Source organism: Ahaetulla prasina, chromosome 10, assembly GCF_028640845.1.
Source record: "Ahaetulla prasina isolate Xishuangbanna chromosome 10, ASM2864084v1, whole genome shotgun sequence".
In the NCBI taxonomy this organism is placed as follows: Eukaryota; Metazoa; Chordata; class Lepidosauria; order Squamata; family Colubridae; genus Ahaetulla; species Ahaetulla prasina.
Window position 1 is genome coordinate 3,473,956 of NC_080548.1, and position 69,690 is coordinate 3,543,645.

Below are 69,690 nucleotides of genomic sequence, written 5' to 3' on the forward strand. Positions count from 1 at the left end.
CAGAAGCCACAAAAACAAAGACATACACGAAACAGAGAACGCAGCTACAACGTTGTTTTCCGGCAAGCTGAAACACCGGTGCTGGTCTGTTATTAAGCCTTATGGGAGGGGCCAGTCATCTCTTGGCCCTACTCCCAAGTTGTCCTCTCTGCTTGAGCTGCTTTTGCCTTTTGGCAGCTCTTCTCATGCATGCATTAGGAACAGGCTCCTCCTGTTCCTCTGCCTCACTACTATCAGTCTCTGGAGGCTCTGGAGTCCAGACCTCACTTCCCGATGGCCCTGGCCTCACCTGAGCCTCATCACTGTCCGACTCTTGCCAGCTCCGTAGGCCGTTGATGGACCACAACAAAGGGGGAGGGGGTTGTGGGCAGCAGGACTGATACCTAAAGACATGGCATACCAGGATTCTTGGACTGTTCTTGACAAGCAGAGTGTTGAGCGTTTCCTGCAGTTCTCAGGTTGAGACTCTGAGGGGGTCTCATCCCTGGTAGGTGTAATCCAGTGTGCAGACAATACAGAAGGGAGCCATGGCAGACTTCTGAAAAATGTGCATTAATGCTGAAAAAAACATCTGACCTGCAACACAAGGTGGGGTTTTGTTTTTTTTTGCCTGGATATTGGCCTAGGGTGGTGGAGGAGTACGAAGCAAGGCGGGGTGGGTGGGTGCAGAGCTTCCTCCCCTTGCCTCGACTTACCTGAGTGCCCCGCCAGCCAGGCACTGAAGCGTCGCAACTGCCGCCATGAGATAGAGACAGAGGGGGCTCTCCAAACTCTATGTGTGCATGAGACCAAGAGAGAACGCAATCCCTGCTTTAGTTGGGGCATTCAAGCTGCTGGCAGAGGTGGGGGGGGGGGAGCCAACTGAGCAGCCGATTTTCTCCTTGTCCTCCCCACTCAAGAGTGCAGGCTGTGTGGGACAGCAGGGCCTCTCATTTCTCCCCCGACAGGATGAACAGCAGCCTCACTCGGGGCATTTAAGCTGCTGGTGGCGGCAGCCACTTAATGATTGCCCCCTCCCCATCCAGCCATCCTGCACCGCTTGACCTGCTCCCTTCCTGGTCAGCCAGTGCAAAGCCTTGCCATTCTCCTCATCCTCCCCAACCAAGCGGCAGTAGGCTCTGCGGGACAGATTCCTGCCCCGACGCAGCAAACTGGCGGGCTGGATTCAGGCGCGAGGGGCCTGGCCCCACAGTGCTTCCTTGCTCACTTGAAGGCTGCGTTCAGCCTTCAAACAGTAAGGCCAGCCGTGGAATTGGAATCGGCTGGGTGCAGGAACCAACGGCATCCGTGGTGGCCCTGGTGCACTGCTCGCTTACATGAGCCAGACTTAACTGTTTGAAGGCTGAATGAAGGAGAAGAACGGCGAGGCTTTGTGCCAGCCAGCAGGGAGCAGGTCAGGCGGTGCAGGCTGGCTGGTCGGGAAGGGGGCAATCATTAGGTGGTTGCTGCCGCCAGCAGCTTAAATGCCCCGACTGAAGCTAGAGTTCACTGTGCCAGGGGAGAAATGAGAGTCCCACAAATGATTGCTCTGCCCCACCACCCCCGCCAGTAGCTTGAATGCCCCAACTAAAGCCGGGATCTCTCCCTCTCTCACTCACTCACACTCACTCACTCACACACACACAGAGTTTGGAGAGCCAGCCCCCCCCCCCCCCCCCGTCTATGTTCCCATGGCAGCAGTTGCGGCGCTTCAGTGCCTGGCTGGCAGGGCACTCAGGTAAGCAGGTGCAAGGCATGGGGGGGCACCTGCACACACACCCCGCCTTGCTTTGTACTCCACCACCCCCCACCTCGCTTTGTGGCCGTTGCACCAGTGCGTTGCTCAGCCTCCTTCCTCACCGCATTGAGCAAGAAGTGGCGAAGAACGAAGGAAGGAGGGAGGGTGGGGGACAAAGCAAGGCAGGGGGTGCAGTGCTGCCCCACCCACCCCACCCCGTCTTACCTGAGGCCCTTCAACCAGGCCAAACCTGCACCACCACCCCGCCACCCAGGGCAGCCACAACCCTTCACTAACCCCACCTTGATGGCGGGGGCCAGACTGAAGTGATGTGGGCCACACCCTTGCAGTTTCCAGGATGGCCATGGGGGCCAGATTTGTGCCGGATGTTGAGTTTGACACCCCTGACATAGATAAAGCCCAATCCAGGGGTGCACAGATGTGGACAGCAGTGGGGAGCAGTTCTTCTATGGCCTGTGCTTCTGGCTTCCAGCAGCAGGGGGCGCCCATGCAGTTCTTTTTCTCCTATCCCAATCTTCTAGGCTGGCCCTCCGTGGCCCTGTGGATGGCAAAGCTGCCCAACTTGCCTGCCTCTCCAGCTGGGGTTTGTCCTGCTTGGGCTGGGGGTGAGTCCATTCCGACTTCTCCTTTCCTGTTCTATGCCGCAGATGGCGGAGCTCTGGTCCAGCCTGAGCCCTACATTAGTCTGGCTTTTCTTGCTGTGAGGAGCTTGTCCTTTAGTAGCGTTCTGTACATGGGCAGAGGCTGAGTGGCAGGTGAGTCCAGACTCTGAGATCAGTCACATGGTCATGATCTTGCTCCTGGGTATGCACATGTCTTGAGTGACAGCCAAGAAATCAGTTGACCCCAAACACCACCATATATTTGTTAGGTTTCTAGCCATTCAGCTGCATGAGACTCCTGGTTTTCCCAGCTCCCATTTATCAATGTAGCAGTGCCCTTCTGTCATAAGCCATCATGGTTTGTTAAAATACTTGGCTACCTGTCCTCCATGCAACATGCAGATTGCCGCGCCATGCCCAGTACCAGAGATGCTTCTTTCTGCTCTGCTCATGAGCTGCAACTGGCTGGCTGCCCGCAGTTTTCTCTCCCTTGGGGTTCCAAAGAATGTGGGGGGACAACTTGCAAAACATGCAGAGTGAGTGGTTAGCATTGGTCAAAACTGGGAAGGGGTAGGCAAGAATTCCCTTGGCCAAAAAAGTTCCCTTTTAGTCCTTCACCTCTCAAATGAGACACCGAGATGTTGTCCATCTGGAGCATTGGCAGGAAGGCCTTGGGACCTTGCCAGTAGGCGGGGAGCCCTGCTAAGATGTAATGCGGTGCTATTTGGTTTGGGCACAGCATCATGGGTTCTTTGCAATCCAGAGTTTATAGTTCAGAAGGACTAGTTGCATGAATTAGGCTACTAATTAAACTAACCACTCATAGGCCTCTGGCTCCTGTGCGAAGGAACAACATTAAAGGAGGAACACACATTTTTGTTGGGGAGGGGGAATTAACTGCTTAAAATTGGACTGCAAGAGTTGAATACAGGTACTTCTCCACTTACCAGCAGTTCATTTAGTGACTGTTCGAAGTTACAACGGCAGTGGAAAAAGTGACCATTTTTCACACTTATGACCGTTGCAGCATCTCCATGGTCATATGATTTACATTCAGATGGTTGACAAGTGGTTCATCTTTTTATGACGGTTGCCTGTCCTGGGGTCATGTGATGATCCCCTTTTGTGACCTTTCGCAATCTTCTGACAAGCAAAATCAATGGGAAAGCCAGATTTACTTAACAACCGAGTTACTAACTTAACAACTGCAGTGAGTCCGTTAACAAATGTGGCAAGAAAAGTTGTAAAATGGGCCAAAAATCACTTAACAAATTTCTCACTTAGCAACATAAATTTTGGGCTCAATTGTGGTCGTTGGTTGAGGACTACCTGTATAAGAATCGATGTCAACTTTTTGCTGCGCCAGAAGAAGTTCATGTCCAACTTGTGGTGCAACAGGAGAGTTTTGATAAGCTAAAAGAGGAGCTAGGATTTTTTCCTTGGGGAAGGCATCCTCCAGAGCAGGGGTCTCCAACCTCGGTCCCTTTAAGACTGGTGGACTTCAACTCCCAGAGTTCCTCAGCCAGCTTTGCTTAAAGCTTTGCTGGCTGGGGAATTCTGGGAGTTGTAGTCCACCAGTCTTAAAGTGGCCACGGTTGGGAGACCCCCTGCTCCAGATGTTTTGGGGACTGCTCCGAGTGCTATGGCTCCTCTCTTTTGCCATTTCCTTCCTGCCACCTGCAGGTATTGATTGGTCCCGACCAGGGGTCTCCAACCTCGGTCCCTTTAAGACTTGTGGACTTCAACTCCCAGAGTCCCTCAGCCAGCAAAGCTGGCAGTTGAAGTCCACAAGTCTTAAAGGGACCGAGGTTGGAGACCCCTGGACTAGATGATCTCCAAATCCTCTTCCAAGCCTTGTATTTTCTGATTATGGGCCTTGTGGCCTCCTTTCAAATCCCAGCTCAACCAAAATAACCAATGCCTCAGAAGAGCCCCATTTAAGCCTTCATCTCTCACACACCATCGTTTTATCATTTTGTGGGAAGCGCCCAGTCACGTAAATCCAACCAACCGAAGGACTGCGGGGGGGGGGGGGGAGGTTCCAAGGGCTTCTTCACAGACGAAGACAAGCAGTTTGTTTCCTTGAAGTGGAACAAAATCAGAGTTGGCTGCACATTAAGTGTAGAACACAGATGGCAAAACTGAAGCTTTATAGGTGGCGAAGGAGTGGGCTGCCTTCCTGCCCCCCTCAAAGGAAAATCGACTTCCGTTTTTTCCCTGCTGCTTCTCCTTCCCCTTCTCTAGTACTCCAAACAGTCTCCTGAACTGTTTTTGCAGGAAACTGCTTTGCAGGAAAACATCTGGCAAACATCTGGTTCGAGTTACAACAGGACTGAGCGGAAAGGCTATTTTTACCACTCCTCTCCGCGGGAGAGGGAGGGGGGAGGCAGCCAGGAAGAAAGGGAGGAGTTCCTTTATCCCAGGAGCAAAGACACCCCCTCCCCCTCCCTCAGCAACCAGAGTCCAGGATCTGCTTTGTCTCAGATGACAAAATTAACTGATTTCCTGAATTCCAAAATTAGTTTTTTTTACAGCTACTTGTTTGCATGAACTGCGTCTATGTGTACACACCTTGTCTAATCACAGTCGTCTCTAGCTATAGGACAAAGCCCTGCTGGAAAAGCAGGGAAGGAGGGTCAACATCTGCTCCCCCTCCAAAGTGAAGACCAGGAAATCTCTGGAAGGTTATGGGGGGAAAACCAAGTGTGGGAACAGCTCGCTTCTCACAAACCAAGAAGGCTCTGTAAGGGGTGGTCCATGCATTTCCCCCCCACTCCCTGTGAGAGCCTGAAACGAGAAGAACCAAAACTTCTCAGGAAAATATCAGTGTCCTCCACGGAAGGGAGGGGAAGCGGCTGGCTGGCACGTGATTCAAATTCAAACTGTACTCAATAAGTAGACCTTAATGGGTCTAAGTCTACATGGAGAGAAGTAAGCAGTGGGGTGCCACAGGGTTCCGTCTTAGGCCCAGTACTTTCAATATCTTCATAAACGACTCAGATGAGGGAATAGAAGGGGAACTCGTCAAATTTGCAGATGAAACTAAGCTGGCAGGAATAGCTAACACCCTAGAAGATAGGCTCAAGATCCAGATGGATCTTGACAGACTTGAACACTGGGCCCTATCTAACAAAATGAAATTCAATGTAGAGAAAAGTAAAGTCTTACACTTAGGCAAGAAAAACCCAAAGTACACATATAAACTGGGAGAAACCAACCTTAATAGCAGTGACTGTGAGAGGGATCTTGGAGTCTTAGTGGACAACCAGCTAAATATGAGCCAGCAGTGTGCGGTGGCAGCCAAAAAAGCCAATGCAATCCTAAATTGCATTAACGGAGGGATACAATCAAGATTAAGTGAGGTACTAATACCACTTTATAAAGCCTTAGTAAGGCCACACCTACAGTATTGCATCCAGTTTTGGTTACCACACTATTAAAATTGATATTGAGACGCTAGAAAAAATGCAGAGGAGAGCAACCAGGATGATTAGGGGACTGAAGATTTACACATATGAAGAGCGGTTATGTAAACTGGGCCTGGCTAGTCTAGTGAAGAGAAGGATCAGGGGAGACATGATAGCAATCTTCCAATACTTGAGGGGCTGCCACAGAGAAGAGGATGCGGTCAAGCTGTTTTCCAAAGCACCTGAAGGTCAGACAAGGAATAATGGATGGAAACTGACCAAGGAGAGAGTGAGAGCAATCAACCAATGGAACAGAAGTTGCCTTCGGAAGTTGTGGGAGCTTCATCACTTGAGACTTTCAAGAAAAAATTGGACTGCCATTTGTCAGAAATGATATAGGATCTCCTGCTTGAGCGGGGTGGGGGGAGGTTGGACTAGATGACCTATAAGGTCCCTTCCAACTCTGTTAATCTGTAATCTGTAAATTGTACTATAAAAGTACCCTTTGAAGGAATCTATGCAATTCTTTCCAAGCGATACAAAACTGGTGGCTTTCTCCCCCCCACCCCACCTGCAGGCACTGGGGCATTTTTGAAGAATGACTCCCCACAAGCAGCCTAAGGGATTGAGCGCTGAGCACCACAAGAACTACTGCACTGGAAAAATTCTGTTTTATAAAAGATAAGGCAAAGTTTTACATACTAAATGGAGTATTTGCTACCGATTGGTTAACCCCTGTAGGCACTGAGGAACTAACAGAACAAAATGCAGAGAACCCCTGTAGCCCGTCTCTGCCAGCCCCATCTTCAGTCCGCGAAAGGCAGACTTCCCTCTGCCCGTCTGCTGAACCCCTTTTTAGAAAACAAGAAATTCCTCCGCAGAGGAAATTCCAGGAGTCGGCCATGTTGTAGGAGGGTAGCCTGGGATAAGATACAGTACTTCAGATAAGGAATTGTGTGTGTGGGGGGGGGGTTGATTTCCTATGGCTTGGCAAATTGAGAGAAGAGCCTGCCCACCAGCTGGGGGGAGAAAGGGGGTGCAGAGCACATCCCTGGGCACAGTGTCAGCCCTGGGCAAGCAGCTCAGCTAAGATTGGGCTGGGCTGCTCATACTGAACCCAGCTTCTTCAGCGGTTGGAGGCTTCAACCCCCCGAAGGTCTTGTATCCTTCCACCAAGCAGGCCTCAAGCCTCCTCCCTTCCAGAAGCATCAGGGGTTGCCGTAAGAACTTTCCAGAACCCATGATAGACTCCCTTCCTCCCCACCCCCACAGGGTCAGAGAAGCAGGTACCTGGGAGTGATCCTCTTAAGTGACATAGTCCTGCCCAACTGCTCCTGGAAGCTCCCAGTCAGAGTCACTCGCTCTGGGGAAGACCTCTCCTCTGCCACCCGCCATTATCCCCCTTAGTTCAAGGTCCGTGACTGTCGCCGTGCCTCAAGGAATGCAGGCCAGTTGCCTACTCAGCTTAGGCAGGAAAGAAGAGGTTGGTCAATAGTAATGGACTCTCCCGATGGTCCCAGTCCCAGTTCCCAGAATGTCCGGTTGCCCATTACGCCAAATTTCTCTGAGGATCCTCTCGCGCTCCTCCAGACGCTGGGCACGTTCCAGTTCCTCAGCCGAGGCAAAGACGTTGATTGTGAGGGTTCCATCGGGGGTGCTGGGGGATACCAGGGGCAGCTCTGTCATGGCTAAGGGCGGGAGAGAAAGGGTGTGGTTGGTTGTGTCTTCTTCCTCTTCCTCCTCCTCCTCCTCCTCTTCTTCTTCCTCCTCCTCCCCCTCACTCAAGTCCTGCAGGCTCTTTCGGCGCTTGGCGGGAATGGCTTGAGGGTGCCATGAGATGTGAATGACCAGCAGGCAGAGTGTCAGCACCAGACCAAAGCAGACACCCAGCACAAAGTAGAGGCCCACACTCTCCAGGTTCTCTAGGCAAGAAAAAAGAGGAGCAGGTCAGAAATGGTGGCCTGAGACAGGGGTGGGGGGGGAGGAGGGGAGGAGATGGAGAGGGGAGGGGAGGGGCTCCCTGGGCAAACCCTTCCCAGTTTGGCCTCTACAGGAATTGGCTGCTTGGATACCACGGGAGTTGTTCAGAATCCAACATTCTGGGGCACAGGAAGAGGAAGCTGCTCCTTGGGGGAATGTCTTCTATTCTTCCTCTGCTGCTCTTCAAGCAGGCTCCAAGGAGGGGATGGCAATCTCCCCAGAGAATGATACGGAAGGGCTAGACTAGACTAAAGGGATTGAACCTGGCTATCTCCACCATTTCTCCCTCCTGGAAGGACTTCAAAGAGAACAATAAGAAACAGCCTCAAAACCACCAATGCTTAAAACAACAAGAGGTAAGAAAACAAGAAGTAAAATCAGAAAAGCAAAGCAACAGGCACAATAATCTTTGCACTCGAAGCAGCTGTGGGCCCATAAACTGGTGAAAAAGCGAAATTTTCCAGAGTCTCTTGAAAAACAGTACAAACTGCAGTAATCCAAGCAGGGGGCAACCAAGGCTTTAGCAATGCTTCAATCTGTGCAACGCCCACCTAGGCAAGGCTGCCACCTACTTCTGGAGCAGGAACCTTGAGTCAGTCCAGGGGAATAGAACCCATTCAGAGTCAAAGATGACATATCACCCAGGCTGGGGGAGGGGGTGAAAGGCACTTCAACTGGTTGAGCAGAAACCAATTTCTTTCCATCTAGACCTTTATTGCCTCCAGGTATTCAGTTAGCACTGCACAGGATCACCTGCCTGGAGAGAGGTGGATGTATAACCCCATGCCATTGGATGACCGCCCCAGTGGTTTAGATTTAAAGAGGAGAGCTCAAAAAAAGACTCAAACCCCGAGGCATCCCCCATTGCAAGGGTCTGGGGCTAGACCTGGCTATGAAGGAAAAGAGGAGAATCACTGCAAAACTGTGCCTCCCACCCCAAACCCCCCAATGCCAGTCCAGAAAGATACCATAGTTGATGGTACCAAAAGCTGCTGAAAAGTCCAGGAGGGCCGGAATAGCTGCACCAGTCTCATCTTAGTCCCCTGAAAGTCATCTACAAGTCACAAGTTTGTTTTGTATCCTGGTCCGAATTCAGACTGAACATGGTCCAAATAATCAATTTCATCCAGGGCTTTGTAGTTGAGTGTTGAGTTCAATGATCTTCCCGATAAAGGGAAGTTTGGAGGCTGATGGAAATTGTCTCATACTGTTGGGGTAGAAAACACCCTCTTGAGAAGGGGTCCACCATCGCATCCTTCAAGACAGGTGGTACCAGTTCCTCTTGCAAAGAGGCATTTAACCACATACCACACCTGGGATCCCTCATCAGCCAGGAGGGGCATGAGCCCATGTAGCTGAGCTTATAGCCACAAGGACCCTGTCTAATTCTTTAGCATCAACTTGCTCCTGAAAACAGTTCCCAGATAATTGGGCTCAGTCACTTCCAAGAGATCCTGCCCAGCCAGACAAAGCATGTTGTGCACCCATCAAGCGCTCTCAAACATTATCTGATGTGGTGGCAGGCACACCTTTCAATCAAGCCCCATTTGCCCACCTACCTCGGATGTGTGCATAGGCTGCAATGCTGCTACTCAGGAGTTCCATTTCCCCTTCGCCGTCCGCTTCCATGGCAGATGCCTTTCGGGTACCTGGAGAGGGGAGGATGAAGTTTCGGCAGTGAGGAAGGTTTGCATCATGCTGGACCTTGCAAAGCCCTTCACCTGGCTAGCTGGTTTAACTTGACTATTTATTAATTAAAAATTAAAACAACCTGCTCCTTACATTTCCTTCGGTTGCTCAAGGGAGCTTAGAGGCCGATTGTCTTTCATTTGATCCCCAAATGCATGAGCTGTGAGGTAGGCTGGGGTGAGAAAGGGTGAATGACTCAAAGTCACCCAGGAGTCTCCATGGCTGAAAGTAGGTTGGAGAGGAGTGCAATGTTTTACAGGTACTTAAGATCTGGAGTTAATGTTTTACCTCCTGGTCATGGGATACATATCTGAATGCTGACATGCTTACAGGTGGGTTGGCTGGGCAGCCTAGGAGGGCCCCCAGGGATCCTCTGCCACATATTTACAAAGCAGTGTCAAATCAGGCATTCAGCAAAGGTGACATTTTTTTTGGTACAGTATTTGCTTTTGTGTCACAAAAGGGACGGAATAGGGATATTAGGCTTCTTGCAAGGCCGAAGGTGTCCTCTGGCGCAGGGTGGGCAACTATGGCCCCTCTACAACCAGGCTGGCTCAGGAATTCTGGGAGCTGAAATCCACCCCTGCTCTGGTGCCCCGAAGCGGAACAGAAGCTGAATGCTTTTTTCACTACACTCAAGTGATGTCACAGTGGTTCTTTCACATCTGCCCGTCTCAGAGGTGGAAATGTGGGGGCAGGCAGGATGGGCTGGATCCCAACTATAGTGCAGTCTCTGACTAGGAAAAGCCTGCCTGCCTGCTTTCAGGGAATCAGACCAATAAGAGACACACAACCACTTTTTCCATAGCACTCAGAATGAAGCAAGTTAAATAAAAGGAGCTTTGAAGCCAGGATGGCAGCAAAACAGGATCCTTTTAACCAGCAAGCACAGCCTGACTCCCCCCACCCCCCACCCGCCCTGCAGAGGCGTCATGGGAGTCCTGGCAGAGGCTGCCAAATCCTGTGACAGTCGCCCAGCCCAACTGCCCTCTTCAGGCAGGCCAAGAGTAAATCGAAGCCAGCAGCCAAATCGGACAGGAAGTGGATTTTTCCCTTGCCCTCTGCTTTAGCTCCCTTTGGCCCTTAAAATGTTTTCCGAAATGCAGGACGGAGCTGGCAAGGAAGGAAGGAAACCTCTTGGAGCTTCCTGGCTGAAGAGGGATCTGAAATGGTACCTCCCATCCCTCAAAGCTGGCCCAGTCGTTCTTTTGTGAGTTTGGCCCAGGGCTTGATGATGATGGCCAAAACTGGAGGCTTTCCCTTTTCTTCTACCGTATATCTTCCTGCTCCTTGGTGGGAACACATTTTGCTGCAATGACAACTGCATCATGGGCTTTGGGGCCTGGTTCAAAACATTTTCTCCATCCTTCCACTCCAGAGAAGAGGACAAGAAAGAGAAAACGCTACAAGTTCAGTTTGGGGAGGAGGGACTTGTAGAAGGTAGTATAGGTAGAAGTTGAAATGGTATAGATTCTCCTGTTTGGACTAGAAGACCTCCCTTCCAGCTTCTCTTCTTATCAAGACTGACTGTACCCCAGAAGATCTGTTGATCTATGTTACAAGTGATCAGGAGGGTTTCAAACTACATCTGTCAGGGCTGGAGATGTAAACGTAGAAGACCTTCCTATAAGGATGTGCGTGCACTGCAGGAGAAAGACAGTAACTGAACTCTTAGGACACTCAGCAGAAACCAATGATGGGGAATATGATTAAGGAACAAGGGTTATGACGGTAATCTCCACAGTAATGCTGAGAGGATAGGGAATTTTCATTCCAGGAAGAAAAAATATTTGATAGATTTGGCAGGATGATTCCAATGATTAGAATATAGCAAGTGAGCAGCATAACTTGGTCAAAAGGTAACAAAAGCAATAAAATTGGGAGTGGGGGGGGGAGAGACGGCACTTTATATTATAAATATTCTCATCTCCAGAAATCTAAGGAATGCCTCAAACACAGTGGTGAAATTAGTTAAAATTAAAGTATGGCCCAGATATATTACCTCACGTCAAAAAAAAAAAAAAAGATGTGAATGATACCGATTAAAAGTTAAGATCTGTCAAAGAAGCAGGAAGGAATAACAATGCAAGACAAACTCTGCAACTTAATCCTTCCAGAAAATTCCTGTCTTAACTCCCTGACAATTCCATCCCTCAAAGGGCGGGGGATCAGCTACCCTTCAACTGATATTAACCAATGGGGAAGAGTTAGGAGTGGTGGAAACAGCAGGAATACTCATTCTTAAAGAAAACTAGCCAAGTATAGTCAAACCACTTTGGACTTGCAGTTTTAATGAACTCAAAGCAATTATAAGCAGAAAGAAGAAGAAGAAGATGGGGAAATGAGTACAAAAGTTCCCAAAAATGCCATACAGTATTAAAAACACAATTGCAAACTATTCTAGCCAGGGGGGAAAAATAGAGCAAAGTGCTGGTGGCACAAGAAGCTTAATGAAGATGTGAGCCAAGAAGGAACATCTTCTACAGCAACTAGAAAGAGGGATGGATCACAAAAGACATCCCTAGAGAGCGATCCAATAGAAGGGAATTGTTGTAGCATCTGCTCATTGAAGATGGCCAAATGCTCTCTGCTAACACAGTAATGAGAGTCAGGTGGTACAGTGGTTAAGCACCAGGCTAGAAACCAGAGTTTAGCCATGGAGTCAGCTGGGTGACTCTGAGCCAGTCACTCTCTCTCAGTCCTGGGATGAAGAAGCAAAGGCAAACCACTCCTGAAAAACTTTTGTCAAGAGAACTGCAGAGATTACTCCAGGTAATCAACAGACTCAAAAGTAAACCCCCCCCACAATAAAAGCTTCCTTTGTCAAACTGAAAAATACAATATATTTAACAGAGACAGAGACATTATTAGGTAACAATTATCAAATGCAAAAGTGTTGAACAGAGATACTTGGCTTGGAAACAATACTTGAGAAAAATTGGAGAAATGGTTTATTACAAACTGAATAAGGCTGAATTATGTGATTTAGCTGCAAAAGGGCCTCTGGTGGCTCAGCAGACTAAGTCTGTCTGTTATTAACACAGCTGCTTGCAATTACTGCAAGTTCAAGTCCCACCAGGCCCAAGGTTGACTCAGCCTTCCATCCTTTATAAGGTAGGTAAAATGAGGACCCAGATTGTTGGGGGCAATAAAAGTTGACTTTGTATATAATATACAAATGGATGAAGACTATTGCTTAACACAATGTAAGCCGCCCTGAGTCTTGGGAGAAGGGCGGGATATAAATTCAAATTTAAAAAAAAAAAGGGGGGGGGAAATATGGCTATCAAATTCAAACACATTCCAAATTACACAATCTTGTATATTAGGTATTGTATATAATAGCTAATCTTGAATATCATAGCCAGTATAAGAGAGAAATCCAGCATTATGTCCAATTATAGACATTACACTTTAAAAAGGATTCAGACAAATTCAAAGAACAACTGAGATAAATCGGGAATCAGATTTTTAAGAAACTGGAAAGTAACATTTTCATTACGGGGCACTGTTCAGATGGCCAAGGTCAGAGGACTTCCCAGGCCTGGGACCAAAGAGAGGCACCTTCCCTTTGGGGAGAACGAACCCCTTTCACTCAGGGAAGCACCCAGTTCCCGCCTCTCCTTGCCAGAGGCTGCCGGCAGGAAAGTGGGCAGAGCAGATGCATTGGGGGGGCTTCCTCTCACCAACGCCCCAGGGCTGCGACCTGGGCACAGGGCTATGACCGACGATGCCTCGGCCCTTTCGATTCTTTGGCTTTGGCTGCCTTCCAGCTACCCAGGAATTTGCTTCTCCGCCATCTGGAGAGCTGCAATGGACACCGATGACAAAGTCCCTCCAGAAGAGGGACGGAACGATGTTAAGGAAGCAGCTTGAAAGGGGTCCCGGGCTGCTTCTTTCCAGGGCCCCGAGGAGCCGCAGCCTCCCGGCCAACAGCAGACGGCGGCGCTGCCGGGCCTGGGCCAGGACGGGCTGCTGGCCAGGAGGGGCAGGAAAAGCAGGAAGGCGGGCGGGCGAAACCGTCGGGAGCGAAGCCTCGGAGAGCCGCAGCCGGAGACGCTACAACTCTCGGAAGTGGTAAGGAGAACATGGCGACCCCCCCCCGCCACAAAACCCGCCTCGCCTCAACGCGGCGAAGGAGGGAGGGAGCGGCACGAAACGCCTCCCCCCCCCGCGGCTCCTTGGCGGGACAAGGGCGGCCGGGCAGCGCCCAGTCCAGGCGGGACGGCGGGGGCTCGGGGGCCGCCAGGTGACGCCCCGCTCCAGGCGCTCCTCGGGCAGTCTGCGGGAACGCGGCCCCGGAACCGCCCCTTTCCCTGGCTCCGGGAACAGCAAGTCCGGGCAAAGGGAGAAGAAGCGCCCCGCCGCCGCCCGGGACCCCTTCCTCCAGAGAGGCGCGGCTCCGGCTAAAGGGGCTCCGATTGAGCCAACGGGGAGGGCGGGCGAGGTTGAGTCGTGGCCGGCAACATGAAGGAGCGAGACAACCTCTGAAGTCGCGCCAAGTGCCGGCCAGGAGTGGGCAGCCTGCCTCCCCCGCCAGATTGTGGCCACCCACGAACCGCCGCGGCCTCGCGCAGGCTGCCGGGCTGATCCGGAAAGCAAGCTCGCCCGGCGATCGTCGACAGAGCCCTCCTCGCCACGTCCGCCTCCAGGGCAGGCGAGGCGGGGAAGCGGCGGCGGCGGCGGCGGCGGCTCCTCGAAGGCGCGTCCTGCTTCGTTGCCGCCGCCCAGGAGCGGCCGCTGCGGCTTACCTGTTGCCTTCAAGGCTGCGGCCGTCGGCTCCCCATCGCGGCAGGGGAGGCAGGGCCCGCGGGAGGATCCGGCCGAGGTCGAGGAGCCGAGCCGAGCTGGCCGACCGCCCGGCGGGAGTGGAAAGGGGCGCTCCTTTCGGCGGAGACGCGCGCGGGGCCAGCCGGGGGCGGGAAGCGAGCGGGACAGGCGGGGCGGCCGGGGGAAGGGACGCTCCCGGCGCCGCCCCAAAGCCCCTTTCAGCGGGATTAGCAGGACAAGAGCCCGTCCTTCCGCTGGGACAGCCTCCGCGGCGGTTGCCTGAGGGCCAGGGAAGCGGCGTCCTGCCCGCCGAGAGCCAGCCCAGCCCGCCCCGGCAGGCCGCCCCCCCCCCCTCACGCGCAAGCTAGGCAAGAGCCGGGGGCAACTCAGGAAAGGCGGCCTGAGACCCTGCCCCGTCTTCCGCCTGCGCCCCATCCTTTCGGGAAGGTTGCCGCCAAGGGCGCATCCCCGAGCAGCCCGGAGCCTTTCCCTCAGGCGTCCGTGACTCCAAGCAAGCGGGGAAGCCGTCTCCCTCCCCTCAGCCTCTCTGGGCCCCTGAGCGAGCCGCCCTCGGCTGGGCAGAGGCAGCCGGATCCGCGGGCTTTTCCCAGGGGTCTCCCGGCCGTGGTGGAAACGCCAGAAATGCGGGGCAGCGGCGGCGGAGGGCAGCGGCCGGTCCAGCAAGCGGCCTTTCCCGGCCTTGCAGTGGGAGGGCGCCTCACAACCCCGGCCTGGAGCGCTGCTTCCCTCCTGATGGGCAGCGGGGCCGGGAGGCTGAACTAGGCCAAAGGGCAGCTCTGGTTTCCCAGGACAACTGCCGCTTTCTCCATCCCGTTGCCCTGGTTAACGATTCCCTCCAAGGCAGGGGTCTCCAACCTTGGCAACTTTAAGCCTGGCGGACTTCAACTCCCAGAATCCCCCAGCCAGCAAAGCTGCCAAGGTTGGAGATTCCCGGTTATATATTTTGCTTTGCTGGCTGGGGGATTCTGGGAGTTGAAGTCCGCCAGGCTTAAAGTTGCCAAGGTTGGAGACCCTTGTCCCAAGGGATGGGAAATCAGGCAGGCAGGCAGACGCTGGTGGCCTCCGTGGCATCTTGGCCCTTCAGCTGGGGAAACAGTCATGAGGGCACAAGAGGGGATGCACCCCCACATGCCTCCTCCCCATGGCCAGGAAAGCAGCTTTTCCTGAGGTTTGGCCAGGCCCAGGCCTCACTCTCCTCACTGGAGGCCTTCAGACACAGGAATATGAAGTGTTTACTCTGGATTGGGGGAAGCTGTAGCTCAGCAATACTCTCTTCCCTGCTGAAATGCCACAGGTGCGCCAGGAAGTTACCCTCCCAGCTGGGACCCTGGGCAGAAGGGAAGCGGAGGCCCAGCTCTCTGCCAAGCAGCCACTGGAATGCGTTGGGCCAGCCTTTGGCTTGCCTGGACCACACTGAGTGAAGAGGAATTGTCTTGGGTTGCCTCTAAACCAGGGGTCCCCAACCCCCAGTTTGAGGACCAGCACTGGTATGCGCCATGCCAGTGGGCCATGCAAACATTATCAAAGGACCTGACCTGGGGCGTTCACATTGCAGCACTGGTCAAAAGGGCCCAGCAGAGGTTATACTACCTGAGACTTCTCAGGAAACAACAACTGAATGAAAAATTGCTGGTGACCTTCTACCGCTGCAATATAGAGAGTATTTTAACTTACTGTGTAAGTTTGCTAATTATGTATGGTTTGCTAATTGCACAAGGGCAGATAGGACAGCTCTCCAGAGGGTCAACGTCATAGCCCAGAGGATCATTGGTTGTCCTGTCCCCTCCTTGGAAGAGCTTTATAGCTCCCACTGCCTTAAGAAAGTTCAAAACATTCTTAAAGATCCATCTCACCTTTTTTTGGAACTATTACCATCTGGCAGAAGGTACAGGACAATAAAAACAAGGACAAATAGGCTGAAAAACAGCTTCTATCCCAGAGCAGTAACTATGTTGAATTCAACTGTATAAGGTAAAGGTAAAGGTTCCCCTCGCACATACATGCTAGTCATTGCTGACTCTAGGGGGTAGTGCTCATCTCTGTTTCAAAGCTGAAGAGCCAGCGCTGTCCGAAAACATCTCCATGGTCATGTGGCCGGCATGACTCAACGCCAAAGGCACACGGAACGCTGTTCCCTTCCCACCAAAGGTGGTCCCTATTTTTTTTACTTGCATTTTTACGTGCTTTCGAAACTGCTAGGTTGGCAAAAGCTGGGACACGTAACAGGAGCTCACCCCGTTAGCACTAGGGATTCGAACTGCTGAGCTGCCGACCTTTCAATCAACAAGCTCAGCGTCCTAGCCTCTGAGCCCTTCAACTGTATAGTGCAATATTAATGCAGTATCAGGCGTTTTCAATTCAATTGTGTAGAATGTGTGGGTTTTTTTTGTTTTTTTTTATAGTTTTCTTATTTATAAGGTACACTGAAGATGGCATTTAATTTCATTGCATGAGGTGCAATGACAATAAAGTAAACTTAAATTTAAGTGAAGCCCCATCTGTGGGATGCAGGGAGCATGCAAAACCACGGTCCCTCTGGTCCGTGGAAAAACCTCTCTCCACGGAAGTGGTCCCTGGTGCCCAGAAGGTTGAGGGACACTGCTCTAAAATACATAACGTAGTTAATGTATATAAACAACAAATTTCCTTTATTTTTTATTTTTATTTTTTTGTGGGACTGTGTTACCAGCTGAGCCGTGGTGGTGCAGTGGTTAGAATGCAGTACTGCAGGCTACTTCTGCTGCCTGCCGGCTGCCTACAATTTGGCAGTTTGAATCTCACCAGGCTCAAGGTTGACTCAGCCTTCCATCCTTCCGAAGTGAATAAAATGAGACCCAGATTGTTGAGGTCAATATGATGACTCTGTAAACCGCTTAGGGAGGGCTGTAAAGCAGTATATAAGCCTAAGTGCTACTGCTATTGTCCAGTACTGCATGTAGCCTGTGTGCTTGTGGGCTGCAGTTTGGACACGCCTGCATTAGAGATCCTGAAACTGGGAATTCCTATAAAGCTGGCCGAGGGGGACATCAGATCATTCCATGAGTGGCCAAACACAGAAAGACATTCCTACTTTTCTTTTAGTGAGGGGAGGGGGAGAAAAGAGAAGAATGGCAAAGGAAATATATAGAAAGGAAGGGAAGGGAAGAGAAAGGAAAGGAGCCCACTCCTGTCTGCTTACCTGGGTGTTAGGAGGAGAATGATCCAGGGCCTTTGGGAGAGCCAGGAAGCCCAGAAATTCTCAGCTTGTGTCCGCCTCCTGTGTCCACCTCCTCCTGACTGCAAAAGGAAATGCAGACGAGGCTCAGAGTTGGGGTCTGGTTTGCATTAAAGTTGCAGAGCAACAGGAAATGGTTGCTGGCTGGGGCCAGAGTTCCCCCTTCCTCTTAAATACAGGCTTGGGGAGGGGGTTGGTGGAGGAGGATTGGTTGGGAAGTTAGAACTTGTGCAGGACCCACAAACTCTTGGATGGACATAGCATCAGCCAAGTGAAGTCATTATAGCGAGCTAGAAAAGAACACACATCAAGTCTGCTCCTCAGCTGGAAGGGGCAATAGTAGCCTTTTTGTTAAAAAAATTAAAGGGCTAAGGTTCATTTATATTTAAGCGCATGCAGATTTCAGACGGCCCATGGGTGGGCAGAAAAAGATTGCAAAAAGCAGCTGCTATCCTACTTAGATAATCCTTCAGGGGTCCAAGAAGCAGCTCCCTGAAATCTAACTTTTGAAACTCACTGCTAACTCATATTTATCAGGGTCTAAGCCTTATGGCTTTCAGGTGCTCCCAGTCTCATGTTCTTGTTTTTGGGACAGTCCTGCAAACAGCTTCATGGGGAAAAGTACAGTCAGACCTCTTTCAGCACAAAACAGATCCTGTCTGGTCTAGTCAAGTGGTTAAAGTGCTGGCCTAGAAATCAAGAGGTGGTGAGTTCTAGTTTCACCTTAGCTGTGAAAGCCAACTGGGTGACTTTGGAGGGAGTTCCCTCCCTCTCAGCCCAACTCACAGGGTGGTGGTTGTGAGAAAAATAGGAGGAAGGAGTATATTTACAGTCTTACTTATAAAATAAGATAGGTAGGGTAAAAATTAAATAAATACACTTGCTAAAATTAGATTCTTCTGTCTTTCAGGCTGTCTAACCCTTCATGATTTTTTTTGCTTCTTGGCAACCAGTCAGCAAGATCAACTATGCTTCCTAAGTGCTTCTTTACTATGCAAAGACCTCCCAGCTCTCTGCAGAAGCCCAGGATACTGGGAAAGGTGGAAGGAAGGAGATGGCCGGCAACGAGGCTCCATGGAACTGGCAATGGGGTAACACATGGAGGATCAGGTTGAGGAGGAAATCAATGTGGTCACTATATGGTACATCATCTCTATGCAGTTAGCTTGTTTTTTTTCTCTTGGATAGGTCGTCCTCAACTTACAACTGTTGTGTCTGCGCCCCCCCGAGCCGGGCTTCCTGCCAGAAAGTGACTCGGAAAGTGAGAGGGAAAGGCCATCAGGACTTACCTCTGGAGCACCGGCTTCCCTGGCTCAGCTCCAGGAGCCAGAGGCAGGCCAGGTGGAGGAGATAATGAGGCCTCTGTCCCCTGACTCTTTCCCCTCCCAGGCCACGCCTCCAGACCCGGCTGATGGCAATCAGGCCTGGCTGGATCCTAGGTTTCGTAGGCAGGAGAGGCTCCCAGAGAACAACAGAAGCAGGGGTGGGGCAGGCCTAGGAAGAGCTGAGTCATGGAGCCACACCCACAGGATATAAAAGCAGCAAGGGTTGCTATACCACTTCGTGGCGAGCAAATCAACTGCTTAGAGGGAGAGAACTAGAGCTGAAGTACTGTTTGTTCCTGGTTTCCTGGTTGACTTATCGGCATCAAGAGAGATAACAGAGACACTTGGCAGATGATCGCTAGTTTGCTGCCAGAGCTGATAGTTGCCGACTAATTAAGTCATCGCTCGTGTCTCCCGGACTCAGGAGGGGAACAGAACAACAACAGTTCATTTAGTGACCGTTAGAAGTTATAACGGCACTGAAAAAAATGACTTAGGACCGTTCTTTACAAAACTATTGCAGCATACCTATGGTCACATGATCAAAATTGGGACGCTTGGCAACTGACTCGTAGTTATAACGGTTGCAGTGTCCTGGGGTCAAGTGATCAGCTTTGGTGATCTTCTGACAAACAAAATCAATGGAAACCTGATTCACTTAACAGCCATGTTACTAAGTTAAGAACTGCGGTGGTTCATTTAACAACTGTAGCAAGAAAGGTTGTAAAACGGGGCAAAATTCATTTAATAACTGTCTTATTGAGCAACAGAAACTTTGGGCTCAATTAGGCCATAAGTTGAGGACTACCTGTAATCGGCTCCCTGAGTGAGCAAAGAAGGACAGCAAACAGAAATTTGACGAAGAAATTTAGGGAAAAATCACTAACAAATTTTCCCTTCAGCTCAAGACTTTGTACTTGGCTAACTGGGAACCTGAGAAGTTAAAAAAAAGAGGAAACTGAGTTTTTTAAATGCTTGGCTATAAAGAAGGTCTGTAAAGGTTCTTATCCAGCCTTCCAGTCCATGGAAGAGAAGAATGGAGGGGAGGAAAAGGCCAGATAACTGAAGGAGGGCAGCCAAAGAGGAGGCAAACGCCCAGGGAGCCCAGAGGAGCCCACTTGACTTTGACAGGGAGGAAGATTCCAGAGTAGATCACAGAGAGACGGTTCTGGACCCAGAGGGGGATTCCACATCGGTTTGTCAGGAACCAACGTTGCTAAGCAAACCTCATTTGACTTGAAGATTAAATAAATACATAAATGAAATACAGATAGTCCTTCTGTTACGACCACAACTGAGCCTGCAATTGATGTTGCTAAGTGAAATATCTGTTAAGTGAGTTTGTCTCATTTTACTTTTTTTGCCACAGTTGTTAAGTGAATCATTGCATTTTTAAAGTTAGTAACACGATTTTTAAGTGAATCCAGCTTCCCCGTTGACTTTGCTTGTCAGAAGGTTGCAAAAGGAGACGATATGACCCCGGGACACTGCAACCGTCGTAAGTAGGAGCCAGTTGCCAAGCGTCTGAATTTTAAACACGTGACCCTGGGGAGGCTGCAACGTTCATGCGAAAAACAGTCCCACGTCACCTTTTTCAGCACCATTGTAACCTTGAATTGTCACTAAATGAACTGTTGTAAGTCGAGGACTACCTGCACAACCTTTCTAGGTTGTGGAAAATGCCATTGGCATCTAATCTTCTGCAGAACCTGGCACTCCAGCTAGTGAAGGGTGGGTGGAATGGCAGGACAAGTGGGTACTTCCCTGACTTGAAAATCATACTTCATGAGTGCTTATCCAGAATTCCTAGTCAAGTTGGTACCCCTCCATTCGGGTCTTTTTAAAAATTATGATTGCGTGAATGCTGTTCAATCTGAGAACACAAACTGCATGGGGTAATAATAATAATAATAATAATAATAATAATAATAATAATAATAATAATAATAATAATAATAATAATAATAATAATAATAATAATAATAATAATAATATCAGAGTTGGAAGGTACCTTGGAGGTCTTCTAGTCCAACCCCCTGCCCAGGCAGGAAACCCTACACCATCTCAGTCAGATGGTTATCCAACATTTTCTTAAAAATTTCCAGTGTTGGAGCATTCACAGCTTCTGCAGGCAAGTCGTTCCACTTATTAATTGTTCTGTCAGGAAATTTCTCCTTAGTTCTAGGTTGCTTCTCTCCTTAGTTTCCACCCATTGCTTCTTGTTCTACCCTCAGGTGCTTTGGAGAATAGTTTGACTCCCTCTTCTTTGTGGCAACCCCTGAGATATTGGAACACTGCTATCATGTCTCCCCTAGTCCTTCTTTTCATTAAACTAGACATACCGAGTTCCTGCAACCGTTCTTCATATGTTTTAGCCTCCAGTCCCCTAATCATCTTTGTTGCTCTTCTCTGCACTCTTTCTAGAGTCTCAACATCCTTTTTACATCGTGGCGACCAAAACTGAATGCAATATTCCAAGTGTGGCCTTACCAAGGCATTATAAAGTGGTATTAACACTTCACGTGATCTTGATTCTATCCCTCTGTTTATGCAGCCCAGAACTGTGTTGGCTTTTTTGGCAGCTGCTGCACACTGCTGGCTCATATCTAAATGGTTGTCCACTAGGACTCCAAGATCCCTCTCACAGTTACTACTATTGAGCAAGGTACCACATATCTGGTACCTGTGCATTTTGTTTTTTTGGCCTAAATGTAGAACCTTACTTTTTTCACTGTTGAATTTCATTTTGTTAGATAGTGCCCAATGTTCAAGTCTGTCAAGATCTTTCTGTAACTTGAGCCTATCTTCTGGAGTGTTGGCTATTCCTGCCAGCTTGGTGTCATCTGCAAATTTGATGCGTTTCCCATCTATCCCCTCCTCCAAGTCATTGATGAAGATGTTGAAGAGTCCTGGGCCTAAAACAGAGCCTTGGGGTACTCCACTGCATACTTCCCTCCATGAGGATGTAGTTCTCTTGAGGACTACACGTTGAGTGCGGTTGGTCAGCCAGTTACGAATCCATCTGGTGGTGGTGCTGTCTAACCCACATTTTTCTACTTTATCTAGTAGTAGGTTATGGTCTACTTTATCAAATGCTTTACTGAAGTCCAAGTAAATTATATCGACAGCAGATGATTGCTACTGTAGCAGAGTGAAATAAAATTCAACAACTAACTTCTAGAACAGGGGTCTCCAACCTTGGCAACTTTAAGCCTGGAGGACTTCAACTCCCAGAATTCTGGGAGTTGAAGTCCACCAGGCTTAAAGTTGCCAAGGTTGGGGACCCCTGCTCTAGAAGTTAGGGAAATGGGATGCAGGCAACAGAAGGAAGTTGAACCAGAGAAATTAAAAGTTATGAGTATAGGAAATAACTAAAACCAGGCTTGTAGGAGGAGTGTTGTTTGGCTTCTGACCAAACTTCTGAAAAATCTCTGGAAGTTAATTTGAAGCAATGGATAAGCAACGTTAAGCAGAGGAAGAAATAGACCAAAAAAGCTAAGGCATGAGAGAAAAGTAAATACCGCTAAATCTAATTTGTACTATTTACTATACCATTATTTAGCTTTCTATTTTTGAATCTACATGCATCTTTATATTTTATACTTTAAATGTCTCCCTCTTTTGTTAGGCTCTTCAGCCCTGTTGAACCCATGACTTTGATTTATTGCTTCCTTGACCCATTAATCTTCCGTCCTATATTTTTTTTTCCATCCTATATTTTTTTTCCTATATTTTCCTATATTTTTTTCCTATATTTTCCATCCTATATTTCTGTCCTATATTTTTTGCAGTTCAAGCCCTTCTCCATTTCTTTGATATGACCAAACCACCTCCACATGTTTCTTCTTTTAGTTTGATATTCAATTAACGTCCTTTCAACCTTGGCTTCTTGTTTTAAGTAACATCTTCTCATTTTTCGTAGTGTAACTCAACTCTTCTTTTTCCATAATCCAACCGATAGAAAGATACTCTTAAATGCAGCCACTTTTGGGTTTTTTTTTTGATAAATACTCATTTCTTGCCTACATATATAATTTTTACTGCATCTTAATTTTTCTCCATGTTGCCATCTTGCACCCAGAAACACAGTTTCTTCCTCACTTTTGTCAGACATTCTGATCAATTCTTTTGTTGGAAAGATTTAACTGGTGTTATTAGGATAGAGAAGTAGATAAAAAGAGAGATAAAGGGTTCTGATTAAAGAAATTTATATACATTGGCTATTTCAAAAAATGTTATTTTTTATGACCTATCATAATATTATGATCTATTATGGTCTATCATAAGAATTGTACAATCAGTGTAATGTTTGTGTCAGTTCTGAATCCATCTTTGGTCAGACTTTACAGGGCTGCCACAGTGGGAACGGGAGAGTAGAGAAGGGAGTAAATCATAAGATTCCTTCACATGAAATCAAGGTCGGGCTGTTGGCACCTGGAGGAGAGAGAGTGAACAAATTTTGGCGGCAACTGAGACAGTGGATTGATTGGGCCACGTGTTCTGTCCCCCCTCGCCTCCGTCCAAGCGATGGCTTAATTAGCCGGCACTATCAGCTCTGGCAGCAAAATAGCGAGCGTCTGCCAAGTGTCTGTTATCTCCCTCATTGCCGTTGAGTCACCCAGGAACAAACAGTACTTCAGCTCTTAGTTAAGCAGTTAATTTGCCTGCTACGACAAGGCACAGCAGCTCTTGCTGCCTTTATATCCTGTGGGGTGTGGCTCCATGACTCAGCACTTCCTAGGCCTGCCCCACCCCTGCTTCTGTTGTTCCCTCCTCTCCTGCCTACAAAACCTAGGGTCCAACCAGGCCTGATTGCCATCAGCCGGGTCTGAAGCCGTGGCCTGGGGGGGGGAAGAGTCAGGGGACAGAGGCCTTGTTATTTCTTCCACCTGGCCTGCTTCTGGCTCCTGGAGCTGAGCCAGGGAAGCGGTGCTCCCGAGGTAAGTCCTGACGGCCCTTCCCCCTCACTTTCCGAGTCACTTTCTGGCAGGAGGCCCGGCTCGGGGGGCGCAGACACAACACCACATGATGTGAATGTCACTGGACAGGGCAGGGTGTGAGTTTTAGAGTGTGTGTGTGGGAAACATGGGATTTAAGATTCGGGTTTTCCCCAGATGTGCCAATATGACTTCTCTAATAAAATGTTACTTTGATGGACTTTGTCTCGGAGTTCTGAATTGCAATGAGGAGTTAGTTGGAACGCTGACTGTTTGCTGCAAATCAATTGAGCTCCCCAGCTAACAAAAGGGCATTATCTGCATTCATTCCTTCTTCTTGTTGTTAGTTGTAAAATCGTGACCGACTCATCGCGACCCCATGGGCAACGTTCCTCCAGACCTTCCTGTCCTCTACCATCCTCTGGAGTCCATTTAAACTCATGCCTACTGCTTCAGTGACTCCATCCAGCCACCTCTCTGTCGTCCCCTTCTTCTTTTGGCTTCAATCGTTCCCAGCATTAGGCTCTTCTCCAGTGAGTCCTTCCTTCTCATTAGGTGGCCAAAGGATTTGAGTTTCATCTTCAGGATCTGGTCTTCTAAAGAGCAGTCCGGGTTGATCTCCTCTAGGACTGACCGGGTTGATCACCTTACAGTCCAAGGGACTTGCAGGATTCTTCTCCAGCACCAGAGTTCAAAGGCCTCAATTCTTTGGTGCTCAGCCTTCCTTATGGTCCAACTTTCACAGCCATCCATTGCAACTGGGAAAACCATAGCCTGGACTATACGTACTTTTGTTGGCAGGGGGATGTCTCTGCTTTTTAGTATGCTGTCTAGCTTCCTTACATACCATAAAAACATTAAACAACCAAGGGAGCATCATGCAGACTGACTTTACTCATTGCTCAGTGTGGAGCTCCATTGCTCCATCTTTGTGCAAAACATTCCCTATTTCCCCAGGCCATGCTGACTGATAGTGCCACCCGCTGTCATGGCAGGGAAGTGCATGCTCGGAAGAATGGTCAGTGTTGATGTCCTTTAAGCTTTGGCACTTTTACTTGGCTTTCACTTGACACACCAGCTGAAAACATCTTCCGTGCTTTCTCCCCCACCTGGCCTAAAAGGGAACTGCTCTACCCAAAGGTTGCTCACAGTCATCTCTTGGACTCCTTTGGTTCAAATTCTGCCTCATCCCTTTGTATAAAGTAAGCTGGGTGGAGATTTTGCTTTTCCTTTGCATAAAGAAACAGTGCAGCATAATGGCGATATAAAGGAAAAGGGAGACGCAAGGAATTATGTCCAAGAGGGCAAGGAACAGTTAGGACCAAAAATGCAGGGGTGAAATCCAGCAGGTTCTGACAGGTTCTGGAGAACCGGTAGTGGAAATTTTGAGCAGTTTGGAGAACCGGCAAATGCCATCTCTGGCTGGCCCCAGAGTGGGGAGGGAATGGAGATTTTGCAGTGTCCTTCCCCTGCCACACCCACCAAGCAACACCACGCCTACCAAGCCATGCCCACAGAACCGGTAGAATTTTTTTTTTATTTCACCACTGCAAAAAAGGCACAGAAAATGCATTGATTTTGATCAAAATGAGTTGTTTTGGAGGTAGATGAAAAGGGCTAAGCAAAGCTACTTCTAGCAAAGTGAACAAAATTAAAAACAAAGTTTTAGAGCTTTGTACATGAATGTGCCAAAGAGTGGATCTGAACTGAATGTTATCAATAAAGCAAAGAAATGCTAATGAAAAGGGTGTTGGAAACGCCATGAGATTGATGAAAAAGGAAAGATTATGGAAAGGCAACGTAACTGAAGAAATGACAAAATGGGGGGAGGTGTTTATAGATTGGCTGTGCAACTTGTTTAATGTGTTCGTGAAAGCTGCTTATGACAACTGGAAGAACAGTCCTCAATGCTGTCAGTGCAACCACCTGTCAGTTAGATCCCCGTCTCTCCTGGTTGGCGAAAACCTTCAGCAGGTGAGTTCATGCAGCGATAAATTTCTCATTGCAGGAGGGGATGTTTTCAGGAACTTTTAAGGAGGCCCTGGTTTGCCCTCTCCTTAAAAACAAAATCTCTTGATCCCACCTGTCTGGACAATTTACATCTAGTCTCCCACCTTCCCTTTTTAGAGTAGATGGCAGGGAAGGTAGTTGGCAGCTTCAGAGGATCCTGGATGAAACGGATTATCTAGAGTCCTCCCGGTCAGGTTTCAGGTCTGGTTATGGGACAGAAAGGGGACAGTGCATCCATCCTATTATATACAAAGTCAACTTTATTGCCCCCAACAATCTGGGTCCTCATTTTACCTCCCTTATAAAGGATGGAAGGCTGAGTCAACCTTGGGCCTGGTGGGACTTGAACCTGTAGTAATTGCAAGCAGCTGTGTTAATAACAGACTGTCTTAGCAGTCTGAGCCATCAGAGGCCCCTTGACCTCTCCTTGACCTTGGTATCATGGACCATGGTTCCTTTGGGGGCAGTCGTGGGGCTTGCGGTTGGACAGCAAAATTCTGCAGTGGTTTGGCTCCTTTCTCCAAAGCCGCTCACAACTAGTGTTGATAGGCAATGAGAGGTCCAGTCAATGGCTGCTCCTTTGTGGGTTGCCACAAGACTTGGTACTTTCTTTGCTCCTTTTTAACATCTACATGAAGCTGCCGGGTGAGATCTTCTGTCACCACAGGATGAGGTAAAAATGGTGGACTGATGATACTCGGCTTTACAGCTCCATCCGTGGGGACCCAAGTGATGCTGTTGCTGCCCTCGCACAATGCCTGGAGGCTGAGGTTTCTGGAGGGGAGATCATTGGTCAAATCCTAGTAAGTTTGAGTGGCTGTGTTTGTGTGGAGCTTCCGGCTCCAGGACTTTAATATCTTTAGTTCTGGGTGGGGCTGCACTACTCCAGACAGACCCGGTGTGCAATTTGGGGGTTCTTCTGGAATCATGACTCTTGCTTGATGAGCAGATGGCAGTTGTGACTAGGAGAGCTTTACACAACTTTGTGTTGCATGCCAGTTGAATCCTTTCCTAGATTGGGAGTCCCTGCACTCATCCAAGCCCTGGTCATCTCTCTTCTGGACTATTGCAATGTGCTCTATATGAGGCTATCCTTGAAGAGTATCTGGAAGCTCCATCTGGTCCAGAATGCAGCCACATGGACAGTTCTTAGGGCCCCGAGGGCAGCCCATGTTACACTGCTATTGTGCAAGATGCACAGGTTGCTTGTTTGCTTTCGGGTCCAATTTAAGGTATTGGTTATCACTTTTATAGCCCTTCATGGCATGGAAGCAGGTTATCCGAGGAACCATCTCAGCCCAATGGGATTGCCTTGCCCCACCCGTGCCAGCAGAAAAGGCATGCTGGAGACCCTGTCAGTCAAGCAATTCCGGCTGGTGGGATCCAGAGGAAGAACCTTTTCTGCCCTGATTCTTGCCCTCTGGAACATGGTGCTTGCCCAAGGCCAGATCTGTTCCCCTCCTCTTGAAGACACAACTGTGCCACTCAGCCTGGGGTCCTGATGGGGCTGTGGCTAATGGAGGAGACAGCACCCCACCTCCTTCCTGTGCACACTTGGCTTCCTCTCTACCCTGTTTAGTCCTATTTTAATTGAATTTTAAATCTATGACCCATATTTAATGTTTTATAGTATGTATAGGACGCAGTGGCTCAGTGGCTAAGACGCTGAGCTTGTCGATCGAAAGGTCCGCAGTTCAGCAGTTCGAATCCCTAGTGGCGCGTAACAGGGTGAGCACTCGTTATTTGTCCCAGCTTCTGCCAACCTAGCAGTTCGAAAGCATGTAAAAAAAAATGCAAGTAGAAAAATAGGGACCACCTTTGGTGGGAAGGTAACAGTGTTCCGGGCACCTTTGGCGTTGAGTCTTGCCGGCCACATGACCATGGAGATGTCTTCGGACAGCGCTGGCTCTTCGGCTTTGAAATGGAGATGAGCACTGCCCCCTAGAGTCGGGAATGACTAGCACATATGTGCAGGGGGAACCTTTACCTTTACTTAGTGCACTTTAATTGAATGGAAGCCACAGAGATGGCGAGCTGGGTGTTATGCAAGTTTAAAAAATGAATATAGCTATTAAAAGGCATACACTTTAAAAACAAAAACCTGGCACTAAATTAAGCTTCCAATATGCAGCCACCTCATTCTATCTCAGCACTTGGGAGAAAAGCTAGATCATCAGTGCTTTTTTGGAAGGTTAAGGGCTCATGCCAAAGTGCAGGTAAAAAAATGGGCAGGAGCTGCCACAGAAAATGCCTGCTTCCTTGCTCCCACAAGGTGGCAATATTTAAGGGCAAGGACTAGGAGCCTAGGTGTACCCACCCTATCTAATCTGGTAGGGTAAGTAGGTGTCCTTAGGGAGGGGCAGATAACCTGTCCCTATCCTATTTAGGGGATGAGCAGCACCTTGAATTGCACCTGGAAAGAACCTACAAGCCTTGTAATGGATGTTACACGGGCAAACCAAGGGGCACTAATTACTGAGGCGCACATCACTGTGTTTTGGACCAGCAGCAACTTTTGGGTGGTCTCCAAGGGTAGCCCCATGTAGAGTGCCTTGCAATCAACAGGATGTGACCAAGGCACAAGGGGCCATGCTGGTCAGGGAAAGGGCATCATTGGGTGCACCAGATGAATCTCTGCAAAGTCCCCCCCACCTAAGCCATGGCTGCCACCTGCCTCAAGCACAAGCCGTCTGGGGGAGTAGCCCCCCCTCCAGCGTTAATCATCTGGTCCAGGGAGGTGAAAACCCCTGCAAAGCCTCTCGGTTTGCCAAGGTTCCTCCTTGACAGCCTGCAGGCACTTAGCCAGCATCGCCACAGCAGCCTCTGTCTGGCTAGGCGTGGAGATCTATAATTGGGTACTATAAACATGCTGATGATGACACCATGACCCCATTCTACAATCGTGAAGCAGAGCAAGGTCCTTGAATGAGGACTTCTTTGGTGTTTTTACTGCCATTCAACACTATTCTTCATAATTGGACAACATTTCTGTGCCCAGAATGATCTGCTTGCATTTGGGTAGCTACATGACAGGGCAAGGGAAGGTGAGGGTGCTGCCCCCCCCCCCAACCACCACCTTTAGCTTTCACTTCCCCAGGCCAGAAGCAGCTATTAAAAGAGATGAGTAAAAAGCTCTTACAAAAGAACTCTTGAGTTTTCCGTCTCCCATCCTGGAAGGTGTGGGGTTGGGGAACTGCTGAAATAATAACCAGACTTCTGAGTGCATGAATTCTACATTATGAAATTTTATTGCTGGCATGCTGGATTAGATGGGTGTAATACAAAAATAGGTCTCTATACAAATGTTCTTGGCAAGTTTTTACAATAGGGATTTTTTGTCTGTGGTGTCTCACCCAACATGACATCTCCCCAAGCCAACCCAGCAGCTCACAACCTCCCTTTCCAGGCCCTCAGCCCACCCAGGGTCCCTTTCCATCTCTTTCCAGTCAGCTTTTTATTGCAACAGATGGTGGAACACCCAACACCCAAATCAATGGAGTATTGCTATTTTTGTCAAGGGTGGGAGAAGGACCAGGCCATTCAAACATATTATTAACTATCTTGGGGAAGGGTGGAAAAATTAAAGGTGGGAAGAGGGCAGAGCTGTGAAGGGATAAGTTAGCATTCCAAGGATTTGGGAGATGACTCCCGTGGCACAGCCTCCTGGGAAGACCCTCATCACCCCTTCTGGAGGGCAAGAAAGCTGCTCCTTCCCCAGGCAGCTTCTGCCTCCAACATTTCTACAGGAAGATGGAAACCAGGGGTGGAACTTAAAGCAGGCCGGGAAGGTGAGGCCCCCAAGGGCTCTTTCCCGAGGGCACATCCCTGCAGTGCGCTTTCCCACAGGACAATGTCTGTATGTCTCCCCCATCTATATCAGAAGCACCTCTCTCCCACTTGACAAGCATGTGCAGGGCTCCCTTGCCACAGGGCTCACCAGGAGAAGGGAAGGCAGCTTCCTGGAAGGCTGCGCAAAAGCAGCTCAAAGGTTAAGTGCACAACTTTTCACTTCCCACTTCAGCCAACCAAGGCTGCTGCTGCCCTGACCTCTGCTGCCCTCCCTGGGCAAAGCTGCTGGGAAAGGACCCAGATTCTACAGCCGCAGAGAGAGAAGGCGGGGTGGGGCTTACCGATCTCTTGAGGCAGGCTCCTAGGCCAGTTTCCAGAGACTGACCATGATAACTGCACCCGTCTCCTGTGTAGCGGTTCCAATTGACAGGCTCAGCCTCATCTGGATTTCACCAGATTTCTAGACCTTGTTGGAACTGTGTTTTTTCTCCTATGCAACAGAGTCAGAAATCTTCAATCATGCGAACACACTCACCTTGGGGAAATTGCTTTCTACTGCTCACCCCCCCACCCCCCACCCCTTCCAGGGAAGATGTTGCACCAAGCCCCGTCTAACGGGCTTCCTCCAGCCTACCAGCATCCAGGTCTTCCTAAGGGCAGCACGCCGGAGAGCCAACATTGCTGGAAAATGAACTGATGATGGAAGAGAAAAAGAAACCGGAGAATTCTGCAATGGAATCCTCTCCACAGGATGCTGTGCATGACTTATCTGGCAAGAAAGGCATCCAGTCCAAAAAACCCCCATGGCTCAGGCATCACACAGCCCAGTCCTAGCTTGGAGCAAGGGACCACCTGTGCATACAGGCAAGTGCTGTGACCAGGGACAATGGTGAGACCATGCCAAGAGCACCTGTGCGGGGGACTGAGGTGAGGTCTGTAACTGTGTGTGTGTGTGTGTGTGTGTGTGTGTAATAGTTGGAAGAGGGAAGGGACAACTCCTCCTCTTTCACATTATCAAACTTTTATCCCTTCAAACATGCCTCCATGGTTAATGGGGCAAGAGATAAAAACAATTAATGCAACATTGCTGCACTTTTCAAAAGCTACCATTTTAAAAAAATCAAAACCAAAACAGAACAGCCAGGAGATCCAAAATAATTAAGTGGCTCGGAGACTTTGGTCTCCAGAAAAGCTACATTTTAAACAGCTCTGGGCTGAAACTTCCCCTAGCTAGAATCTGCAAGCAAATTTTCTCAGTTCAACAAACTCAGAGACATTTTGCAAGGCTGTAATCACACTGGTATCCCAAATTAATGCCTGCACAAATTAATTCAACCTGGAGCTTAAACTGAAAACGGAACTCAGGGTATTGAACCAAAATGGGCTTAAGGAAGAACTACCTTTTGGAAACCCAGGGTGAAGGACAATGGAGAGAAAAAAACAAGGAAGCTTATTCAAACCATACGGAGCGAAATGCAGTCCACCTTCTTTCCACAGTTTGTGTGAGGAAAGGAGCCTGCTAGGACAACCTTTGCCAAAACCGCTCTACATTTCAGTCTGGAGAACAGTGTGGTTAAAAAAGGCAGAGAGGTAGATTTCAGAGTCATAAGTAAAAGCAGGCTACCGTCTAGGATGGGAGTTCAAATCCACAGGTGCTGGTCCCAGCCAGGTGTCTTCCACTTGTCCTCTTGGGGCAACCCCGGCGAGCAAGACCCCTCAGCACCCAGGGAAGACTGCTACATCGCTTGGCACCTAGGCCTGGCCCCTGCTCTTGCGCCAGGCCGGGCGGGTGGAACGCAACTCCTGCCTCCCGTGGGAGCTACTTCCGAAGGTAGCGCTGTGCGAGGACGGCGGCGTCCAGGGCGTTCATGGGCTGGGCATCGTGGCCAAGGCGTCTCACTGGAGGGACGCTGCCAAACTGCCGCTTTTGCAGGAAGTTCTTTGCCTCGTGGAGCGTGTTCTTCTCCTCCGCTAGCAAGAGCTGCTGCCTCATGTAATTCTCAAACTCGTACTGGGAACACTCCTCAGTCACCTTTGCCTGCAGGGAGGACAAAGTCTATTGGGGACCAGAACTGCGTCCAGCCCTCCCGGCCTTTTGCCACCAGGAGACAAACGCTGTTGATCCCCAAGAATCCCAGCCTCCGTAAGAAGCAGGGCGGACAGTCTGACAAGTAGCTTTCAGAAGACAGCTGCCTATTCTCTCTGCACATGCACGCACACACACTTACATGTCTCCATGCCACTGATCCCCTGGCAGCAGAGAGTTTGCACTGACTGCGTGTCAGACTAACAGAGGCGGAAGCCTATGAGAGGAGTTGGGAGAGCAACGGACACAGACATGTCAGCAGGTGAGGCCAATCTCAAGCTAGACCATCCCAGGCCTCCATCGCTTTCCTTGCAGACAGACACCCTGCACGGAGGGGCTCCGAAGGGACTGGAAGAGGCTTCTGGAAAAGGCTCAGAAGGAGACGGACCAGACCATCCCCTCAAGGTCAGTAACAGCAGCCGGGACGATGCTCAGTTCGAGACCCTCCAGGCGGGGATGGCAAATCTTACCTCATGCGCATGTTCTGGGTTGACCAACTGATCGTCGACATCAGGCACCACCTGCAAGGGCCCACTGAGGGTGGACATGGACTGCCTGTGGGAGACAAAGGCCTGCTGATCAGCAGGGGGAAGGCTCCTGCTAGGAGGGGGCAGGTCGTCACCGGACTCCCAGGTTTCGCCCAGCCCAGGGAGAGAATGTCCTAGACAGCCCAGAGCAGGGGTCTCCAACCTTGGTCCCTTTAAGACTTGGGGACTTCAACTCCCAGAGTTCCAGCCAGAGTTCCAGCTTTGCTGGGAGTTGAAGTCCACAAGTCTTAAAGGGACCAAGGTTGGAGACCCCTGGCCCAGAGTGTGTCAGAGGGCACACCAACACGCAGGGGAAGCAGACCACAGCACCCGTTTTTATCCTAGGTGCTTCTCCATCAGGGTGGAGGAGGGAGAACAGGTGTAGCACCTTTCAGTTCATGCTGCGGAGCTGGGATGATGCCCTCGCCAGAGCAACCCAAAGACTGGCAAAGAAGAGCCAAGCTGTCCAGCTCTTGGCTCTTCTTTGCCAATCTTTGGGCTGCTCTGGCGAGGGCATCATCCCATCATCCTGTCGCTACCCATCGTCTCTCCCATCTGTGCTACCCAACAACAAACGCATCGAGAATCAAAGCCCCTTTGGCCACCTGGTTGGAGAGCCCAGGAGGAGTTCTTCCAGTTCTTCTGCCTAGTTGAAACCTCTGCAAAGGCAGTGTTCTGTCCCCCCTCGCCTCCATCCGAGCGATGGCTTAATTAGCCAGCACTATCAGCTCTGGCAGCAAACTAGCGAGCATCTGCCAAGTGTCTCTGTTATCTCCCTTGATGCCGATGAGTCAACAAACAGTACTTCAGCTCTTAGTTAAGCAGTTGATTTTGCCTGCTATGAAGAGGCACAGCAGCTCTTGCTGCCTTTATATCCTGTGGGGTGTGGCTCCATGACTCAGCACTTTCTAGGCCTGCCCCACCCCTGCTTCTGTTGTTCCCGCCTCTCCTGCCTACGAAAGCTAGGGTCCAGCCAGGTCTGATTGCCATCAGCCGGGTCTGGAGGCGTGGCCTGGGGGGGAAGAGTTAGGGGACAGAGGCCTCGTTATCTCCTCCACCTGGCCTGCTTCTGGCTCCTGGAGCTGAGCCAGTCTTGATGGCCCTTCCCCCTCACTTTTCAAGTCACTTTCTGGCTGAGGGCCCAGCTTGGGGGGGGGGGGCGCAGACACAACAGGCAGCCTCTCAAGTGAGGCCCTGTTCTTAGGGACAGAAAATGGCTTCCTTGCCAGAGGAAAAGGCAAAACAAGGGAGCGGCTAAACAAGCGGCTAAAGAGCCAGGAAGCTGCTGCAGAGGATTCTTTTTCAAACAGTCCCCCTTGGATGGACGAAGAAGGGCAGCCCAATCTAACCCACCCTCAACCTGGCAAGGCTTGGGCTGGCATGCACGGCAGAGCCACTCCCTGCCCAGGGCAGCCCCACCCTCGTATTTCCCCCCCACTCACCAGGATGCAATTATGGAGCTGAGGGATTCAAGCACTTCCGAGGCCGCCAGGCGTTGCTGAGGGTCCAAGACCAGCAGCTTCCGGATCAAGCAGACGGTGTTTTCGGACACCCGCCCGTCTCTGCTGGAGAACAGGGAAGAGCTTAGAGGGACGGCTGGCCGGAGCCTGAACCCCCGGAGCCAGAAAGAAGGGCGACTCAGGGGAGACAGGAGGGCCAACGGCTGCTTTCACTCACTCTGGGATGGCGTATTCGGCAGCCTTGATCTTGCGGAAGAGCTCTTGAGGGATGCTGTCGTAGAAAGGGAACTGTCCGTATAGCATGGTGAAAAGGACCACTCCCAGCGCCCACATGTCACTGGGCTTGCCGCGGTACGGCCGACCTGCAGGGCAGAGGAGGCACCCACAGGCTAAGCATGGCCCACTAAGAAGCAGGAGCTGCCGGCTGAGTGCACGTTCTTTCTGCACTGGGAGGAGGAGGCTGTCAGGCCTGGAAACCATACTAGACTTTAGGTTTCCAGACGCTGCCACATTTTTCCCCTGAGGGGAAGAAGGGGGGCTGAGGGGTATGGTAACATTCTTCAAGCGGTCAAGGTCGGATGGTGTTCACATCTGCAGGAAGAGTGGCGAGAAGATATTCAAATGAACTGGGAGAACGTGGGACCATGTGACCATCAAAGGGGTCAGGGGGGTGGGACTCTTGGGGTTTGTGTAACTGGGAAAAGAATCCGGAAGTTCAGTTTTGGAATATTGTCAAGGTTCCAGAAAAACCTCTTCTGCATAAAAAGAACTCAGAAGCCATTGGTTTTCAGAGTTCTTTACTAGCATGAGGAAACTGGCACACGATGAGTGAAATTCCAAAACTGAACTTCCGGATTCTTTTCCCAGTTACACAAACCCCAAGAGTCCCACCCCCCTGACCCCTTTGATGGTCACATGGTCCCACGTTCTCCCAGTTCATTCGAATATCTTCTCGCCACTCTTCCTGCAGATGTGAACACCATCCGACCTTGACCGCTTGAAGAATGTTACCATACCCCTCAGCCCCCCTTCCTCCCCTCAGGGGAAAAATGTGGCAGCGTCTGGAAACCTAAAGTCTAGTATGGTTTCCAGGCCTGACAGAGGCCTCCCCCAAGCTGCAAGTGTGCTGAGGCCGGGGGAGGAGGAGAAAAGATGGCCAGGACTCCTCTTTCCCCCTCTCTCCCAGTCACAACAAACAGAATCTCTTTTCCATCCGCCAGGCCACCAGCCGGCCAAGAAAAAGACGTTTTGGAGCCATTGTAGCTCTGTCTGGAACAAGCTAGAAAAAGGTCTGGAAATCCACCCACTTCCAAATGTCCGAAATGTTTCAGAAAAGGGAATAGAGGGGAGACAGCAGCGTCAGAAAGGAATGGAAGCCTTCAGGGTAAATAAAAGGGCTGCCGGAGACGTCCTGGAGAAAGGGATGCTACTTACCGCTGAGGACATCGGGACTAATGTAGGCGGGGCTGCCCCGCTGGTCCTTCAGCAGGTCATCTTCACTCACCAAATGCTTCCCAAGGCAGAAGTTGGTGATTGTAATTCGGTGGGTCCTGAAGCAAAGACAGAATTAGAATGGAAGTGGAGAGACAAGCGGGAGAGGATTCAGAGGAGTGCAACAAAGGCGATACAAGATCCTGAAATGGACTGAAGGAACATAGGATCTTCACACAGGTAAGACGTGATAGCTACATTCAGGTGTGTGAGTCACAGAGAAGATAGTTATCAACTGTTTTCCATAACCATCAGAAATTACTGATATAAGCTGTGGTCACCTAGATTTCATTTAAATATATGGCGAAATACGTACAACTGTGGGACAGTCTATCGATGGAGGTTATGGGTTTTGAGTCTCTGGAGTTTTTTAAGAGGCTGGCCTGACAGTTGGTGTAACTGATCTCTTTGTATACCGCAGAGGGTTGGAGCAGCCGATCCTTGTGGTCTCTTCCAACTCTACAATTCTATGATTTTAGGATAAGTAAGCAGAATCCCAATAGAGGAGCATCCAGCCAGCTTTCATGACTCACTGATTAGATCCGAATGCTACCCAACTGAAATAGCCTCCAGGGATAAGTATTGTGACTGTGCATTGACTTGTAAGACTTTGGAGAGCTAGGACTGCCCAAAAGCTCTCGGTGTATCTTTGGGTTTGATCCAGTCCTTCCGCCTCAAGTCTCCTTCCTGGGGAGGGGGCGTGTTGGGAGCCTGCAGTGGAAGATGGGGCAGCAGAGAATTCTGGATGCTGCACTGGGGAAAGCAGGAAGGCTAATATCGCCTGAGAATCCCCACTGCCATCCTCTCTCATACCTGAGAGAACAAGCAGGGCAGGCAAATGTTTGTTTCTATTTCACACAGCTGGGTAAAAATTGCCAGAATCCTCAGAACCTTAGAAAAGGAATAGTGCCAAATAGCTGTCATATAAACGCAGCACCTTTTAAAAAGAATTCTTCGCGAGAAGGACCATCTACGCTCTGGAACGAACTTCCTCCTGGACTACGTCAAGTGCCTGATCTTCGGACCTTCCGCCGTGAGCTGAAAACGCATTTATTTATTCAAGCGGGACTGGCATAATATTTTTAATATTTTAAATTTTAACTGGGGTTTTATCATTATATGGTTTATAATTTTAAATTTTAAACTTTTAAATGTGGCCATTTTTTCTAATATGTTCGGTTTTAAATTGTCGTTTTAATTGTACATTTTTGTGTTTTTTATCTTTGGCTGTACACCGCCCTGAGTCCTTCGGGAGAAGGGCGGTATAAAAATTTAATAAATAATAATAATAATAATAATTTAATTTAATCTCACGGGCTGCCAGAAAGGGGCCTTTTCCATGGAATCATAGAGTTGGAAGAGATCTCAAGAGGCCACCCCAACCTTGTGCTCAATGCAGATCGCTGCCTAGCCTGTCCAAAGACCTGCAGGGGAGGCCAGCGGAGAGCTCTTTGCCATCTGGAAATTCCTCCTGAAGTCCAAGCTGCACCTCCTTTCCTGCAGCCTCCACCCGTTGGCTCTGGCTCTGCTCCCACAGCAACGGAGCTCCACCCACTCCTCCTTTTCCTTGGCTTTCAGCTGTCAGAACACAGTGGCAGGCTTCCCCTCGTCCTTTTTCCCTGCAAGCTAAACACGGCCAATTGCTTTCATCATTCCTCAGAGGACTCGGTTTCCATTCCATTTTGGTATCCATTCTCAAAAGATGCTGAACTTTGTCCATGTTGTTTTAGACGGTGGTGGCCAGAAGCAGACACGAGGTCCGGTCTTCTCAGGACCCAGCCCTTATCCAGGTAAGTGCATAAAAGAAATCACAACTGTGGGACAGTCTATCGATGGAGGTTATGGGTTTTGAGTCTCTGGAGTTTTTTAAGAGGCTGGCCTGACAGTTGGTGTAACTGATCTCTTTGTATACCGCAGAGGGTTGGAGCAGCCGATCCTTGTGGTCTCTTCCAATTCTACGATTTTAGGATAAGTAAGCAGAGTCCCAATAGAGGAGCATCCAGCCAGCGTTCAAGACCGATGGCACTGACTAGCTCACTGATTAGATCTGAATGCTACCCAACTGAAATAGCCTCCAGGGATAAGTATTGTGACTGTGCATTGACTTGTAAGACTTTGGAGAGCTAGGACTGCCCAAAAGCTCTCGGTGTATCTTTGGGTTTGATCCAGTCCTTCCGCCTCAAGTCTCCTTCCTGGGAGGGGGCGTGTTGGGAGCCCGCAGTGGAAGATGGGGCAGCAGAGAATTCTGGATGCTGCACTGGGGAAAGCAGGAAGGCTAATATCGCCTGAGAATCCCCACTGCCATCCTCTCTCATACCTGAGAGAACAAGCAGGGCAGGCAAATGTTTGTTTCTATTTCACACAGCTGGGTAAAAATTGCCAGAATCCTCAGAACCTTAGAAAAGGAATAGTGCCAAATAGCTGTCATATAAACGCAGCACCTTTTAAAAAGAATTCTTCGCGAGAAGGACCATCTACGCTCTGGAACGAACTTCCCCCTGGACTACGTCAAGTGCCTGATCTTCGGACCTTCCGCCGTGAGCTGAAAACGCATTTATTTATTCAAGCGGGACTGGCATAATATTTTTAATATTTTAAATTTTAACTGGGGTTTTATCATTATATGGTTTATAATTTTAAATTTTAAACTTTTAAATGTGGCCATTTTTTCTAATATGTTCGGTTTTAAATTGTCGTTTTAATTGTACATTTTTGTGTTTTTTATCTTTGGCTGTACACCGCCCTGAGTCCTTCGGGAGAAGGGCGGTATAAAAATTTAATAAATAATAATAATAATAATAATAATTTAATTTAATCTCACGGGCTGCCAGAAAGGGGCCTTTTCCATGGAATCATAGAGTTGGAAGAGATCTCAAGAGGCCACCCCAACCTTGTGCTCAATGCAGATCGCTGCCTAGCCTGTCCGAAGACCTGCAGGGGAGGCCAGCGGAGAGCTCTTTGCCATCTGGAAATTCCTCCTGAAGTCCAAGCTGCACCTCCTTTCCTGCAGCCTCCACCCGTTGGCTCTGGCTCTGCTCCCACAGCAACGGAGGTCCACCCACTCCTCCTTTTCCTTGGCTTTCAGCTGTCAGAACACAGTGGCAGGCTTCCCCTCGTCCTTTTTCCCTGCAAGCTAAACACGGCCAATTGCTTTCATCATTCCTCAGAGGACTCGGTTTCCATTCCATTTTGGTATCCATTCTCAAAAGATGCTGAACTTTGTCCATGTTGTTTTAGACGGTGGTGGCCAGAAGCAGACACGAGGTCCGGTCTTCTCAGGACCCAGCCCTTATCCAGGTAAGTGCATAAAAGAAATCACAACTGAGCTCAGAGGCTCCCTGACCTCAAACTACTTGAAGCCACCAGTGCTGCTCAGAACGTTCAAATCTATGAGGCCTGGTCAAAAACTCAGCAGCTACTTGTTCTAAACAGCTTTCTCACACAACACACTACAGCAACTTGATCTGGACAGGGCCAAAATATGGGTCAGAAAGGTGAGGTCAGAAAAAACTGTAGGTGGCAGAAGCCAAAGTAAGTTTGCCTGAGCTTCTCTTTCGGAGGCTGGAACAAAGAGTATCCCCGGAGATGAGAGCTTTTGGGCCCTGCTTCCCCGCACAAGTGGAGAATTCCAGCCTCTAAGAAATAGGTTCTATTTCCTCCAGAGCCTCTCGGAAGCCTACACTAAGCCCACTCGGCCTCCTTTCCAAGGCCAGACAGCTGCATGCATTCAGGAACTCTCACAATCTGGCTGGAGCAGTTCTGACCAGTTCTTCCCGCCCAGAATCTTGAAAGGATTTTCAAGGGCTGCTTTCCCCACGAGGGAATGAGAACAGGCTAGAAGGTTGCTGCCGAAGCCTTAAAATGCTGCTTTTAGGAGGATGCACAGAAACTGCTGCCCAGATACATCCCTCGATCTGTCCGGGCACAATGAAGAGATGAGGTGCGCAGCCTCTTGGATCTAGGCTCTCTGGCAGACAACCAGCTTGCCTGGTCTCCCTGGTGACTGGCAGAGTAGCTACACCAAGGGCCATCATCCTCAAATAGCTGCTAATAGTTCTTGTTGTTAAGGGACTATTTTGTGCCGTTCACTTTATTGAAGGCAGTCAATGGCTGAAACAAACTGTCTGAGCACTGACAGGGCCAACCTCCCAATTCCTGACTGGGGAGCTGATTGACTGACTGACTCTTCCAGTGCTACCAACTGCCCCTGATGGAAGCGTCACCCATTCTTGGACCTTTGCCCACCAGAGAACAAAAAGAGGCGTGCAGGAGATGCCATCTGCCCTGGAAAGGCAGACCAGCTGAAACTTTTCAGAAGGTCTCTGCAGAAGATCTGCTACCCACTTCCCCAGCTGTGTGCAAAGGGCAAGTAAAGACCCTCAGGGAACCCTCAACCATCCCATGGCCGAGCAATTTGCAGAAGGAACACACCTTTTGTTTAGCACCATGTTCCCCAGTTTCAAGTCTCTGTGCACAATGTTCTTCTGCAAAAATAAAACAATCCTGCAATTAGAACAACTGAAGTTATTCTGCCCAATGCAGAAGACTCAAACGAAGCAGGTGATCGAATCCCCCGAGAGAAGTGCCCGGCTCAGTTCTGACTTCTGTCCTTTTGCTCCTGCCAAGGCAGGTGGGAAACAGCTCTCAGTAAAATTTAGGGTTGGTGCCCTGACCGCAACATTCTTCTAGCCGTGCAAGATTCTGGGGCTGGTGTGTACTCCGTAACACGGCTATCGTACTGTGGAATAAGCGCAGAAACATGGTACCTTGTGCAAGGCTTCCACCACCCGCACAACATCATAGAAGATGACAACGGTCTCTCGTTCACTAAGCCGCTTCTCTTTGATGACATAATGCTGGAGATTGATGAGCTCAGCTGTCTTGTCACTGAAGTCATGGGCACAGAGGCAGTCCAACACTAAACAAATACGTTTCTTCATTTTTCGGACCATCCGACTGGACTCCAGATCTTCCACCAGCTCGCAGGTTCGGTCCTGCATAGTCCCAAGTCACAGGGACCAGAGTTAATTGAGCAGGGAGACGCCCACCCTACCCACAAGACACAAGCCCGCTCTATGCTGCTTCCACGAGGGCTACAACTGCAAGTTTTGCACCCATGCAAAATGATTGCTTTTTAAAACCATGAATAAAATTCTCAGAGATTTTGGAAAGGAGAGGGTGGGTGCAGAAATAGTTTGTCTTACCGGAAGCGTCAAATTCTTCCCAGCAAGCATGTCCCAGACTTGCCAAAGACTCCCCAAGGACAGTCCCTCGCCTTGCTTAAGCAATTGCGATTAAACTGGCACAGAGGGGCATTTGATGGGCAGAACCTATCAGTCTCAGGCAGAGGAGCTGGACTGGGACTGTGGCAGCTCCTGCAAGCAGCACATGACTTCAAAACCACCATGTCCCCCAAACCAATCAACGTGGCCTGCGCCATTGGAAGGATTAAGAAAGCAGGCCTCTCGAGGCTCCACCAGGTCAGTGCTGGGAGGCCAGTAAGCAATGGGCTCCAGCTCCTACCTGGAAAAGGCCATGATGATGGACCACCCCATCCTGATTGTGCAGGAGAGAGAGGAGGGAGAACTCTGTGTGCAGCAGCATTTTGCCCTGACGTTCCTCTTGGGTTTCTGTGCCATGGTCATTCTTGTCCTCCAAGGTGAGGATCTTTGTGAATAAGACAAAGGAAGAGCAGCTCAAGACAGTACCTTATTTGCAGGAAAGCCAGAAAGCGCCAGTCTCAAATGCAATGCGCACAAAATCACAGCAGGGCACAGAGCATCTTGGAGCGCAAAGTTGACATCTTAAAGGAAGGAGGCCCTACGTCCCTTTTTGGTCTGGCTCAAGCCAAGGGGGTACTTTTCCCAACACTCCTCCTATGCCCTGTTGCTAGGCGATTTGGAAGTGAAACGGTTCTAGGGCAGGTAACAGTTTTCACATCTTAATCTTGTATCACCCCCAGCCTCAGCAACAGCAAGAGACTCAGCGAAGGTGTAAGAAAGGCCTCTCTCTCCCTGAGCCCTCTGGAAAAGCATCACCACTTAAAAGGGGCTGCTGTGGCTTTGGGGACTGGACAGCTGTAGAAGGCATCCCTCCTTGAAAGGGCTGAGTATCACTTGAGGAGAACCACCAATATTTTGATTGTGGTGCCACCACTGCACGTGGACTTTCCACAGAAGATCGACCAGGCTTTGCCTACCCCGCTCCCTTCTTACAAAATAGTATTTAGAGGACCCAGATGGTTGGGGGCCGTAGGCTGACTGTAGGCGGCTTAGAGAGGGCTGTAAAGCACTATGAAGCGGTATACGTCCAAATTCTATTATTTAGCAATAGGACTATATACCGCCCCATAGCACTCTCTGGGAGCTTAGTGTCAAAGCATTATTTGCATATTCCCCCCAACAATTTGGTCTTCACTCTCCTGACTTCAGAAAGCTGGAACCTGAAGCCCCGTTAAGATTTAACTCCTGACTGTGGGCAGAATTGGTCTCCAATACTGCATTCTAACCGCTGCACCACCAGGGCTCCTGTTAATATTCCCTGCGTTCCATCCCACCTTGAAAGGTTCTGCAGTTCAGCAGATCTTTAGGGTTTAAACACTCTTTCGTGTCAGTTATTTTGGGGAAACGGCTTGTGTAAATTGCTTCTTACCTTCAGCTGATAGAAGTCGTCTGTCCCATCCTTTCTTGCCAAGCACTGAACAATGCTAGGCACTGAGGAGTTGCCCAAACGTGGGCCTGGGAACATAAAAATAGAACATCTGCCCTGTCAGCCTATCCCCAGAAGCTCCCTCTCTGCCCAGCAAGATGTGTTTTTCCCTAAGCCACAGAGATGGCCAATAGGAAGCGGAAATGGAGATGGCCCTAATGTGCCCTCCCCAGCTCAGCACAAGAGCAGGAGTGTGCCAGGGCCATTTGCTCTGGAACTGGAGCCAGAAGCCTCACACACAAACAAAAGTGTAAACGCTGAGAAAGTGCAACTCAAGATAAATTGGGTACCCTTTCAACATTTGTGGCCCACCTTTTCTGGATGAGCTAGCTGCACTGGGGTACTAAGGACAATTATGCTAGTAGTGACCACAGCGGAAAGGGATTCAAAATTGCATCTCGGCTCCTCATACCATCTGGTGATGAAAAGAGGCTGGGATACTTCTAAGGAGTTCTGCAGTGCTGCAGCCTGGCTGAATATATGGTCTGTCGGGGACCAGGAATTTCATCCTGTTTGGTGGCAGAACTCATTATGCAAAGGAAGCCTTCTGCATGCCTGACGATCTTTCCGTACAGTCTCCCAGGGGGCAAGAATCCCTTCTTACTCACCAAGAATGAAAGGCCCGGCTCTTTTGGTGCTACTGCCGGAAATCCCTGGGCAGAGGACCTTGGCTGATGTTTCCCCACCACCTCTATCGGGGGCTCGTCGCTTCATTCTGAGCTCTGCAAAGGAAAGGCAGACACTGCTTTAAGCTCAATTCACTTTCTCAAAGGGCTTTTCCTCTCACCACTACCTTTTTGTACCACACAGAAGAAACTCATAGATTTGCACACCGTTTCTTGCTAACGGCTGACTTTGGGAGAAGGGGGCAAAGAGCTGTTGCCTAGGAGGCAACCGGAGAAGACTGGCAGGAGGCCCCAGTAGCTTATAATGGTCAGAGTGAGAAAGGTAGGAAGGACCCAATGCACGAGGTCTCCCTCCCCTCACTGCATTCCAAAGATGATTTCAGCCAAGTGATTGTGAACCATTTCAGGCCCCAGGCACCCAGGGCTGCCCACCCATGGCAGAAGCCCCAAGAGGAACAGGGGAAGTACTACTAAAGCCATTGAATGTGCGGAACGGATGAACTCCTTTTGGGAGACTTCCGCTGGTCTCCACTTATCAGCAGGCTTGAAACGCCAGCTGCGACCAATGCTGCTACAGCCAACAGAAATTGAGGAGACCCACCCCAATGGCAGGGGGCTGAAGGAATCTCCCCAAAGGCTGTGATACTTCAACCAAGAGGGCCATGAGCTCATGGAAGAGCTTGCCAGTCTCCGTACCAAAGACTCCTGGGGAGAAAGGCAAGGAAAGCTTTGGCTTGGAAAGAACACATACAAACAGCCTCATACGCTAATCGGCCAGTCTGAGGACACCGGTGCACAAAAAGATTGCCTGTGTAATCTCTTCTAAGGACTTCATTGTGGCAACAAAATGCACCAGGCAGAGCACAAGAGCATCACCTGCAGAAAAATGATACCCAGGCACACATATGCACATTGAACCCTAAAGCACAAAGATCACCATCCTAGGAATACTCAGTTTAATGGAGTAGTGTTTTGGAGGCCTGGCAAAACCCAAGAGCTTGCAAGGAATAGCGGATCTGATCACTGCTCCAAAGTCACCAAGGGCAGCTGAGCAAGGGCACCGAAGGCAGGAGTTCAGGTTGCGGTGCTTTGATAGCTTCTTCTCAGCCCTCATGTGGGACACCACCACAATGAGGCGTAGTCTCAGCCCTTCTAATCTCTGAATGTAATTCTTTAGGTACAGAAAAGACACAGCTGAGTTCTATACGAGTGCCTGCACGAGACAGCAATGACCCAAACGTATGCCGGATATTCTCCAAGTTTGGATCTCTGCTCTGGGTCTGGTTGTGCCTAACAAAGGCAAACATTTGCTTTGTTGTATGGCCCACAGCCAAGATGCAAAGCTCATTTGCTACTGATCTGCAACTCACACTTGTCTTGTTTCGTCTTAGCTTTCACCTGATTGGAAAAAACAGTCCACAACGGGTTTAATTGTGACCTGGCTTGTGATTGTGGGAGGTAGTGTTGGAGGTCTGTGGATCCTTAGCCAGTCTGCCCCGATCCATAGTTGCCACTTTTGTCTTGGCTCTGTACAGGAAGCGTTCCTGCAAAGGCTCCTGAAGTGAAGGAGACTGAGCCAAGGGCTTTCATCAGATCCAGTACACAGTTTGGCCCAAATGTGTGTGTCAGCAATGCAAATCAGTGGATGGGCCATAAAGGCAAAGACTTCTTCAAGTCACGTTTGACCCTTGGGGACTGCCTTCATGCAGTTTTGTCACCATCTACTTCTCTGATTGTCAATGGCCCTGGAATTCCCAACTGGTCCCTTATGAGGACTAACCAGACCTGATTCAACTTTGCTTTTGGAATTTTGGAATTTGAGATTGACTATGTTCTGACACCAGCAAAAGCAGATGTTGTGTCTCCTTGCCCAACTGAGACTAAGCCATACGCACTGTGAAGCACTTAGGGGGAATGCTTTAAAGCAGGGGTCTCCAACCTTGGCAACTTTAAGCCTGGAGGACTTCAACTCCTAGAATTCCCCAGCCAGCAAAGCTGCCAAGGTTGGAGACCCCTGCAAACTCCCGGTCCATGGGCAGATGTGTCACACATTGGCCACACCCACGCCCGGTTTAGCAAAAAGTTAAAAAGTCCTGATATGTCACATGATGCCGACATGAGTTTGACACCCCTGCTTTAAAGGAGCCTTTCCCTCAATTTGATTTTGACTTCATGAACACACATGGAATTTCAGCTACATCAAACATGATTGGTCAAATTCTTTTTGGAGTTTTTTTTTAAATGTTAAGTCTTACAGATTTGAAATTTCCTACCAATCTCCTATCTAAATGTCAACCTTGCTTAATTTCTGATTAGGTTATCATGAACTAGAGTGAACTTATTTTTTCTACTTTTAATTCGCCAGAAAAGCAATATAGGTTGGGGCAGCCTTATCTTGTTAGATTTTAGCTTCAGCTTTGTGTCATGCTAACAGCAATGTTCCTAAGGACAAAAGAAAAACAGCCATATTTCATCAGGAAGTAGAATTCTGAATACACAATTACAATATGCTGCCTTCCTGATGACAGCATGCCAGCTACAGCCACACTCCTGACTAGCCAACCCAACCTGCACTTTGATCAAGTTTCACTCACAGGTTGGTGAAAATTCTGGATGGCCTTGGGATTAACATATTTGCCAGAAAGAAAAGCAGAACTGTGCTGGTTCTCAAGGACTTTCACCCTATCCTTAATAAAAGTTCTTCTTAAACTAACATTGCCATCATTTTCCATTATTGTATGTAGAAAGGGCACTTATATGTGTATTTTGCCACGCATCTGTTCTGATTTGCTAGTATACCAGTAGGATGAGCAAATAAATAAATTCACAAGTACTGTTCTCCAGGCATATGTATTTTCTATGTCAAGGGTTTTCACTTCTTGAGCTGCAATCAGCTCAAGAAGGAATAAAGGAATACTTTTATTAATGAATAAGTCCTCATTAATTCAGTGGGACAATTCTGAGAAATATATGAAAGTGCATGCTAGGATGCAAGGCAAGAACTCCTGTTAAGCGATCAAATCCTTGAACAACAGACAGAGATTCAATTCCTATTTATCCACCCTGACACAATACAAGGATGTTAAAATCTTCATGGGACAGTAGAAAATTTGCTCCTGTTCATCTTAATATTGAACAAGATGCAAAAGATCAGTTTTCTAAGCATGCACCTCATTTACTAGGACATTTCCTGGCAATCTTAATTTACAGCTGCTTGCTGGTGGATGGTATGTGAACTATGTGGGCTTGGCAAAGTTAGCTCAAAGTTGCAAGATCGAATCTCGGTCGGTCACCGGGACCAGAGATTTACTCTTCCGAGTTTTCAGACACCTGCTACTCAGCATGAGACCGAAAGCTCGGAAGAGTACATGTCCATTGCTGAATGATTATGGGTAACAGAACGTATCATCTGTAACTGGTCCAGTGACCGACGGAGATTCGACCTTGCAACATTATCCAGGGACACGTCTATATTTCCTTTCATTCCTTTACTCAAGGTAACCACAAGGGTTACCTTTCAATCCCAATTGTGGGCAGGAAGACCAAGTGAGTAAAGGAAAGCTATGCAGCTTCAGAAGAGCAGCAGTCTTATCTGTAACCCTGAAGTTCTGGCAACCTAGAACTAGGGAGAAAATTCTTAACAGGGAGAACAATTAAGCAGCATTTCTTCAAGTTTTGGAGAGAATCCAGATGTACAAAAAACTGGTCTCATCTCTTACAGGGGAGGGAGGGAGGGAGAGAGAGGAGCAGCATTTTTCTGACCACCTCCAAGGGTATTATGAGGCCCAGGAGGGAGGCCACCGGGGAAGAGGGCGGCTACAGCTAGGTTACTGCTAGGTCTCCTCTCCCCTGGAACCCCAAAGGAAAGGCCCGGCCTCCTCCGTCCCCAGAAGGGCTGAGAGGAAGCGCAGCCTTGGCTGGCCTCCCGCTCGCAGCGCCTCTTCCGAAGCGGCCCAGACGGCTGGAGGCCTCCCGCACTTGCAGCTGACGGGGCCAAGCCAGCCGGGGCCGATCTCGGCCGCCCAGGCCCCTCAGCAGCCCCGCGAAGGCTTCCGGCCCCCGTTCCCAAAGGCCGAAGGCGGCGGCTGCAAGCGGAGCTTCTGCTTTGCCCATCAGGCGGCCGAGGGTTCGCTCCGGGGGCCGCGGGGCAGAGAGAGACGCAGCCCGGCCTCCTCCCTCACCCGCTCCAGGGGCATCGCCCGCGGAAAGGCCACCCAGCCGGCCCGGAGGGAGGGTCGCCGCCTCCTGCAGGACGGCCTGGCCCGCATCCAGAGGCTACCGACCTCCGGCCTTCTCCGCCTCTTCCAGGGCCCTCCGCCCGCCTCCCTCCCTCCGCGGATCGGGCCCCAGCGGCTCCTCCCGCACAACCGCCGCCCCGGCAGCCTCGCGGGCCTCGGCTTCTTCTCCGGGCGAGCGCCGAGCGCCTGCGACCCCGCTCGGGCCTCCGCGGTGGAGGAACCGCCGAAGACGAGCCCCTCCCCCCCCACCCGCCGGGCCCCCCGGCCGCGTCTCTCACCCATCGCCGCCGCCGCCGCCTCCGGCCCCGCCGGCCCCGCTCGCCAGGCCGACTCCCGTCGGGCGCCCGCCTCGGCCCGTCACGCCGGACGTGACGCAAGGGACGTGGCGACGCGGTTCAGCCCCCGGATTGGTCAGCCGAGCGAACAAGTAGGCGCATGCCCCGCCCCTTCCTCCCGGAGCTTCCGGGGCAGGGGTGGGCGGAAGCCGGGCGGGGAGGCGTCACGGGGAAAGGAGGGGCGGAGTCGGGTTCACCGCCCCTTCGCTCGTCCCCAGGGTGACGGCGGCCTCACGAACCCCGGCTAAGTCCTCCGCGGTGCCCTGCGGAACTCCCCGTCACCAGACCTGCCGGGACAGGAGGAAGGAGAGCCTCCAAGGCGGATGATCCTCGGTCCCAGCGGCGGAAACGGCACGGCCGTCACTCCGACCTGATTCGGACCATTTTCCTGCGGCGCGTCTCGGAGGGGCCGTCAGTTACTCCATGTTGTGCTTTGGTGACTAGACGGGAGAAATGCGGAAAGGCTGGGAAGACATCTGAGCCAGCGGGAGTCTGAGATGACAGGTGCACAAAAAGATTGCCTGTGTAATCTCTTCTAAGGACTTCATTGTGGCAACAAAATGCACCAGGCAGAGCACAAGAGCATCACCTGCAGAAAAATGATACCCAGGCACACATATGCACATTGAACCCTAAAGCACAAAGATCACCATCCTAGGAATACTCAGTTTAATGGAGTAGTGTTTTGGAGGCCTGGCAAAACCCAAGAGCTTGCAAGGAATAGCGGATCTGATCACTGCTCCAAAGTCACCAAGGGCAGCTGAGCAAGGGCACCGAAGGCAGGAGTTCAGGTTGCGGTGCTTTGATAGCTTCTTCTCAGCCCTCATGTGGGACACCACCACAATGAGGCGTAGTCTCAGCCCTTCTAATCTCTGAATGTAATTCTTTAGGACAGAAAGACACAGCTGAGTTCTATACGAGTGCCTGCACGAGACAGCAATGACCCAAACGTATGCGGATATTCTCCAAGTTTGGATCTCTGCTCTGGGTCTGGTTGTGCCTAACAAAATGCAAACATTTGCTTTGTTGTATGGCCCACAGCCAAGATGCAAAGCTCATTTGCTACTGATCTGCAACTCACACTTGTCTTGTTTCGTCTTAGCTGCCTGATTGGAAAAACAGTCCACAACTGGTTTAATTGTGACTTTCTTCTAGCCAGCTCGGCTTTTGGAGCAGGTTCAGTCTCATCGTACATCTGTTGTGCACTGACAATAAAGACTTGAATTGGAGGTTCATAAGGCCGAGGATAACGGTCGGTGCAAGAATGGGCGCGGTTCGGCTCAAGGCAGCGGCAGCGGCAGCAGAAATGCGGAGTGCTCCAAGATTTCAAACCAGCTTTCCACCCTGTTTGATCATGTGTGGAAAATGAGTTTTCCCCTGGATGGGGTTTCCCAGCATCATCAGAGGCACCTTCTCTGGAAGAAGAACAGGACCCCTGGCCCCACCCGTTTGCTTTGCATTCTGTTTGGAGGGCAAACTTCCCTGGAGAGCTACAATTCCAGCAATCAAGCCCCTGGCCTGAATTAGGGCCTTCAGAGACAATGTAGAAAGCAGTAGAGCCACGAGGCAAGTAAGGGACCTATTCAGAGAAAGAATGAGAGAGACGGGAGGGGGGGGAGGGGGGAAGGGAAGCAGGGAAAAGGAAGGCTCCCTCCAGCTCACCAATACCAATGCGATTTGCATCCCCCCCCCATTTTTCCATCCTGGCAAAATGTGGCTACTTCTTCCCCCCAGTTGCACCCATTGCTCCTTTTCTCCCTTCTCTCTTTTTTAAGGATCATCTCACGAGCTTCCCGCCACCATGGCTCTCTCGCTCTTCTCCTTCCTCAATCCTTCCCTTCTTTCATCAGGCTGCTTTCTGCTTTCATCCTCAGCAATTCTGTCTGACTCATTCCTTCTTCCATGGGGGTTTTGGAGTTTGATTCCTATTCCTTCCTCAGCTCCTTGCTCAGCTCTCTCTCCTGTTCGATCACATGCCCTCCTTAGGAGTTCCTTCCCACTTGTTTGTTCCTCTCCTGACATACAGTCAGTGGTGGGATTCAGCCGGTTCTCCCCCGTTTGCTAGAACCGGTTGTTAATTGTATGAGCAGTTCCGGGAACCGGCTGAATTGCCTCGGCCTGGCCCCACCTCCTGACCTCCCTTGCCTGGCCCCGCCTGGCCCTTCCCCTCCTGAGGGTCCCCCCCCCGAGAAAACATCTGTCTCAAGATCCCATAGACCATTTTAGCTCAGGCAGAGGAATTTCCCGCCGGTTCCCTCTCTCCGCAAAGCGCAGGAATTGCAGAAAGGCTGCCTAGCCCAGAACGGGGCTTCCTCAAACTTCGGAATTGGGAGCGTCCAGAAAGAACAGGAGGACCGATAGGAATTCTCCCTTCGGCAGCATAATCGGTCTCCGGGCAGAGTTTCCCTTGACTTCAGCCAATGCTGGAGAGAGTTCCGCGCGGTTCTTCAGGTCAAGACCCGCCCCCCTCTCTCTCTCCGCAGAACTCTCTCTCTCCTCCTTCAGGTGAAGTCCCAGAGGACTCTGCCCGGAGACCGATGACGCTCAAGCAGGGAGAATTCCCATTGGTGCTGCCGCTAGTTCTGGCCCTTCCCACCTCCAAAGTCCGAGATCAACGCTTCCTCCCCCCAATTCAGAACCCCCGTTGCTCTTCTGGGGCTGGAAGAAGCATCTGGCCGGGACGGACCGAAGGACACGGGGACACACACACACACACACACACACACACACTTCCTTTCACAAGGGCACCCCGTAGCCAGGGATTACTTGGGGCGTCACAGAAACCCCCCTAATCCGAAGGGAAGCTCCGGAAAGCCCTCCGCTCATCCAGGAAGAGGCGGAGAGGATCTGCAGGGATCTAATCCTGCCGGCTCTCTCGGGAAAGGCGCCGCTACGCTTTGCCGAAGAAAACCGCGATTTCCTTCCTTCAAACACGCGTCTTTCTCTCTTCTTCAGGATGTCTGGACGAGTCAGCCCCTTTGGATTTGAACCCCCATTGTGTCGGAATCTCGTTTTCTTGATTTCTTGATTTCTCTTTATTTATTTTTATTTATTTATTTATTCGATTTTTATACCGCCCTTCTCCCGAAGGACTCAGGGTACAGCCAAATAAAAAAGCGCAATATATACATTAAAACAAGACTAAAACAAACATATTACAAAATGGCCAAAAATTTAAAAAATTTAAAACATTTAAAATAGTTTAAAAACCCTAAAATATAAATAACCCCAGATTAAAATTTAATTAGGCCAGTCCCGCTTGAATAAATAAATGCATTTTCAGCTCACGGGGAAAAGTCCGAAGATCAGGCACTTGACGTAAACCAGGGGGAAGTTCGTTCCAAAGCGTAGGAGCTCCCACAGAGAAGGTCCTGCCCCTGGGGGCCGCCAGCCGACATTGTCTGGCGGACGGCACCCTGAGAAGGCCCTCTCTGTGAGCGACGGGTCGGTGGGAGGCATAGGGTAACAGCAGGCGGTCCCGTAAGTACCCGGGCCCTAAGCCATGGAGTGCTTTAAAGGTGGTAACCAAAATCTTAAAGCGCACCTGAAAGACCACAGGAAGCCAGTGCAAACTGCGCAGGATTGGTGTTACATGGGAGCAACGGGTTGCTCCCACTATTACCTGCGCAGCTGCATTCTGGACTAGCTGCAGCCTCCGGGTGCACTTCAAGGGCAGCCCCATGTAGAGAGCATTGCAATAATCCAAACGGGAAGTGACAAGAGCATGAGTGACCGTGCATAAGGCATCCCGGCCAAGGAGGGGCCCCACCTGGCGAACCAAGCGTACTTGGTAAAAAGCCCTCTTGGAGACGGCCGCCAAGTGATCGCCAAACGACAGCCGCCATCCAAGAGGAAGCCCAAGTTGCGCACCCTTTCCATTGGGGCCAATAACTGCTTCAGTCAGTCAGCTGCTGCAGCTGACTGTACCGGGTGCCGGCATCCACAGCCACTCCGCCTTGGAGGATTGAGCTTGAGTCTGTTTCTCCCATCCAGACCCGTACAGCTTCCAGACACCGGATAGCACTGACAGCTTGTTGGGGTGGTCCGGGTGGAGAAGTACAGCCGCGATCGTCAGCGACAGATGGTAACTCACCCGAAACCACTAATGACCTCACCCAGCGGTTCATGTAGATGTTGAACAGGAGGCGAGAGAATCACCCCTGAGGCACCCCACAAGTAAGGCGCCGCGGCCCACCTCTGCCCCTGTCAACACCGTCATGCACGGTCGGAGAGATAGGAGGAGAACCACCGATAAACAGTGCCTCCCACTCCCAAGCTCTCCAACCGGTGCAGCAAGATACCATGGTCGATGGTATCAAAGGCCGCTGAGAGATCTAATAGGACCAGGGCAGAGGAGCAACCCCTATCCCTGGCCCTCCAGAGGTCACCTACCAACCCGGCCAAAGCTGTCTCCGCACTATGTCCGGACCGAAGCCGGACTGAACGGGGTCTAGATAGACAGCTTCATCCAGGTACTGGGGAAGCTGCCATGCAACCACACTCTACAACCTTCGCCACAAAGCGAAGGTTGGAGACTGGATGATAATTTCCCAAAATAGCTGGGTCCAGGGAAGGCTTCTTGAGGAGGGGTCTCACCACCGCCTCTTTCAAGGCAGCGGGAAAAACCCCCTCCAACAATGAAGCATTTATAATTCCCTGGAGCCAGCCTCGTGTCACTTCCTGGGTAGCCAGCACCAGCCAGGAAGGACACGGGTCCAGTAAACATGTGGTTGCATGCAACCTCCCCAGCAACCTGTCCACGCCCTGAGAGCCACAGACTCAAACTCATCCCAAACAACCTCAACAAGACGTGTCTCCCATCCCACTTGGATCATCGCAATTTTGGTCTAAGCTATCCCGAAGCTGAACGATTTTATCGTATAGATAACCAAACTCCTCAGCACGTCCCTGCAGGGGTCATCCGCCTCCTGGTGAAGGAGGGAGCAGGTCACCAAACAGGGCGGCCGGCGGTTATCTGCCGATGCAATGAGGGTGGAAACGAGAACGTTTCGCCTCCCTCATTGCCACTAGGTAGGTCTTAGTAAAAGATCTCACTAGTGTCCGATCAGCCTCGGAACGGCTAGACCTCCAAGTACTCTCTAGGGCCTTTCTCCGACGCTCATCTCCTCAGCCCTCAGAGAACCAAGGAGCCAATTGAGATCTACGCGGGTCAGAGGCCGCAAAGGCACGACACGGTCCAAAGCCCCAGTCGCGCCCGTTCCCAGGCCGCAACTAGTTCTTCAGTCGTGCCGTGGGCAAGATCCTCAGGAACGCCCAAGCTCCGTCCTGGAACCTCTCAGGGTCCATCAGGCGCCTGGGACGGAACCAACAAATTGGCTCCGTCTCCCGCGATGGTGGTGAGCGGCGGTCCGAAAGTCCAGGCAAGGAGAAATGATCCACCATGACACCGGTTCCGCTACTAAATCTCCTAATTCCAGATCATTAATCCACTGTCCAGAGATATAAATCAGATCTAGTGTGCCTCCCCGTGTGTAGGGCCATCAGTTACTTGAATCAGGTCCATGGCCATCATGGAGGTTATGAACTCCTGAGCTACCGTCGATGACAAGCCGGCCGATGGCAAGTTGAAATCCCCCATGACTAAAAGTCTGGGAATCTCAACCGCCACCCCGGCAAGCACCTCTAGCAGCTGAGGCAGGGCTGTAGCCACGCAGCAAGGAGCCAGGTACGCGACCAACAAACCCATCTGATTCCTATGGCCCCACTTCACAAGGAGGGATTCACAACCAGCTATCTGAGGCACAGTGGACTCCCTCGGCTCTAGGCTTTCTTTAATCACAACCGCCACCCCCCCACCCCTACCTTGGGCCCTCGGCTGATGGAATGCACGGGAACCTGGAGGGCACAGTTCAACCAGGGGTACACCCCCCTCTGTGCCCAACCAGGTCTCCGTAATGCCCATAAAGTCCGCGGACTCCCTCTGAATAAGATCACAAATCAAGGGAGCCTTATTAACCACGGACCGGGCACTGCACAACATCAGTCGAAGACCCAAGCTCTGAGGATCCTGACTATCTGGGGAATGAGTAAGGACTGAGGGGCCGGAGCACGTGATCGCTTTTAAACATCGAACACGTGCTCCCAGAGAATGATACGGCCCCTTGCCTCCGCCATATCTGCCTCTCCCACTTACCGTACCGATGGAATAACACTCTACGCTGTGAATACCCCCCTCCCCCCTGTTTTCGGACCAGATGAAGTAGTACCGTGAGCAAACGCTGGGACTGGACATACCCTCCCCGACAGGCCACTCCCCCTACCCGTCACTCTCCTCCCCCCCTTTAAAAATCCCTTATTTAAAAACCTATTAAAAAAACCCCAAAGGTTCTTCTTCGATGCATGCCATCTCTCTGGGTCCCAAAACCCTTCATTGAGATAGGCCCTCGATAACGTAGAGGGCCATTTCTGCGAGGCGGGGGCACCTCACAGGCGACGGAGTTCCAATGAAGAATATCTCATATCTCATAACTCATATCGGGCCCAGAAAGAGTTCGTCCAATGTCACTGATCATAGTACAGCACTGGTGATGTTACATCAGTCATGTTAAGGGCCAAAAACGTGGAGCCCACAGATGATAAAGATGATAAGACAAGATAGTAAAACATGATAAAGATGGTAAAGCAAGATAACTGCTCTCAAGGAATCCTTGGGCACCATCACATCCGCAGGCCACCAAGGCGGAAATAGCCAGTCTGATAACCGTCTCAGCAGGTCCAGATGAAATCCTCCTTTCTTTCTTCCTCCCTCCCTCCCTCCCTCCCTTCCTTCATTTCTGTGGGTCAGGACCCCTCTTTTCCGCGGAAAGCAGCCCCCAATGAAGATCCCCGGAATAACGTTTGGCCGTTTCTCCTCCGCTTTCTGCTCCTTTCTTTGGAGAACTTCGGTATCTTCACGATAAAGATCTCCTGTGATATCCGTCGTTTCCCACTTCTCCTGTTAAGTCTCACTCCTTCCTTCCTTCCTTCCCCACCAGTTGTGGGGGAGAAAGTCCATGGGGAGGGGGATCTGGCAGCCTCTTAGGATCTCAAACTGATGTCCCCCCATGCATTCCTTCCAAGGTCCTTTTGGCTGGAGGGGCAGACAGGAGCCAACTGGCCTGGCTTTTCCAGAGGCTCTGTGGATGGAAGCCTCCTGGTGCTTCCTATACCCCTTGACAACCTCCTTCTAAATGTCGGTTTTCCAGTCATGAAAAGAGCCTGGAGTGTGTTAGTTGGAGGCCAGTTTGACATTCCTTTGAAAGACTCTTTGAATCTTGTGCTGCACAAAGGTCCATTTCTATTGGGAAGGAAAGTTGGGTCCTGCCAGCCAGAGGTTTCTGATTCGGCCATGACTAAGGGAATTACAGGGTGGGTGTGTTCTTTGATGCTTCAGATGATCGGAGCCTCTTAGAGCCCGACTTTGACTGTTTTTACTACTTTTATTCATTTTCAACACTACACTGTTGCCCTGACTGGTAGATGCTCTCAGGACAAACGAAAAAATATACCATCCTCATTCTGATACTGTTAAGTCGGCTATTCGCTATAACCGTAACTCAGATCATAAGATTTGTACTGTCCATGGTATGAGTCAAATGTACAGAAAGATAAGTGAGGGCATCTGGGCATCAGGCGCTGAATTATCGAAACCTCTCCTCCCCGACCACCACATGCTCTAAAGGAAGACATTCCCCAAAACTAAAACTTGATATCCATTTTTATACTTAAAATGCTCATTAGGGCACAGAACCGGTTGTTCAATTATTTGAATCCCACCACTGCATACAGTCCCCCTCGCCTCATAGTTCCATTGAACCAAGTAGACAGATGCATCCTCAGCAGCCTTTTCTTTTCACATTCCATCAGACCAGAGGCCACAATGGTTAGTCAATATTCTCCGAAGGTATTCGGATCAATGGTTAAATTCAGATTTTTACTATTTAGCTATAACCCGCCAAAAAATAATTCCATTTTTCCTATCAAGCGTAACATTCTGTAAAAAGAGGCAATCCACATCCAAAGAGCTATGCTTTCTGTGCACAAAATGACAGCCAGGCAGCTTTAGGGATCGGTTGGGTGGCTTCCTAGAGACCTTTGTCTGGCATAGGGGTAGGTCACCAAAGTGGAGGGCCGGTGGGTGCCCTTTAATAAGGGAGGCAGGTCATCTCCTTGGGGATTCTGGTGGCTTTATGACTTCATCCTTGCAGGCTAAAGGGTCAGTTACTGAGAGTTCTCAGTCATCAGAGTGAAGATGCCTTCCTGGAGGGCAGATGCTCTTCAGTGGGGCTCCTGCACTCTGGGGAACCTGCCCTCTTTTGGTAGCCAACATTTAGGGGGTAAGTGAGGCTGAGAGTTTGGGCTAGGGGTGGGGAATAGGTAGGAAGGGGAGGGGGAGGGAGGGAGGGAGGGGATAGGTAGGAAGGGAGGGTGAGGTTAAGAATCAGGACCAGGGGTGGGGAATAGGTAGTAGGAAGGGAGGAGAATAAGTAGTAGGAAGGGGAGGGGGAGGGGGAGGGAGGGAGGGAGGGAGGGGATAGGTAGGAAGGGGAGGGGGAGGGAGGGAGGGAGGGAGGAGGAAGGGAGTATGTGGGGTGGGGAGAGAAGAGAGAGGCAGAAGAAGGATAGGTAGGGACAGTTGGGGGAGGGGAATTCTAATCTTTCATGATTTCACCCATGCAGGTTATCAGAGGTAAGTGAAGTAGGAGGGGGAGGGGGATTGGGAGGAGTAGCCACTTTAGGGGAGGGAGGGGGAGGGGGAATTAGGAAGGGGGGAATTCTAATTTTTTCATCCATGCAGGTTATCAGAGGTAAGTGAAGTAGGAGGGGGAGGGGGATTGGAGGAGTAGCCACTGTAGGGGAGGAAGGGGGAGGGGGAGGGAGGCACTAGGAAGGGAATTCTAATCTTTCATCCATGCAGGTTATCAGAGGTAAGTGAAGTAGGAGGGGGAGGGGATAGGGAGGAGTAGCCGCTGTAGGGGAGGAAGGGGAGGGGGAGGGGAATAGGTAGGAAGGGGGATTTCTAATCTTTTCATCCATGCAGGTTATCAGAGGAAATGGAGAAGGTAGTAGGAAGGGGAGGGGGATAGGCAATAGGAAGGGGAGGAGAATAAGTAGTAAGGAGTGAGGGATAGGTAGTAAAAGTGAGAGGGGGATGTAATAGGAATGGAATAGAGGACAGGTAGGAGCAAGGGGAATGGATAGGAAGGGGAGGGTGATACGTAGTAGGAAGGGGGGGATAGGTAGTAAGGGAATAGGTAGGAAGGAGGAATAGGTAGTAGTATGGGAGGGGGAGGGGATAGGTAGTAGGAAGGGAGGGGATAGGTAGTAGGAAGGGAGGGGATAGGGAGTAACCCTATCCCCCTTCCTCCTTCCCTCCCTTCCTACTACCTATTCCCTCCCTTCCTACTACCTATTCCCTCCCTTCCTACTACCTATCCCCTTCCTACTACGTATCACCCTCCCTTCCTATCCATTCCCTTTCTCCTACCTGTCCTCTATTCCATTCCTATTATGTATCCCTCCCACTTTTTGTTACCTATCCCCACCACTTATACTACTTATTCTCCTTCCTACTCCCTATCCCCCTGCCCTCCCTCCCTATTCCCCTTCCTTCCCAACTATCCCCACCCTGCCTACCTATTCCCTCCCTTCCTACTACCTATCCCCATCCCTAACCCCTCCCCTTCCTACTCCTTAGCCCATTCCCTTCCTACTACCTATTCCCTCCCTTCCTACTACCTAACCGCTTCTCTAACCCTCCCTTCCTACTACCTATTCCCTCCCTTCCTACTACCTATTCCCTCCCTTCCTACTACCTATTCCCTCCCTTCTTACTACCCATCCTTCCCCTCTCCTCCCCACCCCTTCCTACTACCCATCCCCCTCCCCTTTCTACTATTCCCGTCCCCTTCTTACTATCCCCTTCCTATTACCAATCCCCCTCCCCTTCCTACTACCTAGCCTCCTCCCCTCCCTATGTACTCCTCTTTCCCCTTCCCAACTATCATCTCCCCTTTCTATCTATTCCCCTCCCCTTCCTACTACCAGGGGTGCCTTGCTCCCGGTTTTTGTTTTTTTGTTTTTTTTTTGTAATTTTTTTTTATTTTATAGACAAACAAACATGCTTCTGGTTCTTGCCTGCAGCATTTCACCGAGGCCGAAGACTGCCTCGGTGAAATGCTCTCTAATGGTTTCTTTATTTTTAATTATTCTCTGAGACTCACTACTGATATCCTACTATCATTAAGTGTTGTATCTTTTTTTTTTTTTGTAAAAAAGTTTTATTTTGATATAAGGAAGGGGGTGGTGACCGGGCAGACCCGATTAATTGTATATGTATATGATGGTACATTAAATATGTTAATGGATATGTTATTAAGTGTTGTATCTTGATGAAGGTATCTTTTCTTTTATGTACCCTGAGAGCATATGCATCAAGACAAATTCCTTCTGTGTCCAATCACACTTGGCCAAAGAAATTCTATTCTGTTCTGTTCTGTTCTGTTCTGTTCTGTTCTGTTCTGTTCGATTCTATTCTATTGTATTCTATTCTATTGCTGACCGTACTAAAGTGGTTGTCCACTAGGACACCTAGATGCCTCTCACAGGAACTACTGTTTGCCTGTGACAGTACGTATGTGTCACATCTTGTACCTATGTGTCACATCACTGACTTGATCTTGTTGGATAGGGCCCAATGCTCAAGTTTTATCAACATCTTTCTGGATCTTGAGTCTGTCTTCCAAAATCTTTGGAATATTTTCATAGCCCTCTTTTTGACTCGTGCAGTATACAGGTCCTCGACGGAAGGCAGGTTGGTGTCAATTGTTTCTTCTGCAGTTCTAATTATCCTTTGAAATCTGTGTCTGTCTTGTTGGGTTGCAGAACCAAACCAGACAGTTATAGAGGTGCAGATGACACTCAATAATTCGTCTGTAGAACTGGATCAGCAGCTCCTTGGGCAGTTTGAGCTTCCTGAGTTGGTGCAGAAAGAACATTCTTTGTGGTGCTTTTTTGATGACGTTTTTGAGGTTAGCTGTCCATTTTAGGTCTTCAGATATGGAAACCTAGAAATTTGAAGGTCTCTACTGTTGATACTGTGTTGTTTAGTATTGTAAGAGGTGATAGTATGGGAGGGTTTCTCTTAAAGTCCACCACCATTTCTACGGTTTTGAGTGTTTGTTCTGGTCGCACCATGAGGCTAATTGTTCAACCTCCCATCTGTATGCGGATTCATCATTGTTTCGAATGAGACCGATCACTATGGGGTCATCCGCGAACTTCAGTAGTTTAACAGATGGATCGTTTGAGATGCAGTCATTGGTATAGAGAGAGAAGAGAAGTGCAGAGAGCACAGAGGCTTGTGGGGCCCCTGTGCTAATTCTACAGGTATCTGATGTGATCCTGCTCACCTTTACCTGCTGCTTCCTGTCGGTTAGGAAGCTTATGATCCACTTACAAGTGTGTTCAGGTACCGCTAGCTGGTTTAGCTTACTTAGAAGAATGTCTGGAATGATGGGGCTGAATGCTGAACTAAAGTCTACAGAGAGGACCCTTGCCTAAGTCTTTGGAGATTCAAGATGTTGTAGGATGTAGTGCAGAGCCATATTAACAGCATCATCTGTTGATCTATTTGCTCGGTAAGCCGGATCCGTGATGGTTTTCAAGGTGGGCAGCACTAGCCTTTCAAAGGTTTTCATAGCTACAGATGTTAGAGCAACTGGTCTGTAGTTGTTCAGTTCCTTGATGGTGGGCTTCTTTGGCACTGGGATGATAATAGAGCGTTTGAAGCAAGCAGGAACATAGCACATCTCTAAAGATTTATTGACGATATGGGTGAAGAGGGGGGCCAATTAATCAGCACAGACTTTTAAGCAAGAAGGAGTTATCTTGACAAAAGCTTTTTCTGGCTTTTGTCTGTGAAATAGGTCTTGCACTTCCTTTTCTGTGATCACTAGGGGTTGGGAACCCAATGGGATGGGGTCAGTTGTAGGAGGTTTGGCTGTTGTTGGTGTGTCTGAGATAGGGGTTGTGGAGATAGGTGGCTGTAGTTTCCATTCAAACCTGCAGTAAAACACGTTCAGGTCATCTCTAGTTGTTGTTACTGTATATTTGCAAGTTCCTGGTCAGTACACATAGGTATTCACAGACGCTGACATATGATGTTACAGTACTTGTGAGTTCCTCTAAGTCTGCAGAGGTACTTTCAAAAACATTCCAATCAGTGCAGTCAAGGCAAGCCTGTAGCTTTAACTTTGCCTTCTCGGTCTAGGTCTTCACTGATTTAATTGTTGGTTTTGTGGTTTTAAGTCTTTGCCTGTAAGGACGTACAAGGTGAATCATGCAATGATCAGAGTGTCCCACAGCCGCTCGTGGTAACGATTGATAAGCATCTTTTCGTGTTGTGTAGCAATGGTCTAAAGTATTCTTGCCTCTAGTGGGACAATTGACATGCTAAAAGTATTTTGGTAGCTCTTTCCTTAAGTTTGCTTTGTTTAGATCTCCCAAAATAATGGCCAGTGAATCGGGGGATTTGGTTTCAGCCGCCATAATCGGGTCAGCTAGAGTTCTTAATGCCTTGTTTACACAGGCTTGTGGAGGGACATAAACAGCAATTAGTACAAATGAGGAGAACTCGCGTGGATAGTAAAATGGTTTACAGTTGATAAGTAAAGACTCTTAAGAGAGAGAGTCACAGAATTTATATATTATAGTTATATCCTGAGACCAGCTCTTGTTAATATAAGCATAAACCTCCTCCCTTCTTTTTACCTGATGATTCTGCAATTTTGTCTGCTCTAGGTATCTGAAACCCTGGAATTTGCATGCTGTTATCATCGATATCATCATGTAACCAGGCTTCAATAAAGCATAGGGCAGCTGCGCTGTGAAAATCAGAGTTGCATCTGTTTAAAAGGGGTATTTCATCCATCTTGTTCGCAAGTAAGATTGAAGGCAGAGCAGTTCTATTTCCCCTCTTCCTTAGCTTGTCTAAAATTCCCGCCCTTTTACCTCTCCTTCTCCGTTTCCTCCCTTTGGTTTTTTTGGTAATCCATAGCTTCTTCCTGTGTTTACAATCTCCTCCACGTTTGTAAAGACGGGGTGGGGGTGAGGTGAGATCACAGAAAGCTGCTCCTTAAAGAAACATGCTTAATTCTTAGCAGATGGCCTTGTGAGTATGAAATCCGTAGTGAGTCACAGAGAATCATAAAACATAAAGAAACCATTAGAGAGCATACTTAAAGGAATGGAAAAAATGGATTGACTATATTCAAAGTAGATATCAGACTAAGACTTATCAGACTGTTTTTGAATGATTATGATGTATTATTTTTGATTGTTTTCGGGAAGAGGAAGGAGAGTGGTTAGAGATGAGGTTAGGTAGTAGGAAGGGGATAGGTAGTAAGGGGTGTGGGATAGGTAGGAAGGAGAGTGGTTAGAGATGGGGTTAGGTAGTAGGAAGGAGAGTGGTTAGAGATGAGGTTAGGTAGTAGGAAGGGGATAGGGAGGAGGGGCAATGTAATAGGAAGGGAGGAGGATAGGTAGTAGGAAGGGAGGAGGAAGGGGATAGGGAGTAGGAAGGGGAGGAGAATAAGTAGTAAGGGGTGTGGGATAGGTAGTAAAAGGGGGAGGAGGATACATAATAGGAATGGAATAATGGAGAGGTAGGAGAAAGGGGAATGGATAGGAAGGGGAGGGTGATAAGTAGTAGGAAGGAGGAAGGGGATAGGTAGTAGGAAGGGAGGAAATAGGTAGGAAGGAGGGGATAGGTAGTAGGAAGGAGAGTGGTTAGAGATGAGGTTAGGTAGTAGGGAGGGGATAGGTGGTAGGAAGGGAGGAAATAGGTAGGAAGGGGATAGGTAGTAGGAAGGGAGTAGGAAGGAGGGGATAGTTGGGAAGGGGATAGGTAGTAGGAAGGGGATAAGTAGTAGGAAGGGGATAAGTAGGAGGAAGGAAAGTGATACGAGGAAGGAGAGTGGTTAGAGATGGGGTTAGTTGGTAGGAAGGGAGAGGATAGGTAGGAAGGGAGGGGATAGGTAGTAGGAAGGGAGAGGATAGGTAGGAAGGGAGGAGGATAGGTAGGAAGCGGAGGGTGAGACATAGGAGGAAGGGGATAGATAGGCAGGGATAGGTAGGAGGAAGGAAGGGGTTAGGGATGGGGATAGGTAGTAGGAAGGGAGAGGATAGGTAGGAAGGGAGGGGATAGGTAGTAGGGAGGAGGGGCAATGTAATAGGAAGGGAGAGAGATAGGTAATAGGAAGGGAGGAGGGGAAAGGGAGTAGGAGGGGGAGGGGGAGTAGGAAGGGGAGGAGAATAAGTAGTAAGGGGTGTGGGATAGGTAGTAAAAGGGGGAGGAGGATACATAATAGGAATGGAATAATGGAGAGGTAGGAGAAAGGGGAATGGATAGGAAGGGGAGGGTGATAAGTAGTAGGAAGGGAGGATAGGTAGTAAGGGAATAGGTAGTAAGGGGAGCGGAATAGGTAGTAGTAAGGGGAGGGGGATAGGGAGTGGTATGGGAGGGGGATAGGAAGGAGGAAGGGGGATAGGGTTACTCCCTATCCCCTTCCTACTCCCTATCCCCCCTCCCCTTACTACTACTAGTAGGAAAGGGAGGAAATAGGTAGGAAGGGGCCAGGGGATAAGTAGGAAGGAGAGTGGTTAGAGATGAGGTTATGTAGTAGGGAGGGAGATAGGTAGGAGGAAATATAGGGGATAGGTAGTAGGAAGGGAGTAGGAAGGAGGATAGGTAGGAAGGGGATAGGTAGGAAGGGAGAGGATAGGTAGCAGGAAGGGAGGAGATGGGTAGGAAGGAGAGGGATTAGGTAGGAAGGAGGTGGTTAGAGATGGGGTTAGGTAGTAGGAAGGAGGGGATAGGTAGGAAGGAGGGGATAGGTAGGAGGAAGAGAGAAGGTTAGGAAGGGAAGGCGGATGGGTAGGAAGGAGGGTGATACGTAGTAGGAAGGAGGGGATAGGTAGGAAGGGATAGGTAGGAGGAAGGAAGGGGTTAGGGATGGGGATAGGTAGTAGGAAGGAGAGGGATTAGGTAGGAAGGAGGGGATAGTTGGGAAGGGAGGGAATAGGTAGGAAGGAGGGGATAGGGAGTAGGAAGGCGATAGGGAGTAGGAAGGAGGGGATAGGGAGTAGGAAGGGAGGATAGGAAGGGAGGATAGGTAGGAGGAAGAAAGATAGATAGTAAGGGGTGTGGGATAGGTAGTAAAAGGGGGAGGAGGATACATAATAGGAATGGAATAGAGGACAGGTAGGAGAAAGGGGAATGGATAGGAAGGGGAGGGTGATACGTAGTAGGAAGGGGATAGGTAGTAAGGGAATAGGTAGTCAGGGGAGCGGAATAGGTAGTAGTAAGGGGAGGGGGATAGGGAGTGGTATGGGAGGGGGATAGGAAGGAGGAAGGGGGATAGGGTTGCTCCTATCCTTCCTCCTCCCTCCCCTTCCTCCTACCTGTCCTCTATTCCATTCCTATTACATCCCTCTCACTTTTACTACCTATCCCCACCCCTTACTACTTATTCTCCTCCCTTCCTACTACCTATCCCCTCCCTCCCCTAAAGTGGCTACTCCTCCCTATCCCCTCCTCCTACTTCACTTACCTCTGATAACCTGCATGGATGAAAAGATTAGAGTTCCCCCCTTCCTAATTGTCCCTACCTATCCTTCTTCTGCCATTTTCTTCTCTCCTCCCTCCCTCCCCTTCCTAATTCCCCTCCCTCCTCCTCCTCCCTCCCCTTCCTAATTCCCCTCCCTCCTCCTCCCTCCCCTTCCTAATTCCCCTCCTCCTCCTCCTCCTCCCTCCCTCTCCTTTTTAACATTTATTTTGTCTTCCCCTTCCCCACCCTCTTCCCCACCCCCTGGTCCTGATTCTTAACCTCACCCTCCCTCTCACCCTCTCCCTCAACCTCACCCTCTCCCTTTCACCATCGCCCCCCTCCAGCCCAAACTCTCAGCCTCACTTACCCCCTAAGCGTTGGCTACCAAAAGAGGGCAGGTTCCCCAGAGTGCAGGAGCCCCACTGAAGAGCATCTGCCCTCCAGGAAGGCATCTTCACTCTGATGACTGAGAACTCTCAGTAACTGACCCTTTAGCCTGCAAGGATGAAGTCATAAAGCCACCAGAATCCCCAAGGAGATGACCTGTCTCCCTTATTAAAGGGCACCCACTGGCCCTCCACTTTGGTGACCTACCCCTATGGCAGAGAAAGGTCTTTAGGAAGCCACCCAACCAATCCCTAAAGCTGCCTGGATGTCATTTTTTCCACGGAAACCATAGCTCTTTGGATGTGGATTGCCTCTTTTTACAGAATGTTACGCTTGATTGGAAAAATGAAATTATTGTTTGGCGGGTTATAGCTACTGTAAATAGTAAACATCTGAATTTAACCATTCCTCCGAATACCTTTGTAGAATATGGACTAACCATTGTGGCCTCTGGTCTGATGGAACGTGAAAAGAAAAGGCTGCTGAGGATGCATCTGTCCACTTGGTTCAATGGAACTATGAAGCGAGGAGGACTGTACAGCCAGTGAGTCTGGCTTCCCCACGAAGCTTGCTTGTCGTAGGTTGCAAAGGACGATCACATGACCTTGGGACACAGCAGTGGTCGTAAGTATGAACCAGCTGCCAAGCCTCTAACTTTTGATCACAGGATCATGGGGACGCTACAAAGGTTGTAACTGTGAAAAATGGTCATGTCACTTTTTTCAGTGCCATTGTAAAGTTGAAGAGTCACTAAATGAACTGTTGTAAGAAGTCAAGTGCTCCCTGAATATCTCTCCAAAAATACAGCAGAACAATGACAAAAACCATCTTGAATGCATTTGGGTCAATAGAAAAGGAAAAAAGAATGACGGTGCCATAGTGACACTACAGGCCACCCAACCAACCAGAGGAAGCAAATGAACTTTTTGCTAGTCCGCTAACTAAGGCATGTAGGAAGGATACCACCATAGTAATGGGAGACTTCAACTACCCTGACTGGGAGACAAACTCTGCACCTAGTGGAAGAAGATCAAACAGACTGTCGACTCTGAAGCGAACCTGGCTGAAGCCATCTTGCCCTGCCTCATAGTTGCCACGAAGCCCGAGAGGGGCAAGGGGGAGGAAGTCGATAGCCCGGCTCCAGTCAAAGCAAAATGCTTCCCTGTGGAAACCAAGGTCATTGAAAAAGGTGGCTGCTGAAAGTGGAGAAGAGCCTGCCTTCCATCTTCATTGGACAATGTACCTGGGAGGGGGGAGTTTGATTCTTTTAATTCGGTGAAAACTACCGGAACTGTCAGAGTTGGTTTTCACCGGCTGTGCCGATAAGATGTATCCAATAAACATATCCTTACTCTACCTGCCTGGGAGTTATGCTTTCAATGGGTGCATTACTCGGAACGCTGACGTAGGATTCCTTAAACGCGTAGCAGACAAGTTTGTCTCCCAAAAGATAGAGAAGGGGTCAACCATATTGGATTTAATTCTCACTAACAGATGAAGCTTGACTCATAGATAACTGAACACGTATTTTTCCAGATACATTGGTAGTAGCCTCAAATCATTGTTGCTGCATAAAATCCAGGACAATGTTTGTTTTTATATTTTTTAGATTTTTTAATATGTAATTTTGTTTTTTGTATTGTTATGCTTTTTAATTCCTTCTGCCTCACCGTCTTTATGCTGGTCTTTGACTATGAGAAAGGTTTGATTTGGTGGTTTAGGGCTTAATGTCATGGGAGAACCTCATCTGACTGGTTTGCTTCCCATTTATTAACCCTATAAGCTCTCCTACACTCTAAATATTATTACTTTCCCTAAATGAATATAAGAACTGTCCCTTTGACCTAGTTATTTCACATTAACTCTTGAAGCACATTTATCATATCCAAGTTCAATTGTGGAAGGAATACGAAGCCTGACCCCTCTGCAGAAAAAAAGCTCACCGACTCCTCATGCATTACATATCAATCAAACGTACTTGTTACAGGTGAGAGGTGGGGGTATATTTTACAATCCTTGTGAGAGAAATTGTCCAAGGAAGGAATACCCAGTCAATGGAAAGGAAATTTCACCTGCCTGTCCTTTGGAGGGACAGTTCCTGAAGCCCCAATATTTTGGCCAGACCCTGAAGTTGGGAAATATGGAAGGCAAAAAAAGAAAGCGACAGCAGAGAATGAGATGGTTTAGATGGTGTCCTTGACGCAATGGGCATGAATCTGGGCAGACTCTGAGACAGTGGAGGACAGGGGGGACTAGCATGCTACGGTCCATGGGGCTGCAAAGAGTCAGACTGAACAACAAGGGAATACCACGAGTGAAGGAATGACCTGAAGGATGCCCCAAATAGTGCTAGCTTTCACTCTAGGAAAGCCATAAAACGACAATTTTCATTCCAAGAATATTCTATATTTCCATGCCAGTAACTTACACCCATTTGCAGACCCACAGTTCTAGGTCAGCTTCCATTTCCTGATTAATCAATTCAGTAAAATTGTTCCTATTTAAATCTGATTTTGCAAAGCCACTTTAGGCCCTGATCCCACAGATATATCCATACCATCATCGTACAAATCTTAGCTTTTAAGAAGCGAATGGTGATTTAGAGCCAGATCCCCTCTTGGCTAGGTTTTCAGTTGCTTAGCAATCACGATAACGCATCGTGCAGCAGCATGCCTATACAATATGCAACGGCAGATTTAGCTAAATTTGACTACAGGAGGCTTAGAAAACTTGGCTATAAAAACTTGGAACTCCGTCGCCTTCGACAAGACCTAAGTTTAACTCATAGAATCATCTATTGTAATGTCCTTCCTCTTCCCTCCCTCCTACTTCACTTACTTCTGATAAGCTGCATGAATGAAATCATGAAAAGATTAGAAATCCCCTTCCTAATTGCCCTCCTCCCTCCTACTTCACTTACCTCTGATAACCTGCATGGATGAAAAGATTAGAATTCCCTCCCCTCCTACTTCACTTACTTCTGATAAGCTGCATGAATGAAATCATGAAAAGATTAGAATTCCCCTTCCTAATTGCCCTCCTCCCTCCCTTTTAACATTTATTTTGTCTTCCTTCCCACCCTCTCCCTCAACCTCACCCTCTCCTCAACCTCACCTCCCTTCCTACTACCTATCCCTCCCTCCCCTTCCCCCTACAGTGGCTACTCCTCCTCCCTTCCCCCTACAGTGGCTACTCCTCCCTATCCCTCCCTCCCCTCCTACTTCACTTACTTCTGATAAGCTGCATGAATGAAATCATGAAAAGATTAGAATTCCCCTTCCTACTACCTATCCCTCCCCTCCTACTTCACTTACTTCTGATAAGCTGCATGAATGAAATCATGAAAAGATTAGAATTCCCCTTCCTAATTGCCCTCCTCCCTCCTACTTCACTTACCTCTGATATCCAGGATGAAAATCTTACAAAATGAGAAATCGGTAATCATTTGATGTCTACACTGAGTAAGATCTTCAAACAGATTATCAAACATGTTCTGAAGACTTTAATAGGCACCTTAAATAGGAGGAGTGGCATGGGTCTTTCCTTTGCCAGAGCAACAATTTTAGTGAATCTAAGGTTTTATACTTAGGCAAGACAAATCAGAGACAGATTAAGTGAAACCTGGCTCAATAGCAGTAACTGCATTAATAGAGGACTGAATCGAGATCACATTAAGTATTAGTACCACTTTATAAAGCCTTAGTAAGATCACACTTAGAATACTGCATCCAGGTTTGGGCACCATATTATAAAAATAGGTCGAGTGCAGAAAAGAGCAACAAAGATGACTAAGGGCTGGAGGCTAAAACATCTGAATTTAACCATTCCTCCGAATACCTTTCTAGAATATGGACTAACCATTGTGGCCTCTGGTCTGATGGAACGTGAAAAGAAAAGGCTGCTGAGGATGCATCTGTCCACTTGGTTCAATGGAACTATGAAGCGAGGAGGACTGTACAGCCAGTGAGTCTGGCTTCCCCACGAAGCTTGCTTGTCGAGGTTGCAAGGACGATCACATGACCTTGGGACACAGCAGTGGTCGTAAGTATGAACCAGCTGCCAAGCCTCTAACTTTTGATCACAGGATCATGGGGACGCTACAAAGGTTGTAACTGTGAAAAATGGTCATGTCACTTTTTTCAGTGCCATTGTAAAGTTGAAGAGTCACTAAATGAACTGTTGTAAGAAGTCAAGTGCTCCCTGAATATCTCTCCAAAAATACAGCAGAACAATGACAAAAACCATCTTGAATGCATTTGGGTCAATAGAAAAGGAAAAAAGAATGACGGTGCCATAGTGACACTACAGGCCACCCAACCAATCCCTAAAGCTGCCTGGATGTCATTTTTCCACGGAAACCATAGCTCTTTGGATGTGGATTGCCTCTTTTTACAGAATGTTACGCTTGATTGGAAAAATGAAATTATTGTTTGGCGGGTTATAGCTACTGTAAATAGTAAACATCTGAATTTAACCATTCCTCCGAATACCTTTGTAGAATATGGACTAACCATTGTGGCCTCTGGTCTGATGGAACGTGAAAAGAAAAGGCTGCTGAGGATGCATCTGTCCACTTGGTTCAATGGAACTATGAAGCGAGGAGGACTGTACAGCCAGTGAGTCTGGCTTCCCCACGAAGCTTGCTTGTCGAGGTTGCAAGGACGATCACATGACCTTGGGACACAGCAGTGGTCGTAAGTATGAACCAGCTGCCAAGCCTCTAACTTTTGATCACAGGATCATGGGGACGCTACAAAGGTTGTAACTGTGAAAAATGGTCATGTCACTTTTTTCAGTGCCATTGTAAAGTTGAAGAGTCACTAAATGAACTGTTGTAAGAAGTCAAGTGCTCCCTGAATATCTCTCCAAAAATACAGCAGAACAATGACAAAAACCATCTTGAATGCATTTGGGTCAATAGAAAAGGAAAAAAGAATGACGGTGCCATAGTGACACTACAGGCCACCCAACCAATCCCTAAAGCTGCCTGGATGTCATTTTTCCACGGAAACCATAGCTCTTTGGATGTGGATTGCCTCTTTTACAGAATGTTACGCTTGATTGGAAAAATGAAATTATTGTTTGGCGGGTTATAGCTACTGTAAATAGTAAACATCTGAATTTAACCATTCCTCCGAATACCTTTGTAGAATATGGACTAACCATTGTGGCCTCTGGTCTGATGGAACGTGAAAAGAGCAACAAAGATGACTAAGGGGCTGGAGGCTAAAACATCTGAAGAATGGTTGCAGGAATTGGGATTGTCTAGTCCGATGAAAAAAAGGATTCAGGCTGATATGATAGCGGTGCTTCAGTATTTGAGGGGCTGCCACAAAGAAGAGGAGGATCAACCTATTCGCCAAAGCAGCAGAAGGAAAGGCAGGAATCAATGGATGGGAAATAGAGAAGGAGAGAAGCAACCTAGAACTAAGAAATTTCCTGATAGTGTTTTTTGGGTCTCTTCCCAAAATCCCCAAAGCTTCAACCAAAAACTGTCTACTCTTGACCTCAGCCCATTTCTAAGAGGTCTGTAAGAGCACAAGCGTGCCTACCGTTCCTGTCCTATTCTTTCCTTTCGTTATATCCAGTTAAGATAGTTATTACATACTCATACTTATATATATTGTATACTTATATATCATACTTATATATATTGTATAGTTATTTCATGCTTATGCTTATATATACTGTGTGACAAAATAAATGTTAAAAGGGAGGGGATAGGTAGGAAGGACCCAATGCACGAGGTCTCCTCCCTCCCTCCCTCCCTCCCTCCCTCCCTCCCTCCCTCCCTCCCTCCCTCCCTCCCTCCCTCCCTCCCTCCCTCCCTCCCTCCCTCCCTCCCTCCCTCCCTCCCTCCCTCCCTCCCTCCCTCCCTCCCTCCCTCCCTCCCTCCCTCCCTCCCTCCCTCCCTCCCTCCCTCCCTCCCTCCCTCCCTCCCTCCCTCCCTCCCTCCCTTCCTTCCTCCCTTCCTCCCTCCCTCCCTCCCTCCCTCCCTCCCTCCCTCCCTCCCTCCCTCCCTCCCTCCCTCCCTCCCTCCCTCCCTCCCTCCCTCCCTCCCTCCCTCCCTCCCTCCCTCCCTCCCTCCCTCCCTCCCTCCCTCCCTCCCTCCCTCCCTCCCTCCCTCCCTCCCTCCCTCCCTCCCTCCCTCCCTCCCTCCCTCCCTCCCTCCCTCCCTCCCTCCCTCCCTCCCTCCCTCCCTCCCTCCCTCCCTCCCTCCCTCCCTCCCTCCCTCCCTCCCTCCCTCCCTCCCTCCCTCCCTCCCTCCCTCCCTCCCTCCCTCCCTCCCTCCCTCCCTCCCTCCCTCCCTCCCTCCCTCCCTCCCTCCCTCCCTCCCTCCCTCCCTCCCTCCCTCCCTCCCTCCCTCCCTCCCTCCCTCCCTCCCTCCCTCCCTCCCTCCCTCCCTCCCTCCCTCCCTCCCTCCCTCCCTCCCTCCCTCCCTCCCTCCCTCCCTCCCTCCCTCCCTCCCTCCCTCCCTCCCTCCCTCCCTCCCTCCCTCCCTCCCTCCCTCCCTCCCTCCCTTTTAACATTTATTTTGTCTTCCCCTTCCCCACCCTCTTCCCCACCCCCTGGTCCTGATTCTTAACCTCACCTCTCCCTTTCACCATCTCCCCCACCCCTGGTCCTGATTCTTAACCTCACCTCTCCCTTTCACCATCTCCCCCACCCCTGGTCCTGATTCTTAACCTCACCTCTCCCTTTCACCATCTCCCCCACCCCTGGTCCTGATTCTTAACCTCAC

The 69,690-nt window shown here is 49.5% G+C and overlaps 3 protein-coding genes across 8 annotated transcripts in view; 1 reads left to right on the forward strand and 2 right to left on the reverse strand.

The window, feature by feature from the left end:
* Nucleotides 1-5,698: 5,698 nt before the first annotated feature.
* Nucleotides 5,699-17,625, reverse strand: EVA1B (eva-1 homolog B). Of its 5 annotated transcripts, none has more exons than XM_058196134.1 (3): nucleotides 17,386-17,625; nucleotides 9,287-9,376; nucleotides 5,699-7,669 (listed from the first exon to the last, which is right to left on the reverse strand). In XM_058196134.1, the coding sequence occupies exons 2-3, from the start codon at nucleotides 9,354-9,356 to the stop codon at nucleotides 7,236-7,238; spliced, it is 504 nt and encodes a 167-aa protein (XP_058052117.1). In that variant the 5' UTR covers nucleotides 9,357-9,376; nucleotides 17,386-17,625; the 3' UTR covers nucleotides 5,699-7,235. The 5 variants fall into 5 exon arrangements, with proteins under 5 accessions (XP_058052117.1, XP_058052115.1, XP_058052118.1 ...); XM_058196132.1 differs by lacking the exon at nucleotides 17,386-17,625 and adding an exon at nucleotides 14,168-14,636; XM_058196135.1 differs by lacking the exon at nucleotides 17,386-17,625 and adding an exon at nucleotides 13,540-14,120.
* An 11,289-nt stretch (nucleotides 17,626-28,914) lies between these two features.
* LOC131204504 (serine/threonine-protein kinase 40) lies at nucleotides 28,915-47,021 on the reverse strand. Of its 2 annotated transcripts, none has more exons than XM_058195878.1 (11): nucleotides 46,897-47,021; nucleotides 42,363-42,476; nucleotides 41,698-41,783; nucleotides 40,570-40,713; nucleotides 39,813-40,040; nucleotides 39,478-39,530; nucleotides 34,990-35,105; nucleotides 33,773-33,917; nucleotides 33,538-33,657; nucleotides 32,039-32,123; nucleotides 28,915-31,520 (listed from the first exon to the last, which is right to left on the reverse strand). In XM_058195878.1, the coding sequence occupies exons 1-11, from the start codon at nucleotides 46,898-46,900 to the stop codon at nucleotides 31,302-31,304; spliced, it is 1,314 nt and encodes a 437-aa protein (XP_058051861.1). In that variant the 5' UTR covers nucleotides 46,901-47,021; the 3' UTR covers nucleotides 28,915-31,301. The 2 variants fall into 2 exon arrangements, with proteins under 2 accessions (XP_058051861.1, XP_058051860.1); XM_058195877.1 differs by having other exon boundaries at nucleotides 33,538-33,660.
* A 21,665-nt stretch (nucleotides 47,022-68,686) lies between these two features.
* Nucleotides 68,687-69,690, forward strand: part of LOC131204510 (uncharacterized) — a gene marked incomplete at its 3' end in the record, with an annotated part of 11,915 nt that continues 10,911 nt past the window's right edge. The window contains exon 1 of the mRNA XM_058195888.1: nucleotides 68,687-68,758. Within this exon, the coding sequence (XP_058051871.1) occupies nucleotides 68,687-68,758 (72 nt within the window). The remainder of the gene's footprint in view (nucleotides 68,759-69,690) is intronic.

Coding starts and splice junctions, on each gene's coding strand:
- EVA1B (XM_058196132.1), bottom strand. CDS start 14,621: ATGGGGCGCAGGCGGAAGACGGGGCAGGGTCTCAGGCCGCCTTTCCTG. Junction 9,377..14,167: donor CGCAGCCTTGAAGGCAACAG/GTAAGCCGCAGC, acceptor TCCCCTCTCCAG/GTACCCGAAAGGCATCTGCC. Junction 7,670..9,286: donor AGCCTATGCACACATCCGAG/GTAGGTGGGCAA, acceptor TTTCTTGCCTAG/AGAACCTGGAGAGTGTGGGC.
- LOC131204504 (XM_058195877.1), bottom strand. Junction 41,784..42,362: donor AGCCGGGCCTTTCATTCTTG/GTGAGTAAGAAG, acceptor TTATGTTCCCAG/GCCCACGTTTGGGCAACTCC. Junction 39,531..39,812: donor TGGTGGAAGCCTTGCACAAG/GTACCATGTTTC, acceptor TTATTTTTGCAG/AAGAACATTGTGCACAGAGA.